Source organism: Lactuca serriola, chromosome 9, assembly GCF_051521515.1.
Source record: "Lactuca serriola cultivar US96UC23 chromosome 9, Lser_US96UC23_V15, whole genome shotgun sequence".
Lineage (NCBI taxonomy): Eukaryota > Viridiplantae > Streptophyta > Magnoliopsida > Asterales > Asteraceae > Lactuca > Lactuca serriola.
The window spans coordinates 175,761,068-175,833,156 of record NC_136416.1 but is presented as its reverse complement, the minus strand read 5'-3'; the positions used below and the strand labels follow the sequence as shown (position 1 = coordinate 175,833,156).

At 36.8% G+C, this 72,089-nt stretch overlaps 3 protein-coding genes across 3 annotated transcripts; 2 read left to right on the top strand and 1 right to left on the bottom strand.

Moving 5' to 3' along the window:
- The first annotated feature begins 30,123 nt into the window (after positions 1-30,123).
- LOC145072380 (transcription factor TCP4-like) lies at positions 30,124-31,855 on the top strand. Its single transcript, XM_079018795.1, has 2 exons — positions 30,124-31,521; positions 31,608-31,855. Exon 1 carries the CDS (start codon positions 30,425-30,427, stop codon positions 31,484-31,486), a length of 1,062 nt encoding a protein of 353 aa, XP_078874921.1. The 5' UTR covers positions 30,124-30,424; the 3' UTR covers positions 31,487-31,521; positions 31,608-31,855.
- A 7,257-nt stretch (positions 31,856-39,112) lies between these two features.
- Positions 39,113-46,065, bottom strand: LOC145074293 (protein IQ-DOMAIN 10-like). Its single transcript, XM_079020697.1, has 3 exons — positions 45,845-46,065; positions 39,661-39,777; positions 39,113-39,566 (listed from the first exon to the last, which is right to left on the bottom strand). Exons 1-3 carry the CDS (start codon positions 45,926-45,928, stop codon positions 39,354-39,356), a joined length of 414 nt encoding a protein of 137 aa, XP_078876823.1. The 5' UTR covers positions 45,929-46,065; the 3' UTR covers positions 39,113-39,353.
- Positions 46,066-70,322: 24,257 nt separating this feature from the next.
- LOC145076316 (uncharacterized) lies at positions 70,323-71,063 on the top strand. The gene has a single exon (XM_079022240.1). The coding sequence runs from the start codon at positions 70,323-70,325 to the stop codon at positions 71,061-71,063; it is 741 nt and encodes a 246-aa protein (XP_078878366.1).
- The last annotated feature ends 1,026 nt before the right edge of the window (positions 71,064-72,089 follow it).

Sequence of the window (72,089 nt, the reverse complement as noted above, 5' to 3'; positions counted from 1 at the left end):
AATACTCAAATCTTATTATAGGAGTACTCATGAACACCGCAACAAACTTGTGTTATGTATAAAACACTTAGACAATATATAATCAGATTCATGACAGTCTTACCTCAATACCTACTTCCAAAGTATGATCGACTGTGGATGGTTTGAATAATCTTATTATCCGGGAAGTCAAAACATGCAAAGTGAAACACAAGAATAATCGAATTCAATATGGTCTCAAATCTTTTGAATATAAATAAAGCACATTTTATTTAATCACCATATTGATTACATATTATTCATTGTATAATGTTTCGATTTATCAACTTAATACTTGAATTAAAACAATAGTTATCCCATGTTCCAAGCATGCATACTATGTTTACCTATGGTCCTTACTTTGTGAAATAAATCAGTTGAAAACACTTCAATGATGCTCATTTCATAATTCCAAATCCTTAGTGTAAGAACACCTAATTCCTACCACTATCATGCAATGATCATTTTGTAATGTCGAGGTACAAAAGTCACATAGACTTTGCTAACGATATTACAAAGTATTCCTTTGGAGATTGATAACAAAACAATTCCAAGGAAGTGAAGTCTCAAATTCAAAGTACATTCCTTTGAACATCCTTCTTGCATAAATAGATTCTTAATATCCATTTCCCATTATGGAAACATTTCCATATATGCCATATGACAACTCATTATTAATAGAATCATGTTTATTCATAATAATGTCAATACGATCCATACATTACTATACTTCCAACTATCCTTATGTAACCAATCATCAGCGAACCTTAGATCGTCCTTGACAGTTGTTTAATAACTTTAGTCATATCCGGTTCTAGTCCTTTTTCCTCTTAATGCCCTAGGCATTCGGAAAACTAGAACACGTGAATATTATAGCATGTGCAATCGATCCTATATCTGAAGCATATGGGATACGATTCATAATGTCTCACATATAGACATGATACTAGACCAGTCTTTTACTATAATATTTCCATATATAGAATTTCCAATGTTGAAATATTTCAACATGGTATTCATATATATCCATGACTAAGTTTGATTAATACTTCAATCTAAACTTTTAGATTCGAAATAAAGTATAAGAATCCTCTCCCTTACTATAGCGAAACAACTTTTAAAAAATTTCAACTTTGCAAATTGGTAATCTTTGTTTCCTATAACTAGTATTGCTAACTTGCAACACTTCACATAATAATCATGATCCCACTATCATGATAATTATATTCTTACTAGCATAACACTTATGCTCCCACTAACTTTTACATGTACCCAGAAAACAGTTGGACTTCCAGAAATCAATACTTATTAACTTTCTTACCAAAGTTCAGATTTTTTATACGAAATGCTTCAATAAGCCTTTATCTAAGCTCATACACCTTTCATTAGAAAGCTTATATGTGTGTCTAAACTATTTCAGAAATTACGACAGTAAGTCCCAAATGTTCAAACTATTTGCCATTTCTCACAATTCGAACTATGAAGAGGGATGTCGTAATCATACTCGAATTTGAGAACACAATTAACACAACTGTTATCTCCTCAAAATCTACTTAGTGAAAGCGTTTCCTCACAATCATTTTCATGAATTGGAGGGAAACCTTTGTCACTTAGATTTTATGGTGTATGTGTTCCTATCCATGTGAAACTGTCATTCCAACCATTATCATTAGATAAGGTCTATGACATATTCAAACTCATATGGACTGAACTTGTTCAATCTTAATTTATTGTCAGTTGGCAGCACAAGGGCCTACCATGTCTTCCAAGTTATTTAGCAACTCACCTATACTGGTCAATGAACTTTCACTGATCAAGGTGCTTTACCATATGCAAACAATTGAGAACTCAAAGAACTCACATGCATAGTCAACTTTAACTAGAATGGCACAGAAACAAGAATATGTCAACACGATAGGTTACAAACCTCAAGTCGTGTGCTAGCAATAAACGATAGGTTTATTCTTGATTAGTTCTTGAAGCTATTCAAGATCTTTTAAGACTCCCACTGAACTCTTGACATATAAGGCTCTCTGTCAAGAATCATTCCTTGACAAATGAATATTCAAGAGTTAGTGCGGTTTCTTATCAAGAATGACACTTCATATAATTGGTCTCAGTTGGTCTTTGTCTTATCCAAGACATCACAACTACCAATCTCAAATGTGCATGAGTAAGAAAACTTTTATACTCCACATTTTATGATGTGTTATAAACCCACTTGGAATATTGTGACATCCCCAAAATCACAGCTAGAAAAGACCGATTTAATTTATGCTTTTAAAATAATTTTCAGAGTAATCCTTTGATTTAAAAGAGTTGCGGAATTTGTTCCCAAAACAAAATATGATAAATAAAATTTATCAAAGCATTCCTTAAAGAAATGTATTTTCATAATATATCAAACTCGGGATGTCATGTTCCGATACAGACACAAAAGCATAAACGACATATTATAAGCCTTACAACAGTGATACACAACTACTGGCCTATAAACAAAATATCTTCACAAGTTCTCCAACTTATGCTCTCGCGCCACTACCTGTAATACAAAAAAAAAACTGAGTGGGTCAGGCTTGGGAGCCTGGTGAGCATATAGGGTTTTCAACCCACAATAAATAATTATATTTAATTTTCACCATCCAACAATAACCCGATTACCCATTTTCGTTATCCTCACTTTACATCCCTATGACAACAACTATTACAAGGGACCTAATAAAGGATTTTCATTGGGATGGACATTACTGCAAATGGGTTTCCTCGATAATAGATGTCCTAAAGGCAACCATGAGGGGGATAGAGTATACCGGTGAACACATCGTTCACAACACCTACATGTTATGAACCTACCAACGCTCCACTGGACTGTCTAGAAAGAGTCCGTGGTCGTCATCCATACTCAGCTAGATGACTAGATTAACAACAACATCGAGGTCTCTCATCATTTTTATTTCATCACACATCAACTATCTACCGATGTTTAAAATTTTTGTAGATGAATATATATATATATATATATATATATATATATACACACACACACACACATACATTTATACACAACTTAAAACCTGTATAATATATTCATTCAATATCCATCCCAAATAACATATAATATATAAACACATAACACATATTTTATAGCGAAATAATTCATACCTATGTGTTAGAAGAAAGCAACTACACCCTTACTTGATAAGACGAAGCTCGGACAGCACTACGGCTCTTAAAAAATAATCTTAGATGAAACCGGGATATCTTCCAAAAACCGGGCTTCTCGCGAATAGAGCTTCGGCTCGGAAACTCTTTTCTTCTCGGGATCTTCGGGGCTTCGGGACTTGCTTCGGGTCTCGGGAATGATACCGAGGCTTCAGGGTATAACTTGCACACAAAATGAGGCAATAACGAGTAAGAGAGAAGAATTTGAGCACTAAAACTCGGCAGCCCACGACATCTATTTATATGGTGCTGAGCATCGGATTACGCTGGGCGTAATCTCAGAGTACGTTGGGCGTACTCCCTCTACAATCAGTACGCTGGGCGTACCGGGTGGATCAGACCGGATGCGTCACTGCTTATGGATCCGGGGCATTTGAGTGTTGGTTCAGGTCGATATGGCCCATTTCAGTCCATGAATCATGAGTACGTCGGGCGTACTTCTGTACGCTGGTCGTACTCCCATTTCTCAAACTTCAAAAATTCGTATCTTTCGCATACGAGCTCCGTTTTTGACGTTCTTTATTTCCACACGTCGGTGAGACATCCGTTTAGACTCTGTCGGCTAATTTTGACTTTAATTTTATTATATTATTTTTAGTAGGCCGGGACAGGAAAACTCCGTTAAAAGTTCATAACTTCTTCATCTGACATCCGTTTCGCCCGTCCTCTCACCGTTGGACTACTATTGACGAGATCTTTGATTCTCGTTTAGATTGTTTTGTCCAAATATCACTCGATCTCAATTTCAAGATTTGGGTTGTATACCGCTAAGTCGAAACTTAGAAAAATCATAACTTCCTCATACTAAGTCAGATTTAGACGTTCTTTTTATGGACGCTCTCGATTTAACATATTCTACGACTTTCATTAAGATCACTAAGGCTAGATATCGCTCTATCTTAAATTTATATTTTACGTCATACAGTATCGTGCCGGTTCTGTCGTGAAACTTCGACAGGTCATAACTTCTTCGTTATAACTCGGATTTCTGCATTCTTTATATATTCAGAATCTTTGTCACGACCACTACGTCTTCATGTATCGATATCGGTTTTATCTAACATTTTATTTTTACGCTTATTTTTATTCTTAATTCAATTAAGCCACACAATTAAGCATAAAACACATAATACTCAAATAATACATTCTTATTATTTCAAAATGAGTTACAAAGGTTAACCTAGACTATTACATCGCCATTAATGCCTAGCCTAGAAACACGAGCGTTACAAATATGTCACTCATAACTCTAAGACTCGATTTTGGAACGAAGTATGATTCACCTTTTTGATTTAATCATTTCAACAATTCCCGATTCCTCTTCTTAGCTATTCAAGTGCACTAAGGTGTCCTTAGATGATCAATTGTGATTTTGTTTTCATAATCATCAAGGTAGTCATAAAACATAATACTAAAGTACTCTCCTTTCCTTTCAGATTGGAGAAACTTTTATCTTTCTGCCTAATTCTGGAACTAGTAGCGTATTCAGTAACACTCATCTTTCCCTTCTTTAAATTCTGGAACTCATTATTAATTTCCAGAAGATCCTGCTCCGAGCAGTACTGCAATTTCAGTTGTACCACAAAATCTTCCCAAGATATCTTACTAGATTCACCCTTGGGCATCGAATCAGCTAGTAACTGTTGGAATAGTGTCTAAGGCTGCAACTATATTTGACAAGTATTTGACCCGGTTGTGCATGGTCCTTTTGAGTTGCCTTCACCATAGCAACTTGACAGGATGATTTATAATGAGAGAAGAAGTATTATTAATATATTATGAGAATAATATAATGAATAATAATATTTTTATTTGATTAATATAAGTCATAAATTAATTAGGAATTAATTTGGTGACTTAAAGAGATTAATTAAATAAAAGGGCATAAACTGTCAATTGTATGATAGTTGTACTTTGGGCTATGATTCCTTATAATAAGGGAGTGGACGATTTTAGGGTTAGGATAGGCCTAGAAATCGTCCAAGGTTTATCATTAAGGAGATTGGATTGCTTAGGGCCTAAGTTATCCAATTAGGGTTTAAGGGTGAAACCCTAGGAGGCTCACTAGTATAAATAGACCCATGAGGTCAAGGAAATCGGCACTCTTGCAATAGAAGAAACCCTAGTCGATTTCTTGCCCTCCTCTCTCTCTCTCTCTATTAATCCTCTTGCTAAGTTGGTGTTTGTAAGCCATTAGAGGAGTGACATTTGTGACTCTAAACTCTAAGGACAAGAAGATTCATGCAAGCAATTCAAGGTAATCTTTCAGATCTGATTTCATGTGTTATTATATGAATGTTTTTCATTAGATCTATCAATCAAAGTCTTAGATACATTGCATGTTCAATTAGAGAAACCTAGATCCAAGCATTAGGGTTTGCATGTGCACATAAGAAAGTTCTTATGGCTCAAACCCATCAGTGGTATCAGAGCCTTGATTGGTTTCTATTGAATTGATGCATTGGTTGCTTGATTGTTGATTGCAAAATTCGTTTTTGTCCTTCTGCCCGATGAACTCAGTGATTACCACTGTGTACTCGGCGAGTACATTGTGGTACTCGACGAGTTCGAGCGTCAGAAGGAGCTAGTTTCGGGATTTCTTGTTATTTATCTTATGGAAACTTGCCTTTATCTTAATGGGTCAATATAAATCCGATTTTAACATATATTTGAGTATATCCTTGACCTAATTGAAGATATTTACCAATAAATTGAATAATAATTTCCTTATGTGATAATTGATTGATTATTTTAATTAAATTGGTAAATTGTTTTGCAAGAAACAACTAAATAAATCAAATATGGATAATTATGTGATTAAATGTTAATTTAAGTTATTTGTTATTTGATCCCTTATGTTTTGAAAAGGTTAAAACTTGTCCTCAAGTTTTGAAATTTATGTTTTGTGATTAAAAGTTTAATTTAGACAATTTAAATTTCAAACCCTAGAATTTTACAAGTTTAAAATTCAACCCTATACTAATATAATATTACAAGATTAATATATATATATATATATATATATATATATATATATGTGTGTGTGTGTGTGTGTATAATTAAAATGCTAGCCTTACCGTTAGTAGGCCTCATTCACGAAGCCGGTCTATAAGGTGGGTATAAGGTTGCTGCTTATAAAATGGCGCTTAATGGGTGTACACTCACACCCACCGCTTGCTTGATCGGTGGAGGGTCGTTAGCCGAACGGGTAGGATAGGGCAACTCTATCTCCTCATTAAAAGTATAATATTAAATACAAAGTAACTACATGTTTTTCAAATTCCCAATCCTAGTTACTTTAGGAAAAGTGAATTGATGCAATCCCATGAAATTACACTTTGCACCCCTGCTAAGAAGTTAGTGGAGCGTGTGTGGTTTACCGGCACACTAATTGGTTCTAAGCAAAGGTGGCAAAGGGTGATTCATTGTTTATCATAGTTCGATGGAGCGTGTGTGGTTTACCGGCACATTGAATAGGTGATTGTTACAATGAAGGCACCGTGTAAATTTGCATGGTTATTCACACCCACTTTGTGATCCTCAGCATCCCAGTCACATACGAGAGGGGCATATCGAGATTTAAACATGCCATTGAAAAGTTTAATGAATCTCATCGAAACCTAGGAATTCTCAATACATTTAGAACTTAAAGTTAGGTTTTCATGGTGGAGAATTAGTGAATCGTCATTCACTTACCTTCAAATTGTTTCATGTTGGATTACGGCATCCCTTTTCTAATATGTAAATAATGTTGTTGGATCCTAGCCCTAATTTTTCTTATTGGGTGATAATTAGGGATTTTAAATTCTAATCAATCTTTGTCCTTTCTATTTGTAGATGTCAAACGCAAACAACGTTGCTGCTAGTTCATTCACATTGATGAGCCTTTGCCAAAAGGTGACTTTCGATGGAACGAACTTTAGCGAATGGATAAGATGCATTGGCACGATTACTCGCTACGAGGACAAGGAGTATGTCCTTGACGAGAAGCTCGAGAAGATCAATCCAGAAATCGCTACTCTGGCTGAAATGACTGCTTTTGAGACTCATGAACGTGATGCGACGAAGGTTCATTGCATCATGATAGCCACAATGAACGCCGAATTCCAAAAGTCATATGAGGACATGTATCCGTACGAAATGCATCAAGACTTATTGGAGAGATACCATCAAAACGCGAGGCAGGAACGTTACGAGATCTTCACTAACATGATCTCCGCTAAAATGGGACACGGAGAATCTCTAACCGTACACTTGAAAAAGATGCAGAGGTATGTCGATCGTCTTCGCAAGTTGAATGTCGACTTTGGGGAAGATTTGGCTATCGACATGGTGCTTCACTCCTTGCCTCCGTGTTACAACCAATTTAGGATGACCTACCACATGAACAAGGAAGATGTAACGACCGAAAAGTACAACCAATTTTAAATTTTTCAAAAACATCTCGATTCCATTAAATCTTTACAAAAAGGTTTTCAATACAAAACATTTAACGTGTTCCCAGAATCACAATACTACGAAATCATGAGGAGCGGTACGATCACGCCTTCGCCTTGCCACAGTCTCCTGAAGAACCTGAAAAACATGAAACCACAACTGTAAGCCCGAAAGCTTAGTGAGATATCCCCAAAATACCAACCACAAATACCATACACGCATAACATGCCATAACATATCCGATCACAGAACAACCATGCACTTCAGGTCTACTGTGTGACTGGTCCGCCGCACCAGCCTACAGTCCACCTGGTCCACCCTCTGAGTCTATCCACATACATCGAGTCTGCAGTGTGATTGGTCTGCCCGCTCCCGGGCCTTCAATCCACCTGGTCCACTCTCCGAGTCTACAGTATGACTGGTCCGCCCGCACCGGGCCTTCAGTCTATCTGGTCCACTCTCCGAGCCTTCGGCACGTCTGGTCCGCCCTTTCGGGCCTGCAGCCTATCCGGACCGCTCGTTGGGCCTTCGGGACAACCGGTCCGCCCTGGGTATCTTGGCCTACAGCACACAGCAGGACCCGCCTCAACCCAACTCCAGTCCAAACAACCATGTGCACATATACATACAATCATATAGCAACTCACAGTCAACAAGCAGATCAAACAGATCACATAGCATATCATCATCCTAACCAGGATACCGACCTAATAGGTCATTAGCATAGCATCTCCCTACCTCTCAGGGTACCGTTCTCAAACAGGTCTCTATATACCATCCTAGCTCTCGGGATGCAACATAACATAGCAATCAACATAATAACAACTACCCGAATCTCAATCCGATAAGGGCCGGCCTTGGTGCCTTAGACCCTGTTGATATAGTGAGGATAACTCACCTCGAAACTGCCGACTTAACAGATAACCCGAACTGCTCTGATCACTGATACGATCTCCACCACTGGACAACCGCCAATGCACTGAACTCAAAACAACAATCAACAATTACCAAAATGCCCCTGGAAACCACTGGTCAACCCTTGGTAAAAAACAAGGTCAAAGTCAACCCCTGACTGACTCAACTCGCCGAGTCAACCCGATGACTCGCCGAGTCCCCATACTCAGAACTTCCTTCAAACCGCGACCTAACTCGCCGAGTCACCCCGAGACTCGTCGAGTTCAACAACTCTGAGTCCACTCGCACACAACTCACCGAGTCATCCCTTGACTCACCGATTCTCGACTCGACCAGAAAATATTGGGACTCTTCGACAAGACTCGCCGAGCCCAAGAACAGACTCGCCGAGTCTAAGGCTATCTTCAACCTACTCGCCGAGTTCCAGGCAATCTTCATCCTACTCGCCGAGTTGTTCATACAACTCACCGAGTTCCAGGCCATCTTCAAGCAACTCGTCGAGTCCACCCATGTGACTCGCCGAGTACCACCGGTCTGAATCCATACAGAAGCACTCCAGGCCATGCAATTGCTCCAAAACATAGATCTTGCCTCCTACAACTCATCCATCACATAAAGTGGCAAACTTTATGTGAATCCAAAGAGATCTATGCATTTTGCACATTAGGGCTAAGGTTTGGGACAAGATAGCTTCATCCAACACTCAACACAGGGACTTTCATGCATTCTAACTCTTCTCCATCCCAGATCTGAGGTAGCAACCTCAGATCTAGCCTCTAAACTCCAATACATCCAAAGGATATGATCTCAACACCCCCAAAATGAAGAATCTAGACAATAGCAGCTCAAACAATGGAAAAATACCTAAAAAGGAAGCTCCAGGAGAAGATTATCCCGAATCCTTGCAAAGCGCTTTGATCCAAGCCTCTTTTTCTTTGGAATCTCTTCAACAACCACCTCTTCAAGCTCCAAATTGCTCAACAATGGTGCTTCTCCATGATTTTAGGGTTTCTGGAACTTAAGGGGGAACAAAGAGGCTGGGAGGAAAACATAATGATCTTTATATAGGGCTCAACCCCGAGAATTAGGGTTTTCTCCACTCAGCGCCTACTCGCCGAGTCCATCTTACTGACTCGCCGAGTCGGCTACTTAACACGCGACCCAGTCGCGACTCTACTCGCCGAGTCCACCCATGGACTCGCCGAGTCACTCATTCCCAATTACTCTTTTAGCCCTTCCACTCTACTCTTGATATTTCGGGATGTTACAGAAGAGGTCACCCTAAGTAAGCTCCAAGGTCTCCTAAGGGTTGCTGAGAGCAACCTCAAGGACAAGTCTATTGCACCCACTCCCAATCCACCCGATGCTCCTGTTTTGGCTATTGGGCAGGGAAGGGGCACGAAGAGGAAGGCTCCGTCTAAGAGCCACCGCAAGGGAAAGTCCCGTGATGGTTCCTCTTCTAGTGGGACCAAAGTTGATCCTGCTAAGCCTAACCCTAACCCAAAGGAGGCAGAGTGCCACCATTGCCACAAAATAGGGCATTGGAAGAGAAGCTGCCCAGAATACCTGCAAGCTATCATGGAAGGAAAGATCAAGCCGTCTTTCGCAGGTATTTACACAATTAAATCTAATGATTCGTCTCATGCTATTTCTTGGGTCCTCGATACCGGGTGTGGTTACCATGTTTGTTCTGAATTGCAGGGACTAAGAAGAAATAGGGATGTGGAGCGTGGAAGAATAAATCTAATCATGGGGAACAAAAGATCGTCGCCTGTGACCAAGATTGGAGTATATTCTCTAGTGCTTAGTAATGGATTATGTTTAGATTTGAATAATTGTTGCTACTCGCCAGAAATGGCAAGAAACATCATTTCGTTTCATGGTTTGTTTAGACAAGGATTTAGATTTTCTTTTAATAATGAGAATGGTTCAATTTATGCTTATCTAAATGGTGTCTTATATTTTGAAGCAATGCCATGTAATGGAATTTATGAAACTGTTATGATTGTAGATAACCTAGGAAATGATGTTTTGTGCATGGATTCTTCCAATAGTATGGATAGAGCATCCTTGTGGCATTATCGTCTTGGACATGTCAACAAGAAGCGCATAGCCCAACTCCAAAAGGATGGAGTGTTGGAGTCATTCGACCTTAGGGAAGATGACACATGTGAATCTTGTTTACTTGGAAAGATGACCAAGTCACCCATCACTAGCACATCTGAAAGGGGTGAGGGTTTATTGGACCTCATACATACCGATGTATGTGGACCCTTTAGATCAACCACAAAGGATGGGAACCGCTTCTATGTGACTTTTACCGATGACTATAGTAGATATGGGTATATTTACTTAATCAAGCAAAAGTCAGAAACTTTTGAAAAGTTCAAAGAGTTCAAAAATGAAGTGGAGAATCAATTGGGCAGGAAAATCAAGATGCTTCGATCCGATCGAGGAGGAGAGTACCTAAGTCTTGAATTCCACGACTATCTCAAGGAATGTGGAATAGTTTCGCAATTGACGCCACCTAGGACACCGCAGTTGAATGGTGTGGCAGAAAGGCGTTATCGAACCTTGTTGGACATGGTTCGTTCTATGATGAGTCATGCTTCACTACCTATCTCATTCTGGGGGTATGCTTTAGAGACTGCCGCCCATATCCTTAACCGAGTCCCTACTAAGAAGGTTGCCAAAACACCTCACGAGATGTGGACAGGGAAAGCTCCCTCGTTAGCACATATCAAGGTTTGGGGTTGCGAGGCTTTCGTAAGACGAGATACTCACGACAAGCTCGAACCTCGTAGTGAGCGATGTATTATCATCGGCTACTTCCAGAAATCCTTTGGATATCTCTTCTATAGACCGAATGACAATGTTGTCTTCGTCGCGAGGAGAGGGTTTTTCCGAGAGCGAGAACTCATAAGCCAATGAGACAGTGGGAGGCAAATCGAACTTGAAGAAATTCAAGAATCGATTGATGAAGGAACCTCTACCGCTGGCGCTCAACCCGAGGAGGAAACTCCGGTTGAACCAATTGACGAGTCCTTACCTCTTAGACTTTCCGAAAAAGTTAGAGTTCAACCCCAGTTTTATGGTTTTCATATTACTACAGAAGGGGACACATATATTAGTGATGGTACACTAATAAATCTAGATGAACCTAATAGCTTTAAGGAAGCCATGGTAGGCCCGAAGTCTACAAAATGGAAAGAGGCAATGGACAGCGAGATCCAATCCATGTATGACAACCAAGTTTGGAATTTGGTTGATAATGTGCCCGGACGTAAGATCGTTGGGTGCAAATGGATCTTCAAGAAGAAGACCGATGTGGATGGAAACGTACACACATATAAGGCGCGATTGGTTGCGAATGGCTTTACTCAAACTCCCGGAGTTGACTATGATGAGACCTTCTCACCAGTTGCGAAGATAAAATCTATTAGAGTGATGCTAGCTATTGCAACATTTCATAATTATGAGGTTTGGCAAATGGATGTCAAGACTGCCTTCCTTAATGGGAAGTTGGCTGGGGATGTTTACATGGCTCAGCCAGAGGGTTTTGTTGATCCGAAGCATCCAAATAGAGTGTGTAAGCTTGAGAAGTCCATTTATGGACTTAAGCAAGCGTCTCGCAGATGGAATCTTTGCTTCAATGAGAAAGTCAAAGAGTTTGGATTTGTACAAAGCAAAGATGAATCATGTGTATATGTCAATGTCAGTGGGAGTATAGTTAGCTTCCTCGTTCTGTATGTCGATGACATACTACTCATAGGAAACGATGTCCCGACACTGCAGGAGGTTAAGTCCTGGCTCAAGAAGTGCTTCGCTATGAAGGACCTCGGAGAGGCTTCCTATATTTTGGGAATAAGGATAATGAGAGAACGAAGTAAGAGACTAATAGGACTTAGTCAGAACACTTACTTAGATAAAGTACTAAAATGTTTTAGTATGGAAAATTCGAAGAAATGAGAATTACCGATACAAAATAATGCCAAGTTGAGTAAGACTCAAAGTCCGAGTACCGAAGCCGAAATAGTAGAAATGAGCCGAGTACCATACGCTTCCGCAATTGGCTCAATCATGTATGCTATGACTTGTACTCGCCCTAATGTAGCCTTCACTTTGAGCATGGTTAGTAGATATCAAGGGAAACCTGGCAGAGCCCATTGGATTGCGGTAAAGAATATCCTTAAGTACCTTCGGAGGACGAAGGAATGGTTTTTAGTCCTCGGGGGGAGTGATTACTTGAAGGTGCGAGGGTATAGTGACGCCAACTTTCAGACCGACAGGGACAACTACCGTTCGCAGTCGGGCTGGGTCTTTTCCCTTAATGGAGGAGCAGTAACTTGGAAGAGTTCCAAGCAGGAAACCGTAGCTGATTCAACGTGCGAATCAGAGTACATTGCAGCGAGCGAAGCGTCGAAGGAGGCAATCTGGTTGAAGAACTTCATTGGTGGTTTTGGAGTTGTGCCTGCCATAAAGGAGCCTATGGAAATTTTCTGTGACAATGAAGGAGCGGTTGCCTTAACCAAGGAACCATGGGATCATGGTAGATCTCGTCATATCGACAGAAAATATCACTTTATTAGACATCGTGTAGAAAAAGGACAACTCGTGGTTAAGAGGATATCATCAGAAGATAACCCAGCAGATCCGCTTACGAAGGGACTGAGTAGGGTTAAGCATTTGCAGCATGCTAGGAGTATTGGATTGAAGGATGATATTAGTTTAGATTAGATAGTTTTAGAAACTTGTAATAGATAAATGTAATTTAACATTTGATGAATAAATAAAGGAGTATTATTTATAAGTAAAGTTACTGTCTTATGTTAAATGTTTAACTATTGTTTCACTTTGCATGTTTTGACTTCCAGAATAATTGAGTTATTTAGAATAATCGAATTATTCAAACAATCCACAATCGGTCATATGTTGGAAGTAGGTATGAATGAAGATTGTCATGAATTGGTGTGTAGATTGTCTAAATGGTATTAGACATAGCAAAAGTTTGCTGCAACGTTCATGAGTGCTTATGAACTAGTTTTGAGCATTGGAACAAACCCGCGCTTGCTGGAATCACCTTGTGGAATGTGACGAAAAAGGTTGATCGCAAGACGATAATATCATATGGTCTTGAAACCTAGATATATGGTATGTTATTTGTTAATTGGTTGTACATTGATAATGCGAAACCGCATCAATAAATTGATGTTATAAAACGCATTGTTTGTGTATAATTGATTAATGAATAAGTAAATGCATATAAGTCGAAGTTTATCTATTACTTTTATCCTAAGAGGGTAAAAGCGATATCTAGGCCGCTCGATGATTTGATTTGACTTATGTGTCAGGCCCGGTCAGAACTGAATTGATGTGTTCGATTAAGTTCTATGTCAAATAAATCTGAGATCGAGAAACGAACTGCTGGACAATTGGTTCCATAGAATTGTCCGCATGATATCTAAACAAAGGACTGTACGATCCCTTATCTAAAGGATAGGACTGATAAGATCAGAGTTTGACAGCGTCTTTGAGAGCTACGATTGCTAATCGGAGTATGTTTGTATATATAGTTACTAGACTTATCCAAGTGGGAGACTGTTGGAATAGTGTCTAAGGTTGCAACTATATTTGGCAAGTATTTGACCCGGTTGTGCATGGTCCTTTTGGGTTGCCTTCACCATAGCAACTTGACAGGATGATTTATAATGAGAGAAGAAGTATTATTAATATATTATGAGAATAATATAATGAATAATAATATTGTTATTTGATTAATATAAGTCATAAATTAATTAGGAATTAATTTGGTGACTTAAAGAGATTAATTAAATAAAAGGGCATAAACTGTCAATTGTATGATAGTTGTACTTTGGGCTATGATTCCTTATAATAAGGGAGTGGACGATTTTAGGGTTAGGATAGGCTTAGAAATCGTCCAAGGCTTATCATTAAGGAGATTGGATTGCTTAGGGCCTAAGTTATCCAATTAGGGTTTAAGGGTGAAACCCTAGGAGGCTCACTAGTATAAATAGACCCATGGGGTCAAGGAAATCGACACTCTTGCAATAGAAGAAACCCTGGTTGATTTCTTGCCCTCACCTCTCTCTCTCTCTTTATTCATCCTCTTGCTAAGTTGGTGTTTGTAAGCCATTAGAGGAGTGACATTTGTGACTCTAAGCTCTAAGGACAAGAAGATTCAAGCAAGCAATTCAAGGTAATCTTTCAGATCTGATTTCATGTGTTATTATATGAATGTTTTTCATTAGATCTATCAATCAAAGTCTTGGATACATTTCATGCTCAATTAGAGAAACCTAGATCCAAGCATTAGGGTTTGCATGTGCACATAGGAAAGTTCTTATGGCTCAAACCCATCAGTAACTTCCACCAGCTCAACACACCAGACTTTAACAGAGGAATTGCAAGTACGGTCTTTTGTTTGTTGCTGCACTCACAACTTTCAAACATCGTCTCCATTTCGGAGATCCAATTCATGACTTCCACCGGTGTCGGACTTCCAGATAGACACGACGGTTTAGATGCCATAAAATCTTTGTATTTGCATCCGCGTCCATCAACTCCTCTATCCTGGTTGTTTTGTCTAACTATCGGTGGGTTGGCTTGACCAAGAGTCCCACTGTAGTTCCCTCCTACTGATTGCCCTTCATTTAATACGAGATGTTCAACAGGCATCGTAGTCTCTTCCCGATGTTGTTGTAGTAATCGCCTTGTCTCCTCCATCTGGCGATCTAACATCATCTGCATCATTGCTTGTACCCCAGCCATCGTCATTGGCTCAGGTGCAGCTCCTACAACAAGTACTTTCTCAACTTCTTGAGGTTGAGGGTGTTGATCCCTGTTTCCGTTTGCATTTACAGCTCCACTACGAGTTCTTGCCATTACAATCTATATACCGAATAAGGCGAATTTAGGTCTTTATCCTTGTTAGACATTTTAATTCCCTTATTACTTTGAAACGTTTACATGTTAGTTCTAATCTCGTAATCATACGCTTAGAATCCTACACACATAAGGTTTCCAGATCCGGTCAGCAACAGACCATAGATCCGAACAAATAATGGCACACATGGCAAACACATATAACATTTAGCACATAAGGGCATTTTAGGCATCTTTCCTAAAATAAACTTGTGCTCGTGTTTAAAATATGGTAGACACTCATCTCACAATCATCACTTAGCATTCTAAGTTTAAGTTTAGAAATCCTACAATTTCTTAGTTCGCTTAAACTAATGCTCTGATACCAACTATGACATCCCCTAATTTCTCGGCCAGAAAAGACAGATTTAATTTATGCTTTTTAAAATAAAATCAAAGAAATCTTTTTAAAAGATGTTGCGAAATTTGTTCCCAAACCAAAACATGATAAAAGTTTATCAGAACTTTCTTTAAGAAATGTATAGTTTCATTTCATATCAAAACCTCGGGATGTCATGTTCCGATACAGATCAAAAGCATAAACAAGACATTATAAGCCTTTCAACAGTTATTTACAACTACTGACCTATAATCCAAAAATCCCTCATCGTCCTCCGACATTATAAGCCTTTCAACAGTTATTTACAACTACTAATGACGAGACCTTCAATTCTCGTTTAGGTTGTGTCGGCTAAAAATCACTCGATCTAAAATTCGAGTTTTTAGCTGTCCAGTGCTAAGCTGAAACTTCGAAAAATCATAACTTCCTCATACGAAGTCAGATTTGGGCTTTCTTTTTATCGAACTTCTCGGTTTAATGACGTAATGCCCGTAGATCCGAGCTAGTTAATTTAGAGGCAATAGGGGTCGAAAACGACTTTTCGACAAAAGATTATTTAGAATAAATAATCTTAACCAAGTTGTAGAATATGTCTCAAGGTTTCCGTACATATAAAGAACGCCGAAATCCGAGTTATAACGAAGAAGTTATGGCCCGTCGAAGTTTTTCGGCAAAAAATCGGCACGACATCGGGAGACGTAAATAGTGAATTTAAGATAGAGGACCTTTTAGCCTTAGTGATCTAAACCAAAGTTGTAGTATACGTTAAACTGAGAACATCCATAAAAAGAACGCCCAAATCTGTCTTCGTATAAGGAAGTTATGATTTTTCTAAGATTCGGATTAGCAGTGCACGACCCGAAACTCGAATTTTAGTTCGAGCGGTTTTTGGCTTACGCGACCTAAACAAAAATTGAAGATGTCATTAATAGAAACTCAACGGTAAAAATACATACGAAAACGGAGTCCGTATGAAGGAGTTACGAATTCTTCGCGGTCATTTAACAGTCTAAACGCCTCCTACTGTTAAATTTGAGATCGGTCGAGAATTAGTCGACAGAGTCTAAATGAAAGTTGTAGATCTTGATTTTACCTACGTGTTGAAAAGAAGAACATCAAAAACGGAGCTCGTATGCGAGAGTTGTGATTTTTCTAAGTTTGAAGGCTGATACGCGATAGGGGTGACGTGGCACCACCAGAATTGGACACGTGGCACCACCAGAAGGCTGCCACATGCCCCAACTCGGCGAGTAGGTCCTCCTACTCGGCGAGTCCACCAGTCAGGCCTCCTATAAATAGAGGTGTCGAGCATTCACTTCACTTCACACCTCTCCAACATTCTTTCTCTCTCTACACTCTCTCTCTAAGCTCCCTAACCCCCCTAAAAGCCTAGGTAAACCCCCTAGCACCCGAAGGAAGTCTCGAGCCTCTCGGAGTCCCGAGAAAAGAGCCTTTCAACTCGGGAATGCTACTCCTGTGGAGCCCGGTTTCCAAGGAAACCCGCTGTAAGTGAGCTGTACCTAACCTATCTTTAGTATAGCTTATGAATTAATATAGTAACATTATTAGGACCTTAAAATAATTATTTGGTCTATTATTATTAGTTATATGGAGTTTTGTTTAACGCTTATATAATAATAATAATAGCTAGACTATTAATTAGTCACGGTTAACGTTAGACTAAACCCTAGTGGTATTGATACTAGGTTTTATCAAGGGATAATTGTTTTGAGATAACGAAGCGCTGCTCGAAGGCAGAATCACCACCTTTTTCAGGTGAGTGCATAGTTACTTTCAGCTTACACATATATATGAAATATTTTATATAAATTACGTGCTGTGTGTGCATATTATCTGTATACTTGCTATCTATGCTGGATGAACAAATTTATACATGTTTTAAACGATTTAAACTGTATATGTATTTTATATGTACAAAATGTGTTGGGTAAAACATGGGTAGATGTAATAGTTGCTGTGTGACAAAATAAAATAATGAGAGGCCTCGTTTTAGATGTTATTGATGATCCAGTCATCTAGCGGAGTATAGATGACGACCACAGACTATTCTAGACAGTCTAGTGGAACACCAGCAAGCTCGCAACCTGTAGGTGTTTATTTGAACTGTGTGCTCACTAGGTGTACTCCATCCCCCACATGGTTGCCTTAAGGACATTTATTGTTGAGGAATCCCCTTAGCAGCAGTGTCCATCCCGATGATAGTCCTTAGACTAGGTCCCTTGTGTTAGATGTTTTAGGGACGTATAGTGAGGATAACGGGAACGGGTAATTGGGTTTGTTTGGTTTGATAAAGTTAATAAACTTATTTATTGTGGGTTGAAAACCCTATGTGCTCACCAGGATCCCAAGCCTGACCCACTCAGTTTCTTGTATTACAGGTAGTAGCGCATGAGCATAGATGTGATGTCTTGGGATGAGAGATTAATGGATTTTAGGCCTGTAAATACGGAATAATGTAGTAAGGCCTATATTGTATTGTTTATGCTTATGATTTGTATCGAACATGACATCCCGAGTCTTTTTAATGAAATACATTTCTATGGAAATGCTTTTGATAAATCTTTATCATATATTGTTTTGGGACAAATTCCGCAACACTTTTATTTAAAATATTACTCTGATTTTTAAACAAAGCATAAACAAAATCGGTCTTTTCTGGCCGTGAAAATGGGGATGACACAGTTGGTATCAGATCATTAGTTTAAGCGAACTAGGAATATGGATTTATTTCTAGACTTAAACTTAGAATGTTAAACGATGATTGTGAGTTGTTAACACTAGATTATTTTAGGGATTGTGCCTAAAATGCTTTTATGTGCTAAATGATTTGTGCCTTATATGCTATTAATTATTCGGATCTATGGTCTGTTGCCGACCGGATCTGGAAACCTTATGTGTTTAGGATTCTAAACGTACGACTACGATATTAGAACTAGCATATAAACGTTTCAGAGTGATAAGGATGATTTAAACGTCAATCCTAAATAAAGATCTAGATTCACCTTATTCGGTGTATAGATCAAGATGGCAAGGACCCGTAGCGGAAACATGAATGCAAATGGGAACCGAGATCAGCCCCCAGTGATTGAGCAAATACCGGTTGTGGAAGTCGCTGCTGAGCCAATAACGATGGCCGGAGTGCAAGTGATGATCCAGGAGATGTTGGATCATCAAATGGAGGAAACCAGGCGTTTTCTCCAGCAAAATCGAGAGGAAGCGACTATTCAGATCGAACAGCCCGAGTTGAACGAAGGGCAGACTGAGGAGGGAGACTACAGTGGAACTGTTGGTCAAGTCAACCCACCAATAGTTCAACAAAACAACCAAGATGACGGAGTCGAGAGGAATGGATGCAAGTACAAGGATTTTCTGACTTGCAAGCCATCGACTTTCATGGGAAAGGAAGATCTGATCGGGGTCATGGATTGGATCTCGGAGATGGAGTTAGCCTTTATGACGTGCGGTTGCAAAAGAAAACTACAAACCACGTTTGCAGTGCGTCGGTTTCGAGGAGGCGCTGTACATTGGTGGAATACCTTGGGGAAGACTTTAAGCCCCAACGAGCCCCTGCAACCGACATGGGCAGAATTTTTGGTGCAATTCAAACGAAAGTACTGATCGACTCAAAACCTGCTCGAGCTAGAGAACCAGTTCCTGACCCTGAAGAAGGGAAACATGTCGATCAATGAATACACGAACAAATTCACGGAAAACATGGAGTTTGCCTTGCGTCTTGTTCCGGATGAGCTAACAAAGATCGACAAGTACGCAAAGGGACTTCCATGGGAGTACGCGGTGCCAGTACGTCAGGCACATACTCTGGAAGCAACTATCTGGGCTGCCAAGTCTGTGGAGGATATGATTAAGGGAAGAGCTGTCAACAAGATTGAGGTTGGCGAAAAGAGGAAGTTTGAGGGGTCTACGGGGCCCAATAAGAAGATCAAGTCTGGTTCAGATGAGTTTAGCGGAGGAGGAAACAAAGTGAAATGGTGCGAGAAGTGCAAGAAGAAGCACTTTGGGAAATGTAGCGATGAAGTGACTTGCTACAAGTGTGGGTAGACCGGACATTACGCCAACGAGTGCACCGCTAGCAAAAGGGTGTGTCATGAATGTCGTGAAGAAGGGCACGTTGCTAAGGATTGCCCGAAGAAGAAAGAGGCAGCAAGACCAAACGTTCCACCAAAACCGACGGCAAGAGCGTTCCATATGATCCTCGACAAAGGAGATGGAAATGAAAGGGATCAGGAATGAGGATCTATGAAGTAGTCGTGTAAGTAGTACCACGTGGTGTAGCCTATTAGAGGCATAATATAGGTTGAACTTGAACACCTATGTAATCGTTTCAAGGAATAATATAAAACCTAGTTTTGTTATCTAACATGTCAAGTTGTTATATGATTTTTCTTGTATGGTGACTTGGGTGAACTGCGGGACAATACTTGGGACGAGTATGAGTAGGTGTGAAAGGTAGTAGAGGCCTATACTACCAGAAGCACAAGACTCACACTTGGATCAGGGAAGGTCACAAGGTTACCAAGAGGCTAGTAAATGATTTCGTTTTATTCAAGTATGTCATTACCATTGTTTCGGTAATGACTAAGAAAATTATTGTTATCCCGACCCTAGTGGTCATATCACATTGAGTTCAACTACGATGAGTAGGTTACGTGGTTCAGAGAACCAAGTTTGATGTAGCGTCCGACTTAAACCAAACAATTGAAATCAAAGCAATCAATAGAAGTATCGCGCTCGTTGTTAAAGAAGTTGGTAGCTAGAAATGCTACATGTTAAAGTGTGATTATATCACATTAGAACATGAAGGAAGGCATAGTCTGTTTTAGAATTTAACTCTAAGAGACCTGAGTCTAAACGTGCATCACATGATGATAGGTCATAATTTGGAGTCTAACCTGAGGTAGAGAGCAGGTGCACGATCAAGTACTACGTACAGTCAATAAGTCTAAGAGATAGACTTGAAGGAATATAGAAGTTATAATTATTACCTAGGATGAAGAGATGACGTATGGAGTCATTATACGAGCCCTGTTTCGTTGATGATTCCGGGACGTAATCATCCTAAGGAGGAGATAATTGTAACGCCCGTAGATCCGGGCTAGTCAATTTAGAGGCAATAGGGGTCAAAAACGACTTTTTGACAAAATATTATTTAGAATAAATAATCTTAACCAAGTTTTAGAATATGTCTCAAGGTTTCCGTACATATAAAGAACGCCGAAATCTGAGTTATAACAAAGAAGTTATGGCCCGTCGAAGTTTTTCGGCAAAACCGGCATAACACCGGGAGACGTAAATAGTGAGTTTAAGATAGAGGACTTTTTAGCTTTAGTGATCTAAACCAAAGTTTTAGTATACGTTAAACTGAGAACATCCATAAAAAGAACGCCCAATTCTGACTTCGTATGAGGAAGTTATGATTTTTCTAAGATTCGGATTAGCAGTGCACGACCCGAAACTCGAATTTTAGTTCGAGCGGTTTTTGGCTTACGCGACCTAAATGAGAATTGAAGATGTCATTAATAGAAACTCAACAGTAAAAATACATACGAAAACGGAGTCCGTATGAAGGAGTTACGAATTCTTCGCGGTCATTTAACAGTCTAAACGCCTCCTACTGTTAAATTTGAGATCGGTCGAGAATTAGTCGACAGAGTCTAAATGAAAGTTGTAGATCTTGATTTTACCTACGTGTTGAAAAGAAGAACATCAAAAACGGAGCTCGTATCCGAGAGTTATGATTTTTCTAAGTTTGAAGGCTGATACGCGATAGGGGGTGACGTGGCACCACCAGAATTGGACACGTGGCACCACCAGAATTGGACACGTGGCACCACCAGAATTGGACACGTGGCACCACCAGAAGGCTGCCACATGCCCCAACTCGGCGAGTAGGTCCTCCTACTCGGCGAGTCCACCAGTCAGGCCTCCTATAAATAGAGGTGTCGAGCATTCACTTCACTTCACACCTCTCCAACATTCTTTCTCTCTCTACACTCTCTCTCTAAGCTCCCTACCCCCCCCCCCCTAAAAGCCTAGGTAAACCCCCTAGCACCCGAAGGAAGCCCTGAGCCTCCCGGAGTCCCGAGAAAAGAGCCTTTCAACTCGGGAACGCTGCTCCGCGGAGCCCGGTTTCCAAGGAAACCCGCTGTAAGTGAGTTGTACCTAACCTATCTTTAGTATAACTTATGTTTTATGACATGGGCATATTTAGTTATAAAATTCATGCATTATCTTAATACTTTATGTTAATTTTATCTCAAATAATGAAACAAAGGTGCTTAATTAGCTTAAATATTTCACTTTTAGTAACAAAGACATGCTCGGATGGAAAAGGAAGCGGAACTGGCGATTGGACGCATGGATCTTGGATTTTGAAGAAAGAAGGATGTTGTTGGACAGCTTGATCCCTCGTCAGTGTTTTGGCCATATCTCATGAACCGTAACTCCGATTGACGAGATTCAAAATGTTCTGAAAAGTAGACACAATTTCGGACGACTTTTGTGTTTTGAGAAAATGCTGATTCGAAACGTACTCGGCGAGTAGGGTCGATTACTCGGCGAGTTGTATTGAGCTTTCGCGATTCTGGACGCGCTGACTTGCCGTACACGGGTTTTAAGTGATCTACTCAGCGAGTAGGTAACTGGAATCACCGAGTAGCCTCTGTTTTGTGAAAATCTATATAAAGGGACTTTCAGATCGATACCCTAATATGGAGAGAAACCCTAGGAGGCTGAGAAACGATTGGAAGTGCTGCTAGGTCGTGAGGAACTGAAGAATCAACCCTACATTCAATTGTGAAGAGAATCAAGACAATTTTGGTTTATTCTTAGTAACTTTTTGATTTGAATCATGTTTACATACTTTGATTTCGTTTTTGAGTTTATGTTTACTGCAATCATGAGCTAAAACTCATAACTTCTGTTTAGGTAGATGAATTTGTGAACATGGATTGATTATTTGATTAGGATTAATTTTAATTGGTGATTATGTTTTATTAAGCTTGTTAAAGAACCTTATGTGTTAACAATAACTATTCTTCTGTTAATAAATCAGTAATTAAGTTGTATGGACATCTCTTAGTTGCTAATTTCATATGATTTACGTGACCACATAGTTGTATGTCTAGGAATAACGAATGTGAAACTAGAATTAACTTGAAGATAGGTAAGTTAATGTGTGAGCTTGTGTGATACACCATCAACAAGAGGTTAATTGAATCACCAATTTGATTAGCTAATTACAAGTCTTTCTAAACCCGAATCAACAAACTAGGAAATTCATTAATTTAGACAACTGGCCATTGCTTGAATTAATCTGTTTTCTAAGGATTAGCTATAGCGAATGTGAATCTAATCACTTTAGTCGGTAACCAATGAAGAATTAATCCGATATATTTACCATAAAATCATCCATGGGAACAAATGATTCAAACCTAAACAGAAGGCTTTTTTAATCATTGAATTTAGTTGATCTTTGTTTTCTTAGCTATTAGTTGCTTAGTTTGCGTGTTAGTAAAGTATTTAAGTTTCTAGTCTTGAAAAACTAGAGAAAACCCATTTTCTATTACTTGTTTTATTTAGATAATATTAGCATTTATTTTAATTGTTTACCGTTCCCTGTGTTCGATACCCTACTTGCTTGAACTATATTACTAATCGATAGGTACACTGCCTTTCGTGTGTTTATTTTGTGTCTAAGTTAGTAGGATTAAAACTAGTTGGTTTCACACACATCATTTTAATATAGTAACATTATTAGGACCTTAAAATAATTATTTGGGCTATTGTTATTAGTTATATGGAGTTTTGTTTAATGCTTATATAATAATAATGATAGCTAGACTATTAATTAGTCACGGTTAACGTTAGACTAAACCCTAGTGGTATTGATACTAGGTTTTATCGAGGGATAATTGTTTTGAGATAACGAAGCGCTGCTCGAAGGCAGAATCACCACCTTTTTCAGGTGAGTGCATAGTTACTTTCAGCTTACACATATATATGAAATATTTTATATAAATTACGTGCTGTGTGTGCATATTATCTGTATACTTGCTATCTATGCTGGATGAACAAATTTATACATGTTTTAAACGATTTAAACTGTATATGTATTTTATATGTACAAAATGTGTTGGGTAAAACATGGGTAGATGTAATAGTTGCTGTGTGACAAAATAAAATAATGAGAGGCCTCGTTTTAGATGTTATTGATGATCCATTCATCTAGCGGAGTATAGACGACGACCACAGACTATTCTAGACAGTCCAGTGGAACACTAGCAAGCTCGCAACCTGTAGGTGTTTATTTGAACTGTGTGCTCACTAGGTGTACTCCATCCCCCACATGGTTGCCTTAAGGACATTTATTGTTGAGGAATCCCCTTAGCAGCAGTGTCCATCCCGATGATAGTCCTTAGACTAGGTCCCTTATGTTAGATGTTTTAGGGACGTAAAGTGAGGATAACGGGAACGGGTAATCGGATTTGTTTGGTTTGATAAAGTTAATAAACTTATTTATTGTGGGTTGAAAACCCTATGTGGTCACCAGGATCCCAAGCCTGACCCACTCAGTTTCTTGTATTACAGGTAGTAGCGCATGAGCATAGATGTGATGTCTTGGGATGAGAGATTAATGGATTTTAGGCCTGTAAATACGGAATAATGTAGTAAGGCATATATTGTATTGTTTATGCTTATGATCTATATCGAACATGACATCCCAAGTCTTTTTAATGAAATACATTTCTACGGAAATGTTTTTGATAAATCTTTATCATATATTGTTTTGGGACAAATTCCGCAACACTTTTATTTAAAATATTACTCTGATTTTTAAACAAAGCATAAACAAAATCGGTCTTTTCTGGCCGTGAAAATGGGGATGTCATAAACGAATACTACGAGTTTCGTTTAGATTACTAAGGCTAAAAAGTAGTTTATCAAAAACTCACTTTTTACGACATTCAGCACCGTGCCGGTTTTGTCGCGAAACTTCGACAGGTCATAACTTCTTCATTATAACTCGGATTTTGGTATTCTTTATATCCCCGAAATTCTTGTTTCGACCACTACAACTTTATGTAAAGATATCGGCTTTATCTCACACTTTAACTTTGACACTCATTTTATTCTTAATTAATTAAGCCCTAGTAATTAAAGCATAAAACACATAGAATTCACATAATTCCTTTTTCATTTCTTCAAAATGAGTTACAAAGGTTAACCTAGACTATCACCTTAATGTTAATGCCTAGGCTAGAAACACGAGTGTTACAGAGTGCATATAGAGACTCGTCGAGTTCCTATCGAGTTGGTCATTCACTCGCCGAGTCAAATGTGTAACTCGCCGAGTCCCTCTGAAAACTCATGAGACCGAAAACTCATGACAACCGAAAACTCCTGAACCCGGAAACTCATGACAACCGAAAACTCCTGAATCCGAAAACGAGTAAACCCTACTCGACTCGTCGAGTTCCTTCAGTCTTCTTCAAGTTCAACCCTTTTTAGTGGGATCTAAGGTCCTAAACTTCAGATCCAACTTCTCCTAGTGCAGATACCACGTAAAGTTGCAAATTTTACGTGCATGCAAGGTCCTCCATGGCTAAATCTTCAAAACTAGGCTTCTTACAAGGTTCTTGTGCATGGAAAGGGACTAAACTGCATAAAGGAAGCAACTTTATGCCATTGGGGACCTAAAGAGGTCCAGATCTGGAAGCATATCCTTGTGATAAGTCTAGATCCGAGTTTGACTCCATTTTGCACCAAGAATGACCATTTATTTCCAAGAAAAGAGATCTAAGCAACTAGAGATCAAGTTTACAACTTTATACCTTAAGATGATGGCCAATATGAAGTACATGTTGGATCTATTGTTCCTCTCCTATCTCCTTCTTCTTGAAGCTCCAAAACCCTTCACAAATACTCCAAAATTGCTCACAAAGGCTATTTCTCTCACTCAAGAGGGGTTCACGGCCGAAAACTATTTTCTTTAGGTAGAAAGGTGCTAAGGGAGGCCACAAGTGGCATGTTATGTTCTTTAAATAGGGTGCAAACCCTAAAAATTAGGGTTTCTCTTTATAGCTCCTACTCGTCGAGTTGGCCTTCCGACTCGTCGAGTAAGTCTCGATCCCGCATCCTAAAATATCTCTACTCGACGAGTTGGATTCCCAACTCGCCGAGTCCATGAACAAAACCTTAAAAATTAGATCATTTAAGTAATACCTGGAACATGTGTTACAATTGCATTGCATTTCATCAACCCAAGCTATAAAACGTGAATGAGCATCCTGATTCCAACTATTTGCTTGAATTAATACATCTTAAAAAAACTAGGGTTAACATCATAAATTGAATAAATGGCAAATTACCTTTTTGGGACATGCATAAAAGGGCCTTCTTGGGTTATTGGTAGTACGTGATGTTCTTATTATAGCCTCGGCTCCACATCCACATTCCATGTTCTTCATTATGTATCTTCACAGTGGAGAGAATTTGATGAAGAAAACAATGTGCTAGAATGAAAAAAGTTGGTATATAATAAATGGTAGTATGTGTAAAAGACTATATTACCCCCACTGTGCAAGGCATGTGGGGTCACTGACATCCCCACTTTTTCCTTCTTCCCATTACTATTGCATTTTCAACGAAATTTTTTATGTCAATTAACAAGTAAATAAGATCATAAGCAATGAACAAAGAACATCACCCAAGCTTACAAAATGCCTATCACTTAGACATGTCTTTCATTAATCGTTGGTTTTCACTTACAAAATGCCTATCATTTAGAGAGGTCTTTTACATATTTCGCCAAAAAAAAAAAAACAGAAACTCTACATACTAATAAGCTTCTTAACCATGAACCACCTTTGCTTCAAATCCACCCATCACCCAAGCTTAAGAACGAAATGGAGCACAACCACCAGCAATAAGAGCATCCCCACCATCATGCCACCCATGGCAACACCAACGACTTTAAACTTCTCATCAGGGTCATCTAGATTGTGCTGGAGACAGATGTGGTCGATCCTACAAACGATATACTCATGTCCAAGCTGCTCCTTCTACCGTTTCATTTCAATTTGGTTTTCTGTAATCTTCTGACCATAATCAAAGAAGATTGAGCGGAGCACATTGTAGTTTATGTCTTCACTAGAATTTAAAGAGTAAGGTGAAGGTAGTGGAGCCGACATTGTTGCTTTTTAAGGGTTCATCCAGATGATTGTTTGCCCGAATATGGTAAACAAGTTTGATAGTTGTTTTACTTCAAACCCCACATGGGTGTGTCCCCTTATAATTTGAGACGTGTGCCTGTGAATCGACATTGTAAGGTTGTTGGGGTGTTGGTGGAAATTAAAGACGGTAATTACTCTTTGCATGTGTCAGCTTTTGTGTCATCGAGTCAACTCGGTATTGACTCAATGGGTTAACTCACATATATACATGGCAAGTGACGAGGCAGGTTAACCTGCTAAAATGGGTAAGATGACTTTCCCAATCGGTAAAACACAAGTTTATGCCCTCAAAATGCAAAAAATAGTCACGAGGGACCATTTAAACCATTATACGTAACTTTGTTGAGCTACAGTGACAATAACCCATGTTAAAATATGTTTAATATAAACTTGAATCGAAATGCCAAATCAATTGAAATAATATCCAAAACTCTTTAAAAATTTAAATTAACCGATCATAAGAATTGTTAAAATAACTAATAAATTGATAATTTCATTTAGCACAAGCAATGGGTAGAGGTCATTGAACAATATTCTTCAAAATAATTGAGATTTTATGCATAAATTTAGTATAAAAATTATTATGTAAAAGTTAATGTAACTGTTTTAAACAATATACAGTTTTTCATATTTTTAACATTCACAATACACATACATTTTACCTATTCTTTTATAACACAAAAGGGTTGATGTTTACGTGTTATATCATAACCCTTATTTTAATTTTATGTATTTCGATTAGATAATATTTTGTAGTTTGAATTTGAGTGAGGCTTCAAGGTTCATTCTACCCCCACTCCTTTTGTCTAATATTTATATTTCTATCCATGTAATTATATATTTTACTTATTTATCGCAAGTGAAGATGTGATGTAAAATTTGATTATATAGAGATGATCAAATATTAACTTAAACAAAACTTAGAAACAAATATAATTTTTTGAAAAGAAAATTTGAATGATAAAACCTATTTTAAAAGGTTTTATAGACTATTTACACACAACAATGATTAATCTATGAGAAAGTATTTCTTTTAACGACATGCAATTGAAAGTTTGAGAGATTCGAATTTTTTCAAACGCATCGCAATATCATCTTTAGTGTGATATCTTTTAGGCTAAGATGAATGGTAACATGCTTATACGGCTATAAGGAGTCATTCACTAAGCATGCTCGCTACCAAGTCGTTAAGCTCGCAACACACCGCCCCCTAGCACACGTGAGGGGGCTCGCCACCAATAACTTGTTAGGATCTTAGCGAGAGGAAAGTGAAAGAGTCAGAGGGATTTGATTGGGTATTTGACATTTGATTGTTGACTCTAAAACACAATTGACCATCAAATATTTTTAGTGTTTTTTTCTTCTAAAGGAAATATATAAAATATACTTTCAATATATATAAATTGACCATATTTTAAACAAAACCTTTCATTTTTTTTTTTTGAAAAAACAACTTTACTTTTTTTTTTTTTTTTAAATATAGTATTTTTTTTGCTTTTAAAATTCAAATTTTAAAAATCTATTTCAACTAATATAAATAATCATTCACCTTTTATAATCTAATTAAGTTTTAATTTATTGTAAAATTTTCAATTTAATATGAAATGTTTGTGTTTTAAAAAAATATAACTTATTTAATGTTAATTATTTGTGTTGTAAAAAAGAATTTATTTAATATGAAATGTTTGTATATTAAAAAATATAATTTATTTAAGTTTGAAAAAAAAAAATCAAAGAGTATTAAGGGTGATACCACTTCCTAAGAAATGATAAGAATAAGATGATAGTGAAATGGTACACACAAAAATAACATGATAATAAAAAAAATGACATGACAAGGTGTTAACAATATTAACATAAGTACTAAAATACATTATCACATTACTTTTTTACCTTTCTTTATTTTAAAAATATCTTTTCTTACCAAATTCATAAAAAAAATTTATATATACTTTACGGGTAAACGAGCAACAAGTTGTGCTGTAACATTTTTATCAAAAAATTAAAAAAAAAAACACAAATAAAAAAAGAACCAATTACCCACACATTCTCTCTCCAACTTCTCCCCTCTCTCCTCGTGTTGCAGAAACAACGAGGATGGCTCGATGCATGCCCGTAACATATTCTAGGGGTGGTGTACAATGTGCCAAACAAGCTTCGTGTTCTCCTTGACGAGGGCTTGGCGAGGTCGATTCCTTGTAGTCTAAACATCATCAACTACACTCTAAATTAAATGTTGGTTTAAATAAACAATTAAAAGAGAAAATCATCATAATTTGTTGTCGACTTTTATCAAGAATTAGTTAAAGGGAAAAAAAACAAAGCAAATTATAGACACTAGTTGCTCATCAAAAAGGACCAGAAGCTTTAGTGCTAGAGTACTCCCCCTCCCCCCAACACAGAGGGATCACAAGAATCTTTATGGTCTTATTCTGAATTTCCTGCCACCCCTCTCTCTCTCTCTCATCTCCAAACCAATCTTCTCCACTTTCATTATTCCGCCACTACCACCACCATTACCATTACCATGATCATCACCACCACCACCATCACCACTTGGTGTATGTGACAATTGCATTCTCCGAAAATAAACCCATTCCCTCACTCTACAAAGCCTAAGCTTTCTCTCTCCTCCTCCCCACCACCATCTACCAAATCACCTGTTCATATTTAAGTGTGTACAGTTTGTAGTGTCAGAATTGGGCATCCCCAAAATAGTTTATTAAACTCACCAAAAAGCCTGCTGTTAAAAGCTGTTTGAGAAGGTGGAGATGGGTTAGGCTACAATTTAGGGAGGTCTACTTTTTTTTTTTAATCTATCTCTGTGTGTGTATGTGTGTGCTGTTATGGAGTTTGATTATGGGCTGAATTGCAGACACTTTACGGCGATGCAGTTGCAGGATCAGTTTTTTTCTGACTTCTTGCAGAGATTAATCGAAATTTATAGCGAATTTGATCAAAGTGAAGAAAGTAGTTCGTGTTTTGTTTGAGTTTTGTGTTTTCGTTTCCAAAGGGTCTGAGTCTGGATTCTCAGAGGAATTATCTGGATTTTTACAAGAACAGCTTGAATCAGAATCAAGAACTGTTGGATTCACGATATGTAGCGGAAGAAGAGGAAGATAATCAAGGGTTTCGAATTGGGTTGCATGGGTTTCCGTTTCACGGTGGATTAGCTGGGGAGGCGGCGGCGGCGGCGGTGCAACCTCTGCTTCCGCCGCAGAAGAAACGGTCGTATTTGTTTTCTTTGGTGGAAGACGAAAATGCAACGGATGAGAAAATGGGAGGAAGTTATCAGTACGAACATCAAGAACTCTGCCGGCGGCAGTCACCGGTGGGTGGGTCGTCGAGATTGGGGTTGAGAAACTCCGGTGGCGAAATTGTGGAAGTTCACGGTGGTCACATTGTACGGTCAACTGGTCGGAAAGATAGACACAGTAAAGTATGCACCGCGAAAGGACCGAGAGATCGCCGTGTCCGCCTCGCCGCCCACACTGCCATCCAATTCTACGACGTACAAGACCGCCTGGGGTACGACCGTCCGAGCAAAGCCGTCGACTGGCTTATTAAAAAAGCCAAAACCGCCATTGATGAGCTCGACGAGCTTCCCGCCTGGAAACCCACTTCCACCACCGCCGCCACAAATTCAACTTCAATTTTGAATTTTGAACAACACCCAAATGATTGTATTATTGATAATCAAATGAGTAACGCTCAAAATTCAAGCTTTTTACCTCCATCTCTTGATTCGGACTCCATAGCTGATACGATTAAGTCGTTTTTTCCGATGGGTGGTTCCTCAACACCGCACAACAGTAACTCGTCGGCAATGCAATTTCATCAGAGCTTCTCACCGACGGATTTTCTTTCAAGAAGTAGTAATCAAACTCAAGATCTAAGACTCTCTCTTCAATCATTCAAAGATCCGATGCTTCACCACCACCACCACCACCAACAGACCGAAGAAGGTAACAGTATGTTTCTAGATGGCTCCGGCTGGCCGGAAAGAATGGTGGGTTGGGGCGGTGGTGCTTCCGGTGGCTTTCCCTTCAGTTCGCCGCCAACACAAACAACGCCGTTCCTACAGAATGATTTGTTTAATAACAATTCTCAGAGGGGACCCCTTCAGTCCAGTAACACATCTTCAGTTCGTGCTTGGATCGACCAGCCACCGTTCGTCGGCGCTGCGGCAGTTGACCACCCGTCTTCTATGTCCGGTTTCACTTCCGGCGTAGGTGGGTTCTCTGGGTATCTTATTCCGGCACGTATTGAAGGTGAACAAGAGGAAGACGACGGCATCTCTGATAAACCGTCCTCTGCTTCCTCTGATTCTCGCCATTGATTCACCTTCATTCTTTATAATCTTCTCTAGAACAGGTATAAATCTCAAACACCCATTGAAATTTTACTCGCTATTTATCGTAAAATCAATCTGATTACCGTGGAATTTGCAATAACTACAGGATCAATTACAGTTTTACGAAAACAGAGGATAAAAAAGATGATTCAGCTTCACAGAGTCAAATCAATGGCCGCTACTACTACTTTTTCAAGATTTTTGTATTTTGTTTTAATCGAGCATATGTTTAACTCTAAACTCCATGCTAAATTATTTTTGAATTACATCTGCTCTTAGTTTATGTACGCTAATTGGGATCGAAATTAATACTCTGCTAAAACAGAGCAATATATATGTTTTGATTATGCATTCTATTCTTCACCAAACATAGATAACATATTCTTGATAGTTTTCCGACACAAAATTGACCACTTTGGTGATTGATTGAAGCCATAAGATAATGTTGGGATGTTGCTCTTTTTTTAATGATTGGTCAATTGGATCTCTGTACACTAGTTGATAAACTGAAAGAAAAAGCTTTGTTTTTGTTTGCGGATTTCGGATCTTTATCGTGTATATCCTATTTATAAGTATTCTTCAATTGGTAATTTATAGAGTCTAATAACGATTATCAAAATCCATAAAAAGAATGTGATGAAAAAAGAGTCATGATCGTTAATCTCATCTTTCACATCGACATTATGAGAGCATTCATAAGCTTGAAATGGGTATTTGGAATGGAATTTGCGAATTTGGATTGTTAGGCAACTTAACTATTGTATTTTGTTATCAGTTAATTTAGGTAAAAAATACTGTTCTTTTTCTTAATTTAAGGTAATAAACTTATGTTTTTATTACTAATTAGATCATTAAACAAACATTTTCATATTTATTATGTCACAACATTTGTATGTAGTTGTTTAAAATTGTAGATTTGGGTTATTGCTTACCTAATAGATGATGATTTTGATAATGCTATTAATTAATGTATCTAGAGGGCATACATATGACATTTATAGATTTTAAGTTGAATATAATACTAAACTAGTCATTAAAGTGTTAAATTAATACACACTTTATTACTCATAAATCTATATTTTTTTTAAACAATAAATATATTAAACTATTTTTAAATTATTCGTCCATAAGGAACTTAATATTTACATAAACTTTTGATATACCAAGTTTAGTAACGCTGTTAAACTATATATTTTATTTCAACTAGGTAATTGGATTAACATTTTTACACACCGACCAAATAGCTTGTTTTCCTAAGTATAGTAACTTAATTGACAAAAAAAAAATTAGCTTGTTATCCAAATTAACAAAATTAAGATGGCACACCACATAACATTATGGAAGTCAAATTAATCCTTGTTGTTAAGACTAAGGTGTTGTTTGTTTTTTTGAAGCCAAAATGTCTGCAGTCTGCGAACCACATCTACAAGCCTCTGCGACAGAAGAGGTGGACCAAATGTCTGCAGTCTCCAATAAGACGACTGTTTGTTTTTAACGTCTGCAGCCGTTGAAATAAATTAATTTTTCAAACTTAATTTCATGTCATAAAGATTAAAAATGCATTTTCAGCAAAAAGAGAAAGAAAAAAAAAAACTGGTGGTCTTTTTTTTTTTTTTTTTGGTTAAAATGAAGTCTGAAGACCTTTGAAGACAATGGCCCCATGTCTGCGCCAGGAAGACCTCGCGCAGACGTTTTTTAGTCTGCGCACTTCCAAAAAACAAACACTCTGCGAGGACATATGTCTGCGTGTTGTCTGCGCGGCACAGACAAAAATGGTTGCGCAGCTCTTCACAAAAAAAAAAAACAAACAGCCCCTAACTTGTATTACTTGAAAACTGTTCAATTCTTATTTTTCCATATCAATTCTAAAATACCTTTTCAAAATTATTATAGAACATGTCATTTTCAAAGCTTCATTTATTGATGATAAACAAAACCGGACCGGTCCCATTTCATGGCGGTTGTAACCTCGGCACGCGGTGGCTAGTGGTCCATGGAAATGGATGGTATCAAATGCCACGAAGCTAAATAATTTAAATATCAAGAAATTTGATTCGTGATTAAAGTAGGATGATGAGGAGTCTTGGAGCCAAAGGGAAATTGAATGTGCATTAAGAAGAAGTACTTAAAGGTACAAACATGAAAATGTGTGTCATTATTGCAATGTGGTTGATTCATGTGAAGGACTCTTTTGTTTTCTTTAAGGGTTCTCTTTTTTCTTTCGTTTGTGTTGGTTTCTTTGGAGATGGAGACAATTGCTTTATGGGTGTAGCTAGTTTCTTTATAATTGACTAAGACAACTCAATTCAACTAGATTAAGTATTTCATATAACTTGTCGTGAAGGCCAAGTTGACAAATCACTCGAGATTTAATATACTTTCGTATAGAAGACTCAAGTTTGATCCGTATTTATGTGAATAAGCAATGCCCATCCTTCCAAAGAAGAGTATCTATTTTTATTAAAGAGCGCATTTCACATAAATAGTTGAAATATATAGACCATGCAAAAGGTATATGATAATTAATAGTGGCTAATCACAATACTAAATACTAATCGTATCCACTTTTAGTAGCAAATGGCAGCGTATAGTAGAACCATTAAAACAATTAACGATTCTTGAATTCATGTTTTGTTGAGTCATTGATATTTATAGAAACTTGAGCTTGTAAGTGGACGACCCAATGCCCCGTCATGCCCTGGCATCAATATATTTTTTTCAATCACTGTATTTTATAAAAGCTAGAAATAAAGAAACAATTACAAGGTATTTATACTCGCACTAAAGTCCTTCCTAGTCTCTCCTACGAATCCCACCTCACCCTGTCATCAGCTGCTGAAGGACCTCTACTAATGTTAGTTAACTACTTCACGAATACAATTACATGCGACAAAGCTTAGATAATCCTTCGACTAAAAGACTCAAACATATAACGGTTAGATTCAAACAAGAGCTATGCAATAAGGCCAAGTCAACCACTCTAAGATTATTTAACCTTCAATACATGTAACTTAACATATTCATGCGATAGCCAACTTACATCACTATGAGTTCTACAGAGCACAAAGCAAGCAACATTCGAGCATCTAGAACTAAATGCATCACATAAACAGGTAGTCCTACCTCAGAAGTGATGGGTTATGTTGGTTACAAAAAACAATGCTCTAAGTGGAAAACATTTAACAATTAAATGATTAGGGCACATGCAACCTAAGAAGGATCTATGTCTTTCACATAAAGGCAACATACTATATATCAAACTACAAAATTTTCTAACAAAATTTTGAATTCATTAGTAAGAATACATACCTTGTTGGTTGTTAAAGTAAACAATCAAGAATCGTTTTTGTTGATCTTTTGGAAGCAAGCACCACAAGCATCGTGCCTCTAGTGGTTCACACCCAACACAAATAAGAAGGATATTGAGGATAGAGGAGGGAGGAGATCAGAAATTCGGCCAACCCATGGTGGGTGATGAGTGCCTAAAATGCTAGGGGTTGGCCTCCTTATATAGTGCAGTCAGGAAACCCTAGATAAGCCCAAAACAAATATAATAATATTATCTTGAATTGAGTAATTACCTAGCTTCCTAATTATCCTCCAAGGATAATTCTAGAAACCCTAAATCCTATAAAAACTGTCCACCCTATGTGTGGAAGGTTCTGGAGCCTTTTGCTCAACTATTGAACAATTACACTTTAGTCACTACACTTTTAATTAATTCTTTTAATCACAAAATTAATTCCAATTAATTTATGATTAAACATTAATTAAATATTAATATTTCTAATTAATATATTATTTTCATAATATATTAACAAATAATTTATTTCAATCTATTAATCAAATAATAAATCAACCTCTCTCTCCAAAACATCCTGTCCTATTGCTAGGTTTGAGGGCAACCCAAAAAGACTGTGCTACTATCAATTCAAGTTTATATCAATTATAGTTATGATCTTAGACACCTAATCCAACAAGAAGCTCCTGAAGATCTCAAATCTCTGGCATGCATCACTACTAGCCCACACAGCATGCATAAAGGCATCTCTCTTAATCAAGCATCCTACCATGCAACACTGAACATATCCTTAGCCATAATCTAGCATGCAATTCTCATATACTCACATTAAACATCAATCATAAAACATGCATGGGTATTTTGTGAAACACTTACTTGAGCTCGGTTGATTGCATGCATCACACTCCTTTTTATTTTAAAAACTTTCTTAGAAAATCATTATTTTAGAAAATTTTACCAACTCCTCAATTTGAGTTCAAGCACACCCAAGAGTGTGCATGAATCCCTCAAACCAAGGATCTGATATCAACTTGTAACGCCCCAAATTTCAACCCAATTTTTTCGATTAAAACTTTAAGTATTTATTTAAATCACAATTGAAAGATCTTAAAACATTTATCAGAGTATCATTAAAAGTTATCAAATATATAAGTCCCCCATTGACGCGATGCAATCGAGCTGTGCCCCTTCTTTAATATAAGAACACCTGAAACATGTATACCACAAATCCTAAGCACAAAGCTTAGCGAGTTCCCCAAAATACCACACATAACACAACATAATAAATAGATATAGGTTATCAGCAAACCTGGAGACTACCCGAAGTATCAGTGGGAAAACAGCACGCTTGGTAGGTTATCAGCAATCCTGGAGACTACCTAAGGTCTCAGTGGGCAAACAGCATGCCCAATGGGTTATCAACAACCTTGGAGACTATCAGCTGTCTCAGCATACACACTATCACATATAATAATAACAACAAATAAGACCCAACTGATTAACACACACACACACACACATATATATATATATATATATATATATATATATATATATACATACAACTATACAAGAGTCACAAAGACAACAAGCATCCTAAATCCGCTGGTAAATCCCCTAGTAACCAAATAACTGCTCGGGTCGTTGAACTGGATAAACTTGCACCAACTAATAATAAATACAAACCTAATCAATAATTAAGATATTACCCCATGAATGATCCTATTATTCCAAGAATAGGAAAAGACCATTTCGCCCCAAATAAGTCCAACCCAATCCACAGTTGACCTAAAGTCATCAGGTCAACAAAAGTCAACGGTGGACCAATGACTGAGTATGCCCTGCGTACTCAATCTACACCCAACGTACGACACCTTTGGCCAGTACGCGCTATGTACGAGCTGGGTATGACGAGCGTACTCCACATCAGCCCAAACTCATCGTGAAGGGCTCTAATGGTTAAGTCACTAAGTCCATTTCTCAGAGTTGATCCCAAATAATGTCTTAACCTATAAAGTCTCTGACTTTAAGTATTTTCATGACTAAAGAGGGCTCAAACCTCAAAACTCTAACTTCCACAACACTCAAGGACACTTAAATCCTGCATGGGCCAAAGGAAATGGTCAAGCAACCATTTTTATGGATCAAAGCACTCAAAAACATCTAAAAGGATAGCCAAGAAGCTCCGGAGTACCTCATACTCACGAAAGTCCAAGATTTTAGGAAAAAAGTTCATAAATACCCATCTAAAGAGATCTAGAAAGAACATCAGCAAGGTATGGACTTTATACCTTCAAAAGATGCACAAGTTGAAGGAGTTTCTGGATCTACAAGCTTGCAAGCAACACCACCTTATTTAAAGACCTTATTCATCAACAAGAATGCACAAAAATCACCAAAAGACTCCAAGATCTTCACTCTCAAGGCTAGGGTTCGATATTAGGGCTTAAAGGGAGTGAAGACTGATTATAGGAGGTCGAAGGGTCAGATAATGTGCTTAAATAGGGGTAAAACCCTAAAAATTAGGGTTTGGCATCAGCATGCGTACGCCCAACGTACTCCTAGTACGCCGAACGTACTAGGTTAGACTCCGTGATCATATCTCGCCTAGTACGCCCAATGTACACCCTGTACATCTAGCGTAATAGGCTCAACCTAAAAACCCTCCTAACTTCAAATGGCCATAACTTCTTCATTCTAACTCCGATTTTGACAATCTTTATATCTATAGAAAGGTGATGAAAAGCCTCACAATATCATCTAGATATCTTGGACTAAAAACTTCTCGAATAAAATCCATATTTCATGTACGGATCCCAACTTATGACTTTCCCTTTTCTACTCTTCGGCCTAAAACAAAATTCAAAGATTTGATCTCCTAACCATCATTACCTCCTTCTCAAGCACTAACTTCGCCTCCTTAAGACCTCAAAGCTTTTACAAAATCGATTTCCGACCCACGACCCTGAATCACAGAATGAACCATAACAGGGTGTTACATGATGGCTACACTCCAAGAACAAAAATTTATCATTTAAAGCCAGTAAGTCTCATGTTCATAATATAAAACACCGATTATTGGCTAATAGTAGAATGAATATAAATTCAACAAATATTCTCGAAACTACACAAATTTCTAGTTTGGTATTTTGCCAACACATCTAAGGGTTATTATCTACACGCTCGATTTACTCTTACACATTTAAAAATTATGGTGTTACAATCTCTCATCCCTTTAAAACATTTCATCCTCAGAATCATAAGTGAGGGCACTTTAGTCTTAACTCCTTCCCACATTCCAAATACATGACAACACCTCTACATCTTTTGTAACATAATACATGGATACATCAAGAATTCTCTCTAAGTTTTTTTAATAACTCTAGATAGTAGGTACTAATTAGCTACAAGGAGTAACGAGTAATTGAGCAAAATAGATTGACACATTTTCTTTTTCATTTTGAGAGAGAGAGAGAGAGAGAGAGATTTGTAAGTTAGTTATAAATGGAGAGATAGACTTAGGGTGTTAGGCCTTACGATATACAAGGCACAAGCTCCTCTCGTGGCCATGGTTGTGTACACCATTCCCGGTTCCACGATCGTGCCGTTTCGTGATGCGTCATACGGGAAGTAACAAACAAATAAGGAAGAAGCTTGAGGCATTACCAATGGGGAAGAGTGTGGGTTTTCTCACCCAATCTCATTCTTCTCCATGTTCATATCTCTTCTTTCATGAAGGTGGTTCATGTTACATGTACACAACAAGGAGATGGTGGTGAGGTGAAAGGAGATGACGTAGGGATTATACCTCATGGCCTCAAAAGAAAGATGATTTATTATTAATCAAATATTTTTTATAATTATTTATGAAATCAAAATGATAATATAACTGATAGTAAAACCATAAAATTAGAGTTTTGGTAAATCTTAATAAAAAAAAAGTAGGAATGATTTTGATGAAAAAAATCAGCAATGTTTTTCCTATAAAATTGGTCGAAAAACAATGTTTCTTTTATTTATATATTTATTTATTTTTGTTATTTACATTTGAAAATATTATATGATTGTTATAAATTAGAATGTTATATATAAAACAATATTAAATAAGTAATAAAATAAATAAATTAGTAAAAAAATAATAATTATTTAAAATTTAAATACAATAAAGGATGCGAAATGAGCTATTTTTGAATTAAAAGGATTTATATGTACAAAACTTAAAAGTAAAATAAGCATTCAATAGATTTATCAATGAAAAAAAACAAAAAGAAAATAGCAACTCTATTAATTATTCATACAAAAAAGATACTTCCAATAAAGATGCTTTTAAAGTTTAGAATATCATTTACAAAACTGAAGAATGTCATAGAAACCTTCCAAAATCAATTAAAATTACTTTTGGTTCCAAAAAAAAATTAAAATTACTTACAATAAAATATAAACAAATAAATCAAAAAGCATAAATAATTCACACCCATTCACTATGTACTACCGAAAGGGACATGTCATGAAAACACCAAACATGCGATCTCTTTCATACGCAATAACTTATTAATTATCTGATTTTTCATTTCCAACCTCTATCTTTGTTCTTTCACATGGTTTCTTCGGTTGTCTGGTCTTTAGTGAAACAATGGGCCGAACAACAACATGAGCCTCTAATCGATATACCGCAATCCATCGTTCAGTCCATTTCCAACCCCAATTTTCTTTGCTTAGATCATAATAAGCTTGGCCAAAATATCGACTTGAATTAGCCCTCCACTATATAAAATCATCATAACATAAATTTAGTTTCATTGATTTCAAAACAAAAAAAATTCATAAAGACGTGATTTTTTTTTTTGTGAGGATATACTTGATGAGAAAATGCATATGCTAATGCTCGTTCACGTTTGTTATTTGCTTCCTCTCTTTGTTGTATCCTCCTGAATGTGGTTTCCACCATTGTCTTAGGCCCATCACACCATTTCATCTGTTAAATGGCATTGTTAAAGAATGGAAAATCTTATCACCTATTATTATGACATGTTTTTCAAAAGTTATTATGAATGTACAAGCTCTTGTAAAGAGCTTTTTCAATTAGTGTTTTTGTCTTTTATTTATTTGAATGTAACTTTAAAACGGACCAACTTATATAAAAATCAATAAACTTATATAGATCAAAATGGGTAAGTGTTATAAATAATTTGATGAAAAAGCTCTACTATCATGAAGATGTATTAAGGCTTATAAAATTGTTTGAGTTGAGAGTTGAGATGTTATGAAAAAATTTAAGGAAAAACTCTTGATAGATCATCTCTAATTCATCTCTAATTTTTTAGATCAGCAAAATACAAAAAATTCAAATAATGTTTATCTATGACCCTATTCTATTTAATATTTTTTTATCCAAAAAAATACATTCCCAATATATTCTTTTGTAACTTATATTAAATGGTGAAAGACACACTTATATTAATTAGCTTCTAATAAACATGTATTTTTTAAAATCTTTTTTATTGTAAAAAATATAAATTATATCATCTTAAAATTCTAACAAATTGTTCCTATATTATGGAACACTTTTAAATCAAAATTTATTAAATAAAAAACTACATTTATAAAACACTTTAATATATATATATATATATATATATATATATATATATATATATATATATATATATATATTATGCATTAATATCATACATACATTTGACAAAAAGGTACACTTTATACATTGGAATAAATTTTCCATAAATTATCAATTCATATCTGGTAAATTGAAGTAAATATTTTTATCTTTTTTATATTAAACATTAAATTGTGAAATTGATTATCTTCATCCATCGTCGCATCAGACTTCTATTAACCACACTTCTTTCGCAAGTAATGTGCATTAATTGAAGCTATCACATTTCAATTTTTGAAAATTATATTTAAAATTTATATGAATTCGAGACAACAATGTTAAACTTTATATTTATACCTTGATAAGTTTGGCTCTTACTAGTGACTTGCTAGTGAGTGCCTTTTAATAAAAATTGCCGGTTTCAAAAAAAATAAACTTTATATTTATAACTAGCTAATATCATTCAATATTAAACATGATATTATAAGTTATAGTTATTGCATTTAAATTATAACTAGTATTCAAAAGTAAATTAAAAATCTATAAACATAAAAAATAATTTAATTTACAATCAAAACTTTTATTCCTAAAAGAATATTATTACTTGATAGAATGAGTAATACTATTTATTTACCAAAATAGATAGACATATTAAATGGGCTCAGAGAGTAATGAATTTGGAAATAAAGTAAAAAATGAATTTGGATAAAAAACAAGTTTAGGAAGTGGATCGAAAATTCTAGTAAATCACAATGGTTTTTTGTGGGTCCCATCTCCGGCCATCGTTCTTCCCTCTTTCTATCTTTATTTATCATAAACTAGGTTATAACCCGTGTGCTACACGGTTAACTAAGTAAAACAATATAAAGATTTAAAATCGTAATCATTAATCATACATTTGGAAAACTGTTATTTTTATATATAGTTTCATGTTTTGTCTGAAATCTATCATCTTTATTTTTAAATAACATGTAAAATGGTTTCAAAATATCAATTAAAAATCACAATATTATACAATGAAATATAAAATCCAATAGACAGAAAATAAGGTGATGTGAAGAAACATATATAAAATGGTCTATATTTAGACGTATTACAGAAATAGTCAATGGTTATAATTATACTGGAATTATAGAAACAATACCAAGTTTTAACTATAAATAAATTACAAAAATGGTCCACGTTTATACAATTGACAAAAATGGTCACTGGTTTTAATTGTAAAGATAGTCAATGTTATAAATTTATTCATAATATGTAAAAAAGAAATAAGAATTTATTAAAATGATTACTTGTATCTAGCATTAGTCCAAGACAAAGTAGATTGCTATTTATTATATTTATATGGGTTGACGACTTAAGCTAACATAAATAATAATAATAAACGATTTGCTATAAAAGAATAGACAAAGAAAATGTATATAAGAGAAAAAAAATGAAAAAAAAAAATTAGTTTGTAAATCGGCATTTTATGATGGAACCAAGTTATAACCATAAAATTTTGGTAGACACATGACAATAGCCACAATCGTATAGGAAAATAACCTAATGTTTTACTAACAATTCAAAACGTAAGGTAATCCAAATACATAGTATATTATTTTATTTTTCATTTTAAGTGGGTAGAATTAAGAAAAAGAAAAAAATAGTAAGAATGACCAAATTGACCAAAGAGATCATTTTGACTAAAATGAAAAATAAATGGGCCTGAGAGTAATGAATTTGGAAATAAAGTAAAAAATGAATTTGGATAAAAAGCAAATTTAGGAAGTGGATCGAAAATTTTAGTAAATCACAATGGTTTTTTGTGGGTCCCATCTCCGGCCATCGTTCTTTCCTCTTTTTATCTCTATTTATCATAAATACCACATCCGTCCCAAATTGATAGTCTATTTTTGACTTTTGAAAATTTTTTCTTCAATTTTGATCTTAAATATTTTTGTTTTTAATAGATAATACTTGATGCAAAATATATGAATGGATTGTATTTTAAATGTTTGTTTATTTTTATAAGTTTTATCAAGTAATGTATTTTAAATGTTTGTTTATTTTTATAAGTTTTATCAAGTAATATATAACACAAATAAAAATATTTAAGGTCAAAATTGAAGAAAAAAGACTTCAAAAATCAAAAGTGGACTATCAATTTGGGACGGAGAGAATACCATTTTCTAAGACCATCCAAAGCTACCGCTATAAATTATACAATTTTTAGGTAAAAATCTCTTAAAAACTATTTTCAATTCCAACCACATACTAAAAAAATAACTTTAAAAATATATTTTAATATTATAATTATAAAATAATATTTTCTTTAATATTATATGATTTCATTTAACTTAATTATTATAATATATAAATTACTAATAATAATAGTATTAATTGATAAAATAATGGATTATGGTATGCTTGTTAAAGTTTGTGATATGATGAAATCATAATGTATTAATTATTTGATTTTGCTAAACTATTAAAATTATAGATATATAACAAACGAGTATTTAATATAGTATCTAGGTTAGTTCCAAAAAAATAAATAATAACACTAATGATTTCTTATTATTATAAAATGGATAAAATTGAATATATATATATATATATATATATATATATATATATATATATATATATATATATATATATATATATATATATATATAGGGGTGATGAATAGTCCTACACCATTTTGCTGTCTTACCGTAGCATTACACCAAATTGCCGACCATTATGGCATTATACAGATCCATTGTAGGAAATTGAGTCTGCAAAACACAAGTTTGCAGATCCGTCGAAATTGCTCTAAGATTGGTGAAAATCTACTGGAGTTGATATTGGTTTACGCGGTCATCTCATTTTTTTTTTTTTGGGAACCAACTCCCATCTTCAGAAAAAATCATCAAAATGTGTTCTATCTTATATAAGGCTATTCAGAATGGAGTATAAACGCATGTGTGAAGTTGGCTTGGCATCCCAAGGGACGAGTGAATATCGTCCCAACGTCCGGTGGCTTGGCTGTGGAGTCTCTGCAAAGACAGATGAAGACGGAGCTTGCTATTGGTTGGCTTCTTTTTTTTGACCGTTTGGAGCATTCGGAAGCAATTAAAAAAAAAACCTCTTTTTAAAGGTGTGAAATATGTAGGTATTTCAAGTGAGGAAGATGAAAGCTAGGTGTCTGTTTAATTGAAGAAGAGAACATATTTTTCAACAATTGTTAACTATGGTCTCTTAAGTTTGGGTCAAAAGCACAACAAACCCCATCTCTAATTTCCTTCTAAAACAAATTTTTAAAATTTACGAATTCCATCCTAGATTATTATTATTATTATTATTGTTGTTGTTGTTGTTGTTGTTATTATTATTGTTATTTTCTATGTTTTTATGTTTTTTTTAGTAATTTATGTTTAAATTTCTATGTTTTTTTAGTAATTTAGGTTTTAAATTTGAGTTATTTAATGAGGTTTTAAATAATGTAAAATATTTATTTACGTTTATTAATTATGTTTTTTAATTAATCTAATGCAAAAAAAAAAAAAAATAAAAAGATAAATATTATGGAGTGGTAACAATTTTTAATAGTTAATGAACATGTAGTGAAGTTAATATGACACCGACTAAAAATACCTTTTTAGTAGGTGGGTGATGAACACTGACCTTAGCCTAAAGAGGATTTGAACTCATACATTATGCATTAAAAATAGTTATTGTTAAAAAATAGTATATTGGGTCATATCATTTGTATATTAGTTTCATTATCTTTTAGTTAAAAACTTATAAACAAATAACATGTTTACTGATACTACTTTTGCAAATTTACAATGTTTCTTAGGATTTTTTCCAAGGTTCTAAATAACGTAAGGCGTGGCTTGGCGGTGAGGTAAAAGTTAAGCCATGACAAGCCTTAGCGAGTCATGACGTTTTTCAAGGTGTGACTATATTATATACATAAAAAGATATAAATCATATAATTATTGAATTTTATCAAATATATGAAGTTTTTAGAAGTGTTATATTAATATCTAATATGAAAAAGTTAACAAAAACTCATTTATTTTAGGCCCGATAAAAAAACAAAAGAAAAAAAAAATTAAAAAAACTCGCGCCATAACGCGATAAGACGCGCATTGACACGTTATTTGGGTGTCACGCTTAACAAACTCGCCTTAAACATTTTCGTAACGGCTACACCACGCCTCGCACCATGGCACGCCTTGAGGCGTGCCATGACGTGCTTTTTAGAACCATGGTTTTTTCACAAGAACAAAGAGTTGTTTTTCAAGAGTCAAGGACGATAATGCAAAAACATAGATAAAAGTCAGGGGTTTGTAGATTCCGAGGGATATGATGGAGTTGGGATTTTAGATTTCGTTGAATTAGTGTATTAAGTTTCCAAAAAGAATTATCAAGGTTATCAAGATCGGGATCCTACATATGATCGTTTTTGGGTTTGCAAGATCAAGATCGAGAAATAAACATAATTTTAAAATATAAAAAATATTCAATTTTTTGTTCAAATGTTACAAAAACATTAAAATATTAGTCATAAGTCATAACACACAATGATAAACGATGAATTGGTAAAGGATAAAAGACATAAAATGGTAAAAAAAATCATTTGCAAAAAAAATAATAATCAAGGGAATATAGGATCGAATCGGACCCCGAAACTACGATCCTACATGTGATCCTTATTCCGAATGCGATCTGTTTACAACCTGGTTCATTTTTCATATTTAGGATCGTAGGATCGTACGATCCTAAGATTAGAATCACGAGTTTGACAACCATGAAAATTATAATTTCGTCGGAGTCTTCAAGTTTCGCTTTTAATAAGGTGGGTGAAAAAAATTCATTTTATATATATATATATCTATTATGTGGCCGTGTGTGGACAGTGTTATTATATGAGAATAAATAAAAGAATAAGTTGTTTGATAATGTGTATACGTTCAACATCACACAACTATCGTTATTATCATACAATCTCACTAATTTTTATTCATTTTTATTCTCATGTATGGTTTTTCACTCATTTTCATTCTTACAAAATACGATTATCAATAATATATTCTGACAGAATGAGAACCATAAAAAAAGGAATTTATAATATATTTATAGACGATTTGGTTAATAGAAAACATAGTTGTATAATTTTACAATATATATATATATATATATATATATATATATATATATATATATATATATATATATATATATATATATATATATATATATATATATATATATATATATATATATATATAACTTCAAGATTATTAAAAACAAACACCTCTAGAGATTTTGTTTTTTCAGGATTTTAATTATTTCATAACCCAACTCCATTCGATTCCTTCCAAAAGTATTATACTAAACAATCACATCCAAACTTTTAGCGTTAAATATCATGTGGTAGGGATTTAAGTTGTACCTCAAGTTCTTGAAGCTTGGCCTCAACTTTCAACCGATCTTCAAGTTTCAACTGCTTTACTCGGCTTTCTTTGACCATGCACATGCGACGACTATTGATTTCCGCCTGGATTTTGCTCCAAAAATGCAATCTTTCAAGAGCAGTAGAAGCTTGTCTAAAGGTAAGTTTATCCTTACATCTCGAGATCCCTTGTAGATAACGTAGCGTTTTCCTTGCCTATCATTAATTTAGTTGTATACAAAACAAGAGTATCATGAAGAAACGTTCTTTTATAACAGAACAATGATATCACTTTCGAAATTCTAACACGGGATACCCTGGATCCTTAGTAAACCCGCAACTGTTTGTGGGTCCCATCCTTATTACATGTACATGAGACCCACAAAATGAAAAACATAAAACACATACCTTATATGCTCGAAATGCACTTTGGATTCGTATAGCGGCTAATTCCTTGGTTCCCATGCTAAGACCTTTAACTTCTCTACTAGAGACAAGAAATCCCAATTCCTTCTCCATTGAATACCCGTTATTTAAGCCTTTTGAATCGATAGAATCATGTTGTATCTGTTATAACGAGCATTAAGTGTCCCTTCGGGGACATTTGATAAAATTGGAACAAGTAAAATAATAAGCACATATATGATCTAGCTTTTCGTATTAAGTTTGTTATGGTTAATCCCATGAAGTAAGAAAAGATATAAACGTAAATTCAATTCAATTTAAATTTCAAATTACAAAGATTAAAATAAGATCGTATCGTTAAAGACATTACCTTCAACTTTATGGGCGTATTTTTCTTCTTTCTCTTATTGCGACTTATCATTTTAAACCATTCACAAACACCCATTTATGCCGATGAAATATTGCAAACACCTAGCACAAAACTATATAGTTTAGAAACTACATCAAAAACTTCTGTTGATGCAAATGAATTACACATATGAAGTAATGAAGAATAATAACCTTGTGAACACCACACGGATTATCAACCAAAACAATATAACAAGAAAACTTTGACACACAACCATGCTTGAAGCAAGTCACAAAATGCAAATCATATAAACAACAAAGATTACATAAAACATTTGAGAAATTCCCTAAATTCCAAAAGGTAATTCATTAAGTAATTAACAACAAAGATAAGTAAGATTATATGTGATTAAATACAACAAAAACAATCACAATAAAAGCAAGAATATATATACCTGAATAGCAGTGGTGAAATAGTGAGAAGAAACTGAAAAGGGTACAGAAGATATGGACATTGAATTGAGAAAATGAATAGTTGTAATAGCATGAAAAAGGATGGAAGGAGAAGTGTCATGATCCATGGCTATATTTGGATCAACTTTCACAAAGTGGAATATGGCTTTAAGGTATGGAAGAATTCTCAGAAGTTGACAGATGGACTAGATTTGTAGGTGGAAAGCTTTAAACTCCATGAACCTTCAATTATGAACCCTTTGGAAAATGAAACCTCAACGTAGAATGCTTTGAACAATGAAACAAGCTTTTGTGCAACACTCTGTTGTCTGTTATCCCAGAGACTAAAACAAAGTACTATAAATATATAAGTAATTTTTTATTTTTGAGAGAAAAATATATACTATTAATTATTTTCTATATGGCCAAATTCCATAAAAATCCGATATATATTTTTTTGTTTAACCACAAAAGTACTTTTATTTTTTGTTTTAACCACACTTTGCTTTTGTATATTTTTTATAAAATTAAATTAAAGTCTTAATGGCTATATCATAAAAAGAAAAGAAAATTACAAATTACAAAATTACAAATTACTGAACTAGCCAAAACCACTAATTACTTATCAATTTTTAGCCAAAAATTAGCATTGTCCCAATATAACTATCAAAACCGTAGATGATTAGGATCACTTACTCTTTCGCCTTAATACCTACGGTTTTGGTTTAAGTAATTTTTTTTTTCATTTTTGAAATTGAAAACAATAGGTTTTTAGAAACCTAAAGTATGCTCTCGAAGGCCTACGGTCTCCCAAACCGTAGATATTTAAAAAAAATACGGTTTCGACAAGGAACCTATGATTTCCGTTTTTTTACTGCTTTATTGTATTATGGACTACCTATTTGTAGAAGTTAACTCTTTTTTTGCATTATACACTATTTATTTGTAGAAGTTGACTAATTTTTTTAGGTGTTGACAACTATATTGTACTTAGTATATATGAGAAATTTTATATTTTTTAGATTAAAAGTTTATGATTTTTCTTCTTAAGTTTTTTTTTCTTTCAAAATTCATAGAATGAGTTCAAACGAGTATTTCTTATTGCTTATCATTGAAGGAAGATGAGAGTTTGTTAATTCCCAACTATCATATGTATGGCCATTGCGATACATTCCGAAAATGTTTTATTACAGTGTTGAATTTTTCGAGACCACTACATTCACTGAATTTGTTTATTTGGTGAAAAACAAGATGTGTATTCCCGATGAATCAAAAGTCAGTCTGTCTTATCAACATCCCGACTAAATGTATTATTGTGCTATTGTTGATGATTGTGATATTAGAAAGTTGATAAAGGTAATAAATAATGTTGGAGGTAAACCCGTGTCTGTGTATATGGTGGTTGAAGAAGGTGTTCGGGTTAACGAAGTTGTTGATAGAGGAAAGACATCTGCAACTAACTTATCCAGCAAAAAAGGGGGCAACACCACAATAGGTAATTTTACAACTCCAAGTAAAAGTCAATATCATAGTGTTGTTGAAAATGTAAACGTGGTGCCAGAACCGGTTATGTATGTTCAACCAGAGAATTATAAGTATATCGGTGATAATGATGTTGGTACATATGTTAATGATGTGAGTGCACATCATTACTTTGACGGCAGAAACGACTTTCAATCGTATTTTACAAGGTCTCAGAATGATAGAAGCTGATTCGGTTCCAAAATCCCTTTCATAATTGGATTTTACTGTTCACTTCCAAGCATTCATAATCATTCAGATTTTACTGTTCACGATCCGAGCTTCAGAATATTTTGGAGCACACTATTCATCTGGGTTTTAGAACGCCTCTGTATACTTTTTATTTAAGTGTCTTCCGTCTGGTTTCAAGCTTCAGAATGATTCAGAAGATACTGTTCATTAGTGTTTCTGAATTGTTTTTCTGTTTTTATTTCTTTTTTCAGAAAATCAAAATTACAAAGATATTTTCTTTATTTTTGTTTTTATATCTTTTTCAGAAAAACAAAAATACAAAAATATTTTACTATTGAGAAGCTTTTAGGTACATATTCATCATGATCTCAATTCAGAACGATGGGGCAGGTATAACATTCCGAATCTTTGTACTATCTAAGTGTCCCTAGAAGCATGATTCTGCATGTTGACCCAAACCTTTGAGAATTTATGTTTGAAGCCTTAATGAAACTTTCATTCCGATCGTTTCTTCCCAATTAGGCTAACTAATCACATAAGGCATTGAGCTACCTTACTCTTCTGACATTGAGTTAAGAGTTGACTGCTTAGTCCTTCGTTTGTAGTAGAGGTACACTTTCTTCGGACCCACCTTATAATTTCTCCATCACATTCACTTTCACAATTGTAACCCTTGAGACTTTCAAAAATTACCACTAAGTTTTATGATTACACAACATCTGTGTTTATGATCTTGAAATCGTTATCACCACGATTTAAGTGAAACCCAAAATTCGAAACCTACTTCTGAATTGATGGTGAAGAATTAATATGTTCTAGATTTTTCACCAAAGAATTGACACAAATAACCTTTTGGTTGGTACCTTACAAAGCATAAAAGCTCTCTCTCTCTCTCTCTCTCTCTCTCTCTCTCTCTCTCTCTCTTTTCCAAGTTTTGAGTGATCTTTATGAAAATCTATCGACCCAAGACTAATGATACAATTTATATTTTTCTTGCGATTTCACTACTATCCAGTCACTTATAAGATATTCCAAGCTTACTTGTTTCATTGGCTACACCGGTCAAACAAGTACTTCATTCGGTTTTTTGAACTTATGTTGAGTTTCAGAATTCGATTGAAGCTTTAGCCACCCATATAAGCCTATGAAAAGAAGCCTTTCACTATTTCTTCACAAATAGATGATCGTAATTCAACGAGAAACCACACAAGCACTTGCGATTCTATCTTGACTCCAAAGGAAGAGATCGTTGCCCGGGATCCGACTGCCTTTATGTTAATTTTTAATTGACATCATAGAATTCCCCAGCTATACACTTATTTTATTTCTTTTTCTTTGGCACACTCTTGCACAAAAATCTTTTGATTTTTCCAAGTCTTGTTCTGGTTCCGATTATTTACTATAATTCAGTGACAGGTTGTGGTGATTTGTTATTAATTCCGAAAAAGCAGCTTTGAAAGGGCGGTTTCTTGGGGATAATATTTCAAAATTGGGCGCATCATTTTCAATTTCTTGACATCACTTTTGTCAGTTACATGCCGTCTGATGCATGATGACCTATTACGCTTTCCCAGACTACTTTTTAGGGATAATGGACCGTCAGTCGCCGATTTTCTCTCACCTATGATGATGTATAAAAAGGGTTTTGACAATTGATTTTCTCTCACCACTATCAAAGATTTCAAAATCTATCAAGGCGAAAAACCCTCTTTTTCTCTCTCTACTGTTCATCACCGTCTCCGCTGCTTCCATGGTTGGTTCATCTGAGACTACCTCGTTTTCTGATCAATTTGCTTCCATGATGATGTTGAACGTGAAGCCTCAACAAAACCTTACCCTCGATATTGATTCTTCTCGATATCCTGAAGCTTTACGCCCTATGATCGAATGTCTCCGTTTCTCACCACTGGCTCAAGCATTGACCATGGCTAAATCTGTACCCTTGGTTCATTTGTCAAAGGCGTATTCTACTGCAAACTACAGTCAGGCTGAAGGGGTTATTACATTCGAGGTTGCTTCTCACAAGACTTCAATTTCAAAATCCCGTTTCTGTAGACGCCTAGGGTTTGCTATTACTGAAGGGCTTGTAGATCCTGACTCAATTTCTTCTTCTACACTGATTGAAATGTTCTACTAGATGGGGTTTATTAGCGATATCTCACTTCTCTCAAAGTTCAGGAAGTCTAGTCTACCTCCTATGCAGAATGGGCTTTTCACGTTGTTGTTGTTCAAAAGCTTCTCTGAAAGGTTTGCTGGGTCTGATAATGCTATTAAGTTATTTTACACCTTAATCCATGGTCATTACAGAGGAATCAATTTGGACTATGGTGCTATTCTTTAGACTCGACTTGTTCAAAGCACTGTTTCGTCTACACGACATTCAGAGATCTTGTGTGCTCAGATTTGATCTGTTATCGTCAAGCGAGCCCTGACTCACTTCCAAGTTTTGATGGCAGAAGATTCGGTTATGGCTGCCATTATGTTTCTACAAACATCCTCTTTTGTAACATTTGATCCAACCAAGTTTAGCTTCGTGGGTTCTATTCCAGAAGCCATGCTGTTGAATGATCCGACTGACAATGTCATCGTGAATGAGTACCGAAAGCTTCGTGTATTTGGTGTTCGACCTATGCCTGAAGATCTTAAGAAAGCTATTGAAGAGGGTGCAAAAGCAAAGATGGGAGGAAAGAGAAAACCAAAGGTTGTTCTTTTGGAAGTAGTACCAAAAACGAAGAAGGTCAAGAAACAAGCTCGTAAACTGAGATCACCTTCTCTGATTGCTTAGGAGCCTTTTGAATCAAAAACTCACTCGGATGTTCGGAGGACTGAACAAGTTCAGAAGGAAGTTGAGGATACTTCTACAACTTCAGAACCATTGCTCTCGGAACCAACTCCTACCGACTCTATTCCGAAGGTATCATCTCTGATTTCAACTTCCATTCATTTAACAGATGATTTCTTTGACATGCCCACTCCTCCACCTTCTCCAACCACCATTTCATCTCCAATTACAACCACTACACCTATCACCATTTCCCCCTTACCCAAATTTTCTTTTGGAGTTTCTCAACCCCAAATTTTTGTACCTTTATCCACTCCATTGTATACCGACTCCATAGCAACCATAACCACCATCAGTACTTCGATGTCGACTGTCAATGTATTTGATACAGGGGCATTTGATTTCGGTGTTACCGTCGGTCCAAGCACTTCCACAACTTCTCCTCTACGAGAAGATGATCCTAATATTCTTTATGGGGATGATCAAGATGACTTTCGGAACTATGTATTTAGTCCCTTCACAGTTCATCATGCAAGTGACGATGATGAAGCACCATTGACAAAAGGGCAATTTAAAGCCCTCAATGACAAATTGGATTCAGTACTAGAGTTCTTAAAATCCTCATCAAAATATGAGTTCATGCTCAAGTCTCATCAAGCCACAGTTGAGACATTGATAAAGGAGAATGCTAAGGTACTTGCTGCCTCAACCAAGACTATCAAAGAATCTGAGAAAACCCTTGCTGAGACGACCAAAAAAGTTGAAAAACTTCATGCCGAATTCAAAGAATTTATGGCTGATTTCCGAAGCTCAGCTGATAAGAACACTGAAGAGGCCAACAAAGTTAATACGAGTCTCGAAACTACTCTTAAGACCAAAAAAGAATCTCATTCTAAGGTTCGTTCCGACATAAAGGTTGACAATGCCGAGATGACTGCTTCTATTTTATCTAAGATTGAGCCGCTTCAAAATGATCTGGCTGCTGAAAATGTGATCATGGATAAACTAGCTCAGAAGATTGAAAAGGTCAAAGTTCTATCTCTTTAGCTGAATTACACAAACACACGCCTGGATCACCTGGAATCCAAAAAGATTGTATACCGAAATTGTGTTTCCGAGGTTAATTAGTTATTGCAAGGCCTTATTGAGTCTTGTGATTCAATGCTCACTATCTCTGTCCATCAGCATCTTTCGAAAAAGCTCAAGCCTATTTTTTGCACTGCTCAACAAATTACAAGGTGTTTCGGGAAGCAGCGCTATTCCGAAATAAGGGGGAGATAATGTTAACAAAGAAGAACCCCAACCCCAACCTAAGCCAAAGTCCGATGAGCATCATGAAGAGAAACTGAAAGTTGACCAGAAGGGTAATGAAGCTTCTAGGTCAAAAGGAAAAGAAAAAGATTGGTGATGATGATGATGATGAAGAAGAGGTGTTATTTGAAGGAGAAAAGCATGTCAGGAAAAATAAGAATAAAGAGCTTGATGAAATTTTACGTGTTAGAAAAGAATTGGAAGCTCAAGAAAGGGAAGCCTTTGTTGCGAAGGTTACATTGAAAACAAAAGAATCTCTTTTTCCTCCTTGGACCATGTAAAGGATTCTAAATGAGGCTGTTGACAATCCAAGTTTGTATTGGTTAGAGCCTATGGTTTCTTTCGAACAGGTGAATTCGCCTGATTCGCAGTTTGATTTTCCAATTACTCTGAGAGCATTCCTATTTAGATGCTTTGAGCATATTGAGAGGGAACCACTCTCACATTATGATGTCAACCATATGCTATTCTCATTATAACTCAAGCATGGAAAACCTCAACTTCAGATTTGGAGCTTGCAGAAGGTGGTTGCGGTAAAGATTTATGCACCATTTCAGGCTGATAACTTCATTAATGTCAGGTTTAAAGGTTTCAGGGGTTCAAGTCGTACTGAATTCGAGTTCACTCTTGCTGATCTTCAGTGCATAAATCCGAATGATTGGATTTTGTTATTCCTGATTTTGTCAAAGGATGAGCAGAAGTATGAACCAATTGTTTCTCATTTGAAAAGAATGATGATTTGCTATATTCATGAAGTAGCAAAGATGGATATAGAAATTGCTGTTGTGTAAAAAAAACAAATTGTGAAACCTAAACCAGAACCGAAGGACTTCCGAAAGCTGAAGCTGGGCAATCAATAAGGAAAACTGGAATGTTGTGTACAAGCGAAGGGATGGCGAAAAGGTGGTAAAAAGCATGTTCTTCTTACTCGACAAACATTTATATCCAATAACTACTCTGAACAACATTTTGGGTTTGGTTGAAGCTACAAAGTCAAACAACGCTGATGATCTGACGTGCTTTACCGACATGATCAGATGGTATCTCACAATCTGAAATACCCTTCTGAATCTAATGACTCGTCCGTTCAAGGTTGAGAAAGTGCAACAATGAAGAATATCCTTTCTTTCTTTGACACAAAGGGGGAGATTGTTGGGGTATTAATGTATCGTGTCAAAGTGTTTTATACTAGAATAGTCTCACTTATTAGCGGGTTGGGCCTATCTATCTGTCATTATGGTTTTCTAGTGTTAGACTATTTAATGCACATGCATGTATCATTCTAGGGTTAATGATTTTTCATAGCCCTACTTGGCTCTCACAGAGAAGTTTATGTCGAACTCTTCTAGATCTTTGATAATATTAAGCATTCGACACATCTTTGTGTTATATTAGGTGTCTATGACCATAACTATAATTGCTATGTACTTGATTTGATAGTAACATGGTCCTTTTGGGTTGCATGCACACTGGTAACTAGACAAGATGACTGTTGGAGAGAGATGTTGAATTTATTATTTGGAATAATAAATTGATGTATGAAATGATTTATTAATATGTTATGTAAATAATATATTAAATAGAAATCGTATTATTAATTAGTATTTAATCAGAAATTAATTTGGAATTAATTTTGGGATTAAAGGAACTGATTAAAAATACATGGGATGTTTTGTAATTATTTGATAGTTGGTGTTTTGGGCTCTTGGATCACCCTTGTTGGGGTAGGCCGAAAATCTCTAGAAGATTCTAGGGGATTTCGTCCAAGCCTCATGGAAGGGAGTCCATGGGTTGCTTAGGCACTAAGCTAAGGAATTAGGGTTTCCACCTCAAAACCTTAGCTTTGGATCTAAGCCACCTCAACTATAAATAGAGCCCTTGATATGTGTGTTTTTATATATATTTATGTGAAACATATCTTAATATTTTAGCCTTTATTATTATTATTTAGAAGTAAAATATACTTAATATGCTTTGAAATATTTAATTACAGTAAAAATGGGAGCTGGAATGCAAAAGGAATAGAACGGAGCTGAAAAGATGCAAAAAGGATATTGCTGGCAGATTGACCCCTCTTCAGTGTTTCGGGTATATCTGATGACTCACAAGTCCAATTGATGAGATTAAAAATGTTCTGAAAACTAGAAGAAATTTCCTACGAGTTATGTGAGAGGGACTTTTGGCTAATTCGACACTTATCTTATCCAAAATCGGCCTTGAAGATGAAGCATAAAAGCTGGACGGAAATTCCCTCCAAGTTACTTATTCCCCACGCACCACTTTCCTTATCTTAATTTGCTTAATCCCTAAGCCACATTAGTTTCCTTATTCCAATCCAACTCTAATATTCCATATAATTCCATCTCCATCAACTATAAATACCCCATATCATTCCACCAGTTTCATAATCTATGATATTCCACTTCGACTTGTGCAACAAGAAAACTTCATAGCTGCCGTTTTGAGGGTCTAGAAGGCGGCCAGAGGGCCGTTAAGCTGATATGGAACAAAGATCTAAGGGATTGGAGAGCGGATTCATATCGGTAATCATGTGGTTTGTTAACGTGACCATGCTTAGCATTCCACTGTGATACTATTATGTGTTTACTTTCTGATTTAGGTGTAAAAACCTTTTACTTTGTGTTTATGATTGAATGAAACCTTTATTATTGGATTAATTGCTATATTGGATTGTTTTTTATGTTTAATTTATTTTGCCAAGCTTGTTAAAAGATCCTTACGTATTAATGATAATTATTTGTTGTTAATTGTTAAGTAAATTGAGTTGTATGAACATCTGCTTGATTGCTTGTCTCTTATGATTTTGATGACCATCGAGATTATAAGTCTAGGAATAACGAATGTGAAACTAGGATTAACTTGGGAATAAGTAAGTTAATGTGTGAGCCTTGTTAGATGACCATCAACAAGAGGTTAATTGAATGACTAATTTGATTAACTATATTTACAGGTCTTGCTTGATACGAACTAAACACTAGGAAGCATGTTAGTTTAATCAACTGATCACTGTTTGAATTGACTTGTTTGCTAAAGGATTAGTTATAGTGAACGCGAATCTAATCATTTTAGGAATCGGTGAACATGAATAAATGAATTTGTGTATGCAATTATCTATGTTTTTAAGGTGTAATTTATCTAAACCAAAGTACCCGAAGAGATTTGCTTTCCTGTTAGTTTATCGAAAGTTGTTAATTGATTGTTCGTTTGAGATTTATTAAACTATTTCTTTATTCTTTTCGTGTGACCTGTAACCTATAATCAAATATTTTAAATTAATTCACCACCGTTCCCTATGATCGACACCCGACTTACCTAAGCTATACTGTAATCTGACTAGGTACACTGCCTATAAGTGCATAGTTAGTCTAAGTTTGTTAGGTTATAAATGTTAAAATTAGTGGGTACTTTTGTGCACATCAAGTTTTTGGCGCCGTTGCCGGGGAACGGTTTTCAATTAATTTAGTTTATTTGATTATTCGTTATTTGTTTTTATTTTATTTTCGTTGATATTATGTCACTTGTCGGGAAGGTTTTTGTTGTTATGTGCAGGAATTCGTGATCATACACATTGCTTGGTTTGATTTTTTGCATGGGTTTCGAGATTGCAAGCGATTAGGGAATTCTTGACTTGTTTAGTCTACTACTTTGTTGATTTGTCCAACTCAATCTATGAGGTGTAGTATAACAAGGCGTGTCGTGGTGGTTAAGTGGAAGACTGAGCTCTGACTAGTTTGGTCACTTCTTGTTCTACTTTTAGTTAATGGTGCAAAGAAAACAAAGGAAATAGTCTGACAGGTCCCGAAAGATTTTGTTTTCACAAACCAATTCTTGCATGCAATGGATTTAATCAACAATTGTAGCTTGATTTCGATGAAGACGAGTGATCGTGATATCCTTTTTAGTTATTTTGGTTTGTTATTTTTTAGTTATTTTAGTGAGTTTTTATTTTTATTTTTATTTTTATTTTGTTTAAAATTTTGTTTTCCATGTTGATGCTCTTTGATTGATTTAGATCTTTGTAGAATTTTCGCCCTTAGAAAGCTGACAGTTTGTTCAGCTGCTAGGTCCGACTGTTGCCAGACAGAGCCGAGTGAGCGTTTGAAGTTTATAGTCAAGACCCGCGATTTCTAATAAGTGTGGGGTGTGAGTTGATATTGTGAGAGTATATTATTTAGAAGAGTGGCGTTTCTACCGTATTTTGATTCCTATGGTATGGATGAGCTGTTCCCACACCATGGAGTTTTATTTCGACGCAAGGTAGAAATATCATCCCGGCTGCCACGACATGGTTGACACTTTCCTATGTCGTGGGGGAGATTTTCATCGCAAGAGGAGGGTGTCATTCTTGATATCACGATGTGGCCACCAATTACCACACGTGGCCATGTTATTATTCATAATAAAGATTACACATCACTTGACGACATGATGTGGTTGACACTTTCCCACGTCATGGTTATTACACATTGCATTTATTTGCAATCTTTTGCACCACATTTTAGAAGTTGGCGTTCTTGGTTTTATTTACCGGCGTACTCAGAAGCAGCAGTTCCAGTTTTCAACACATTTATGGAGCAACTTTTAGCAGCCTCATTCGACCTCGCCACAACTACCCCAGGGGAGTCTGTTCCTTTTTCTCCCTTTTTACTGTTTTTATTAGTTTTAGCGTACAATGAGGGCACTGTATGAAATAAGTGTGGGGTAGGGGGTCGAAAAAGCAATTTAAATTGAAAAATTAAAAACTAGTTAAAAATTTATAAACTTGAAATAATAGTTTAATTTAGAAAATCTAGTGATAATTTAAAATTTTGCTAATATTGTATGGGATGATCCAATGAGAACCCAAATGTTTACTTGAGCCTACACATGTTATAGTGTATTTGTGGCTTCCCATTTCCTAGTGAAAAGCCATGAGATATGAAAGGTAATCTGGTAGTTTATATGGCATAATATTTTTTGCAGCCTAAACCTGAAATCTATCCAGGAAAGCTTATTTAGTCATTGCACTTAGACTAATACTCTAACCAATAAGGGTTAAAGTTAAGCTCCTTGCTTAAGCATGTAGGGTATGAGCGAAAAAAGTGAGATATAGAAAAAAGAGAGAGAAATTAAAAAAAAGTTGTTTGAATTTTGGAGCTATAAAAGTATGAAGATCAAAAGATCAAAATTCTGAAGAAATCCAAAAAGTTGAAGATACCAAAAATCAAACAATAGGTGGTGAATTCAATGAAAGCAAATATCAAATATTCGAAGAAGTGATGAATTCAAAGAGCTCCATTCTGGTATCAAAGTTGTAATTTCTAGAATTTATGTATGCTTGGTAGTTTAACCAAAAATACCTTGAGGTTAAGAAAGATTTCTGAGGATTGATTCGAAGGGTTGCAAAAATGAGTGCTGTAAAAACTAAGGGGTTAAGGTTCATAAGGATTGTGAGTATTTAGGAATGAGAAGTTTCTTAGGATTTATAGACACAAATACATGCATTGCGGTCTTGGGATAATGGATGGGTTCGAAATGGATTATTCTATGCGATATTGGTGAAATAATAAAAGTCAGTTTGCTTGGGGGCAAGCAAAGGCTAAGTGTGGGGTATTTTGATATGTGTGTTTTTATATATATTTATGTGAAACATATCTTAATATTTTAGCCTTTATTATTATTATTTAGAAGTAAAATATACTTAATATGCTTTGAAATATTTAATTACAGTAAAAATGGGAGCTGGAATGCAAAAGGAATAGAACGGAGCTGAAAAGATGCAAAAAGGATATTGCTGGCAGATTGACCCCTCTTCAGTGTTTCGGGTATATCTGATGACTCACAAGTCCAATTGATGAGATTAAAAATGTTCTGAAAACTAGAAGAAATTTCCTACGAGTTATGTGAGAGGGACTTTTGGCTAATTCGACACTTATCTTATCTAAAATCGGCCTTGAAGATGAAGCATAAAAGCTGGACGGAAATTCCCTCCAAGTTACTTATTCCCCACGCACCACTTTCCTTATCTTAATTTGCTTAATCCCTAAGCCACATTAGTTTCCTTATTCCAATCCAACTCTAATATTCCATATAATTCCATCTCCATCAACTATAAATACCCCATATCATTCCACCAGTTTCATAATCTATGATATTCCACTTCGACTTGTGCAACAAGAAAACTTCATAGCTGCCGTTTTGAGGGTCTAGAAGGCGGCCAGAGGGCCGTTAAGCTGATATGGAACAAATATCTAAGGGATTAGAGAGCGGATTCATATCGGTAATCATGTGGTTTGTTAACGTGACCATGCTTAGCATTCCACTGTGATACTATTATGTGTTTACTTTCTGATTTAGGTGTAAAAACCTTTTACTTTGTGTTTATGATTGAATGAAACCTTTATTATTGGATTAATTGCTATATTGGATTGTTTTTTTATGTTTAATTTATTTTGCCAAGCTTGTTAAAAGATCCTTACGTATTAATGATAATTATTTGTTGTTAATTGTTAAGTAAATTGAGTTGTATGAACATCTGCTTGATTGCTTGTCTCTTATGATTTTGATGACCATCGAGATTATAAGTCTAGGAATAACGAATGTGAAACTAGGATTAACTTGGGAATAAGTAAGTTAATGTGTGAGCCTTGTTAGATGACCATCAACAAGAGGTTAATTGAATGACTAATTTGATTAACTATATTTACAGGTCTTGCTTGATACGAACTAAACACTAGGAAGCATGTTAGTTTAATCAACTGATCACTGTTTGAATTGACTTGTTTGCTAAAGGATTAGTTATAGTGAACGCGAATCTAATCATTTTAGGAATCGGTGAACATGAATAAATGAATTTGTGTATGCAATTATCTATGTTTTTAAGGTGTAATTTATCTAAACCAAAGTACCTGAAGAGATTTGCTTTCCTGTTAGTTTATCGAAAGTTGTTAATTGATTGTTCGTTTGAGATTATTTATTAAACTATTTCTTTATTCTTTTCGTGTGACCTGTAACCTATAATCAAATATTTTAAATTAATTCACCACCATTCCCTATGATCGACACCCGACTTACCTAAGCTATACTGTAATCTGACTAGGTACACTGCCTATAAGTGCATAGTTAGTCTTAGTTTGTTAGGTTATAAATGTTAAAATTAGTGGGTACTTTTGTGCACATCAGCCCTCACCCTATGAGTTTTGGCCATGCTTATGAAACCCTAGAAGGTCCGAAACTTTGATTTCATATCTCCTCTCTCCCCTCTCTCATAATCAACCTTTTGCCCTAGTGTGTTTGTGAGCCATTAGAGGTACTACGCTTGTGGTACTTGTTCTCAAAGTAAGGATCTTCAAGATTTCATTGTTATTACTATATAGAAATAAAAGTATGTGATCTAATCCTTCTTATGTAGATTTCAAAATTATTAGATGCATGCTAGGGTTTCCAGTTTTTGTGCTCAATGCTTGTATATCTAATAGTGAAAACATAGATCCTCAAATTAGGGTTGCATGCACATATAGGAATGTTTGCTATGTAGAATATCCATCAGTAGTATTAGAGCGTATGGTTTTCGTTTTGAATTAGATTTAATACAATAGATTGAACTTGACAAATTAGGGTTTATGGCTTTTAAACCCTAGAGCTTGGATTTTTCGCAAATTAGGGTTTCACAACCCTAGTGTAACACCCATAAAATTCATGAAAAAATTAAAGTTTTAAAAGCATTCAAAATCTTCATTATTTATAAACTGTTTCCAAAATAAGATTCATATAAGAGAAATCCCAAAATCATAAAAACAAAACATGCCTTCGCCTTCCCGTGATCCTCTGAAGTACTTGAAACATAATCTAAAAGTCACTAAGCCCAAAGCTTAGTGAGTTTCCCCTAAATTAATAATACATAACAAATAACACAAGATAATAATATTATGCAATGGGTACACAACTTTACATAATGGATTACTCTTGAGCTCATAGCATAAGTCTGACTTGCCTTACAGGCCCACAACTTATGACTGGCTTGCTCCCCAGCCTGATCTGTCAATAGACTGAATACCGCTAAGCCCTTAGTACGAGTCTGGCATGCCCTTCCCGACCCTCAGCTCATATCTGGAATGCTCATGAGTCCTCAGTATGAGTTTGGCATGCCCTCCCTGGGCCTCAGCTCACATTTTGCATACTCCAAGGTTTGTTGGCTACAACACAAAGCAGTAAAACCTCAACCCAACCCACATAATATGTCGACATATAACAAATAAAATCATAAACAGATAACATGTAATTCACCGGTAGTCCTACAGATCCACCAAACTCGCATAACAAGACTAACATGCATAACTATATCATACTCATCATATCGGCAATATTAGGTTATCAAACCAATGAGTCGGCCTTGGTGCATTCGACCCGAAAGTATAGTGAGGAAAAGTCACCTCACAAGCAACTGAACTGATAAGATCTAACTCCGAATCTCAGCTCCCGAATCAAATCCTACAACCATCATGACCAACCCATCAAAACCTCAAAATACCCAAAATGCCCTCAAAAGTCCAACTTGGTCAACCATGGTCAAAGTCATAGTCAACGGTCAAGGTCAACAATCCATGTTGACCCAACTCGTCGAGTGCACCTATCAACTCGTCGAGTTCCTTTAATATTCAGAGAGTCGGGAAAAACCCCAACGTCGAGTTGGCTGCATGTTTTACCCTCTTACACATTCAGTCCTTTTTCATCAATCTAGCACCTAAGAGCTAGAAAGTCACGTGAACCCCATGGAGAGCAACAATCACATTCTGAAGCATCACGGTCTGAAACAATAGAGACCAAAACCCCATGGAGAGCAACGATCTCGCGAATATACACATCAGCCAACTTCTCGGCCGATGAGCTCTTCCGAATTGCCAGAAAGTGGACACTCTTGGTCAATTGATCCACAATGACCCAAATAGCATCAACACCCCTTGCCATCTTCGACAACTTGGTGATGAAGTCCATCAAAATCTATAGCTTGCCATGCGGCCTCTGATACTTGGCCTTGACCATCCTGCAGGTCAAGCACCTCTGAACGAACCAATCAATCTCCCTCTTCATGCATGGCCACCAATAACTCAACCTCGGATCCCAATACATCTTGGTGGCCCCCGGATGGATAGAGAAGCGAGACTTATGAGCCTCCTCCAACACGACCTGTTTGACCCCACTAGACACAGGAACCCATTCTCAACCACAATGGGTCAACAAACCATGACTGTCCAAAACAAATATGGTAATCTCACCCCTGATCCTCTAAATCTTCCAATTTTCCTCTCGAACACCCTCTGTCCGAGCTTCCCTAATCAAACCCACAAGTAGAGAGTCCATAGATATCCTCATACATATCATCGGAACAGAAGATCCAACCGACTTGCGTCTCAAAGCATCCTCGACCGCATTTGCTTTACCCGGATGGTAAAGAATCTTATAGTCATAATCATTGGCTACATACAGCCACTTGAGCTGCCTCATGTTTAGGTTCAGCTGATCCATAATATGCCTTAAACTCTTATGATCCTTGTAGATATTACAACATACCCTATAAAGGTAATGCCTCCAAATCTTAAGGGCGAAAACCACCGCCCTTAACTCAAGATCATGCATGGGATATCTCGACTCATGCGACTTCAGCTGTCGCGAAGCATAAGCTATCACCCATCCTCTATGCATGAGGAATTTTCCCAAGCCAGTGATGGATGCATCACAGAAAATTACAAAATCCTCAATTCCCTCTGGGAGGGTCAAAAGCCTCACAAAGTCTCTGCCGAAGGGTCTCAAATGTTGACTGCTGCTCAGGGCCCCACCGGAAATCCACCCCTTCCTCTTCAGATGAGTGAGGGGTACTGCAATCTTGGAGAAATCCTGAATAAATCTCTGGTAGTACCCTGCCAAACCAAGAGAACTCCTGATATCCAAGGGAGATTTTGGAACCTCCTACCGCATCACTGCCTTGATTTTGGCCGGATCGACCAAAATCCCATCTTGGTTAACGAGGTGTCCAAGGAACTGAACCTCTCGTAACCAAAACTTGAATTTTGAGAACTTAGCATAAAGCCGTTCTCACCTTAAAACCTCCAGGAGTTCGCGAAGATGCTCATCATGCTACTCTATAGTCTTAGAATATACCAAGATATCTTCAATAAAGACAATAACCGATCAATCGAGCATCAGCTTGCATACCCGATTCATCAAATCCATAAATACTGCAGGTGCATTGGTGAGCCCAAATGGCAACACCATGAACTAGTAATTCCCATAACGAGTCTAGAATGCGGTCTTCTCCACGTGCTCCTCCCTCACCCTAACCTGATGGTACCCAAACCTCAGATATATCTTGGAGAAGCAAGATGCTCCCTGCAACTGATCAAAGAGATCATCAATCCGCAGACCATCCTTCTTCCTGACAAATAGAATCAACGCTCCCCACGGAGAGCTGCTCGGACGGATGAATTGCTTGCCTAGCAGCTCCTGCAGCTGAGATGATATATCCTATATCTCAGGTGGTGCGAATCGGTATGACGTCTTGGCAATAGGGTCCGCACCTGGCACAAGGTCGATCATGAACTCAACCTGTCTCTCAGGAGGCACACTGGGTAACTCCCCTGGGAATACATCGACAAACTCTCTGACAACTGGAACATCAACAACTAATACCTAATCCCCAACCCGCGTATCCACTACATAAGCCAAATAAACCGCGCACCGGTGTTGAATATACAGTCGAGCCCTGGCTGCCGAACAAAACCTTGAACTTAGCCTAGTGCCTCTCTATAAATAACTAGTTCTCCCCCACTTGGGGTTCGAACCACCACGCGCTAACCCTCGTAGTCGATCATGACTCCGAAACGGCTCAGCCAATCCATACCCATTATCACACAGACATCCCCCATAGAAATAGGGATCAAATCGATCGGGAAAGATTCTCCAAAAATCTCCAGAATGCAACCCTTATAAATCGAAGCAGTAGAAGACCCGTGTTCGTTAGCGATAGAAACTCGCAACAGACACTGCAACTGTCATATAGGCAAAGCAAACTCCCTACTAAAAGACTGTGAGACAAAGGACCGACTCGCACTCGAGTCGAAGAACACAAGAGCATGCAAGGAGTTCACTAAGAACGTACCATTCACAACATATGGTGCTACCCTGGCCTCCTCGGCAGTAAGCTGGAAAACACGACCTCCAGCCCTCAGGGGCTATGCCTTGCCTTGACTCTCGTCAGTAATCCTCAATGTATCCGGTGCTAGAGCATGCGTCGGCCTGGCTGCGAGCGATGGACAGTTGGCCTTCACATGGCCAACCTGGTCGCAATGATCGCAAATCCTAGAACTGAGTGTTGGAGCCTGATGGTGGTAATCCCTCGCTATGTGACCTTTCCAGCCACAATTGTGGCACCCAGAAGATAACCGACAAGCACCCTCATGCACCTTGCCGCACTTGCCACTAATGCGGCCCTTCCGGACCCAGATCTGACATTAGCGGTCTTAAACTGCTTTGGCACAGGCTACGACTGCACCAGGGCCGACCTCTGATCTCTCGTCTACAGACCAATCTCAATATGACGTCGCCTGGCGGCCTCCTGCATCTCCAATAGTGAACTGTAGCGTTGAGTAGAAACAAACTGCCCGATCTCCGTCTTGAGCATGCTCAAGTAGCGGGTCATCTGAGCCTGCTTAGATGTGTCAAACTCAAGGTAGAACATGGATCTCTCTGTGAACATCTTGGTGATCTCTGTCACCGTTTCAGTACCTTGTCTCAAATCCAGATACTCATATGCTTACCTCTCCTACTCCATCAGCGTGACATATCGGGAGCGGAACATCTCAGAAAACTGCTCCCAATTCACAGTAGCCCTCTGCTCAATAGAATACGAACTAGTAGCGAGCCTCCACCAATCCTTTGCTCCGTACCTCAGAAGATTCAGAGCGCACCTAACCTTCTGGTCAGCAGGGCATGAACAAGTGAAGAAGCATCCCTCCAGATCAGATAGCCACATCATGGCTATGATCGGGTCCTGGACTCCATTGAAAGTCGGGGGATTCGTATTATCGAAGTCCCGATACTGAAAGACCCGCCCTGTCCCAACACATGTAGCCGCCATGGCTGCGAAGGCTGCGGCAACAACCGTCGCAGCAATGACTGCATAATGATCATCAAAGAACTCCATCATCGTGGTCTTAATAGACCCAAACATCTCCAGAATCTGCCTCCGGACAATAGCAACCACTTCCTCGTGAATGATCTCCCTGACGCGGCCCTCTAACAATGCTGGTCCACCCTGACTACCAGCTCTCGATCCCGACCCAACGAAGCCCTAAGGGTTGTGACTTCCTTGCTACGTGTATGGGTCCTGTGATTTCAGTAGTACGGGCCCATACTACCTTCCACACCTACCCATATTTGTCTCAAGAATTATCATAACACCCTAACAATACTCTCAAGCATAAATGCTAACTTAATCCTCACTTCTTAGAGGATAGCTAATCATCTCACAACTGGCCCGCTGACCCCACACAACTCATCCATGAAACTTCCACCAACCCTACAACACTCGTGTATGCTAGCCATACATAACATTGGACCCTATATACTTTCAAATATCTAATCCTACCCTAAGCCCTTCATAAAAAAAGAACAAGAAATAATTCCAAATCAAACATTCTCAACTATAAGATCTTAATTATATATAACCATGATGCATACACTAAGCAACTACAGTAATGATGACAATTCCATAAAAGAAAAAGATCCCAGGCTATCAGGCAATTCTATCTTGCAATTCCTGAAGATCCCTAGCCTATCACTAGCATTTTGTTCTAACATATCACAATATCAAATAACACTATGGTATTTTAAGGTCTACTTATTGGCTCCGACTGATTGTACAAATCGAGTTGAGGCCATCAACTCGACGAGTTCCAAGGAAAATTTGCCTTTTTAATAAAAATTCTCATACCTGGGAATCGGGATGTTACATCTAGTTTTGAAAATTACTATGGGTTTTAAACCCTTTCCTTTGGCCTTCAGATTTTCGATTTTTAGGGTTTGCTAATTCTAGAATTTTTGAAAATTAGGCAAGGTTGAAAGCCTTGCCTTCCACCCCAAGATTAAATTTCAGAAATCTAGGGTTGTGGGTAGGTATTATCCTTTGTTATTATCTTGTTAATTGTCTAATATGATAATAAGATATTTTGAAATATCCCTTCCCAAAATTTCAAAATCTATGGGATAAGGGATTAGGTTAAATTGATTACTTAATTTAATGGATAATCCTTATGTGATTTAATAATTTAAATTAATTGTGATAAGAGACCCGTTAGAGTAGGTCACACTCCCGAGAATTAGAAAGAAAAAGATGCAGAACCTTGAAGCAATTTTCTATATTTTTTTCATTCCTGCTACCAAAAGGGAATTACATATATTTAAATAAAGCTAAGAAAACGTAACTACCAGCTAGGAAAGGAAATGGTCAAAGACCTTATGCATGCATCATGTGAGCTATTATCTAGCCACGACTGGAAATAGGAAAAGACTAATTCAACTAAGTTAATATCTCATGCAAGTTAATCACATGGCTTAGTGGGTCACGAGTTTGGATCAGTTATCTTCCGGATTGTATCAATACCCTGCCCATGAGACTCGACCTTGTCCTCAAGGTCGGAGATTGTTACTGCAATTGGACTGGACTTGACCGGAAATGGACGTGACCCCTGCAAGGTGATGGTGTTGTTGCCCTGTTGAAAGGTGATTGAAGGAACTGAAAAGTTGGCTGTAAGCGGACCTAAGGATTGTAACCAATCGAACCCGAGAATAACATCAAAGCCTTTGAATGGCAAAACAAACAACTGAACATTAAAAGAAGCCTCATTGAGTGTGAGGGGAACGTTCGGGCAATAACCACTGCAAAGTAGTGGTTGTTGGATTAGTGTCTAAGTCCATAACTATTTTGGTATGTACTTGACCCGATGGTGCATGGTCCTTTTGGGTTGCCTTCACCAAAGCAACTTGATAGGATGAATTATGAAGAGAAAGGATTAATTATGATTTATTAATATATTATGAGAATAATATATTAAAGGAGAAATCATATTGTTTAATTAATATTAGTCAAGAATTAATTGATAATTAATTTTGTGGTTAAAAGAGATTAATTAAACTTAAGGGACTAGAACTGTAATTATAAGATAATTGCATTTGGGCTATGGATTACCTTGGAATAATAGGTTGGACGAATTCTATGGGGAAACCCATTAGAAATCGTCCAAGGGTTATTCTAAAAGGGTCCATGGGCTGCTTAGGGCTTAAGCAGTCAAATTAGGGTTTCCTAGTTGAAAACCCTAATAGCCTACATCTATATATAGTACCTTTAAGCCCCAAAAACGTGGCTAAGAGTTCCTCTAAGGTTTCCACATGTTTTGGGCAGCCTCCTCTCTCCTTATTCTTCATCCTCTTGCTCTTGGTGTTTGTGAACCATTAGAGGAGTGACACTTGTGACTCTAAGCTTTCTAAAGTCATTACAAGGAGGATTTGAGATTGTTATTAGTACATAACAATCAAGGTAAGATCTAAAAACCCTTTCACATGTTAATATGATTAATTGTATGCTAGAAATAGGGTTAAAGTCTTGGATGAATTGCATGTACAATAGAGAAACCTAGATCCACACATTAGGGTTTGCATGAGCACATAGAATGTTCTTAAGGCTAAAACCCATCAGTGGTTCACCATTGCCGATGAGGACTGGAAAGTTTGATGCCGTCTGGATCGGAAGGTGCAATTCAGCAGAGATGTGGGGCTGAATCAGGTTGTGAGTGCTGCCGGAATCAACGAGGATTTGAAGTGGTTTGTGGTTGACGAATCCCGTGAGACGTAAGGCAGTAGTAGGCGCAATACCATAAAATGTTGATGGGGATAGAGCCATAAAGTGTGGAATGTTGGGGGCCTCCTCAGCAACATTAATGTGTTGTTGTACAGGAGGGTGGGAAGCATCCGGGTCGTTGTCAGCGATGAGCAAGAACTGTGGCGGATCGCATTTGTGGCCAGGGTGGTACTTGGCGGGACAACGAAAGCAAAGACCTGAGGCACAACGTTGTTGGAGTTGCTCAGGAGATAAGCAGGCAATAGGTAAGCTGGTGGTTGAGGTCACCGGAGCCGGTAATAGAGGGGGGTTGGGTAGTGCTTTGGGGGAAGAGGCAGGCGATTGGACGATTGAGGACATTGGTTTGGGATCGGGTGGAGAAACTGGGGAATACACAAGTTTGTCTTCAATTAATTTAGACAACCTATATGCTTGATGTAGGGTAGTGGTTCGGAGCACAACTAATTCCGTTTGGATGTCTTGTGTAAGGCCGGATAGATAATAGTTAAGGAGGGCTTCATTAGAGAGCCAGGTGACCCGGTTACACAACTTCTCGAAGGCAGCTTGGTAGGCGGCGACATTGGTTACTTGTTTGAGTTTAAAGAGAGAGGCTTGGTGGTTTTCATAATCTGATGGACCGAACCAGAGTTCGAGAGCCCGCGAAAATTCTGGCCAGCTAGCTAGAAGTTGGTTGTTGGTAAGGTATTTATACCAACTCAAGACATCCTCGGTGAAGTAAAATTGTGCTAAAGAGAGGCGTTGGGGGTGGGGGAACTGAGTAATACGCGAAGTAATTTTTGGTTTGAAAAAGCCAGTCAAGAGGGTTGGATCCATCAAAGGTTGGGAGGTGAATTTTTGGTGGTCGGAGGTTGGTTTGCGGTGGTGGTGGTGGTAGTGGTGGCGGTGGTGGTCCGTTGATGTTGTTGGCGGGAAGGAGTTGGACAAGGTTAATCATGGTGTCTGTTTGTTTGGCAATATTAGTGGCTTGGGTTGCGAGATGAGTGGTGATGGTGTCGAGGCGGTGGTTAGTGGCGGTTGAGAGATGGATCAGAACTTGTAACTGATCTTGGAGGGCGGTATTGGGGTGATCGGGTGTGGCCTTGGGGGTGTCAGAGGTGGAGCCGGACTCGGTTTTGGGAGGCATGGAGATGAAAATGAAAGCACCAATTGATAAGAGACCTGTTAGAGTAGGTCACACTCCCGAGAATTAGAAAGAAGAAGATGCAAAACCTTGAAGCAATTTTCTAAATTTTTTTCATTCCTGCTACCAAAAGGGAATTACATATATTTAAATAAAGCTAAGAAAACGTAACTGCCAGCTGGGAAAGGAAATGGTCAAAGACCTTATACATGCATCATGTGAGCTATTATCTAGCCACGACTGAAAATAGGAAAAGACTAATTCAACTAAGCTAATCTCTCATGCAAGTTAATCACATGGCTTAGTGGGTCATGGGTTTGGATCAATTATCTTCCGGATTGTATCAAATTGTTTAATTTAGATAATTATTAAATCAAAGTTTTTAATATTTAAAATTTTAAATTAAATATTATTAATTTTCAAAAATTTTAAATTAGATTAAAAACCCTAGTATTTTAGATGTTTAAAATACACCCTTATACTATATAAAATTAAAAGTCTAATATTATATATGTATAAGAAAAGTCAGTCTTACCGTTAGTAGGCCTCATTCATGAAGCTGGTCTATAAGGGGGGTATAAGAAAACTATCTATAAAATGGTAGTTGAATGTGTATCAACTCTTACCCACTGCTCCGTTGATTAGTGGAGGGTCGTTAGCCGAACGAGTTTGATAGGACACTTAATTCTCATTAATAAGTATAATGGAATAAATAAAGTAACTAAATGTTTTTTTTATAAAATTCTCAATCTTAGTTACTTTAGGAAAATGTGAATTTGATACTAATCCATGAAATTACACATTGCACTTTATAAAAGTCGTTAGTGGAGCGTGTGTGGTTAACCGACACACTAATATGGACTAATAAAGGGTGGCAATGGGTAGCTCGTAAATTATTATTGATCAATGGAGTGTGTTTGGTTAACCAACACATTGATTAGTTGATAAATGACATCGAGAGTACCAAGCAAATTTGCATGGTTATTCACACCTTGTTTGTGATCCTCAGTATCCCAGTTACAAATGGAAAGGCATAATCGAGCTTAAACATACCATTGAATAATTTAATGAATCTCAAAAGATCTAGGAATTTCATTCAAAACTTAATTCATTTAAATTTCGTTTTCGTGGTGAAATTGGTAAATTTTCATTTACCTACCTTTAAATAATTTGCAATTACATTGCGACAACCCTTTTCTGAATTGTGAATTATTTAGTTGGGTCCTAGCCTTAATATTTCATTTGGGTGTCATATTAAGGATTTTCAAATCTAATAAAAACTTGTCTTTCTTTTTTTCAGATGTCTACCTCAAACGACGCTTTTGGCTCCTCCTCCTCCAACAACATTTCATCAAACACCTTCTCGCTCTTGAGCATTTGTTCCAAGGTCACATTTGATGGCACCAAATTTAATGATTAGATGCACAACATTAGGATGTCCTTGCGATTCGAGGACAAGGAATATGTTCTTGAGAAAGAGCTGAATGAGATAGATGAATCTAAAGCTACTCCTGAGGAAATAGCTGAGTATAGGACCCACTACAAAGATGCTACCAAAGTATCATGCATCATGGTGGCAACTATGACTCCTGAGCTACAACGGTTTTATGAGGACTATTGGACTTATGAGATGTGCAAGGACTTGATGGAGAAGTACCATCCAAGAGCACGACAAGAAAGGTATGAGATAGTCAAGTCACTCATAACCAACAAGATGAAGGACGAAGAGTTCGTCACGACCCACTTGCAGTGCATGCAACGCTATGTGGATCGTTTGCTGAAACTTAACGTGAATTTCGATGAGGAATTGGCTATTGATATAGTATTGCACTCATTACCTTATTGTTATGATCAGTTCGTCATGACCTATCATCTGAACAAGGAGGAAACCATGTTGAGCCAGCTCCAAAGCTTGTTGAGAACTACTGAGAGTGGAATGAAGGGAAAGGGTATTACCTCCTCTCCTACTGCTGCTGCTCAAGTCCTGGAAATTGGGCAAGGAAAGGGGAAAAATAGGAAAGCTGCCTCGAAAAAAAACTGGAAAGGAAAGTCCCAAGCAGGGTCTTCTAGTAGTGGACCCAAAGGACACTCCAGTATTGACTCTCCTCCTACCTCGGATCCAAAGGAGGCCACGTGCTTCTACTGCCAAGACAAGGGGAATTGTAAAAGAAAATGACTCAAATACTTGTAGGATATTAAGGATGGCAATATCAAGCCTACCTCGGCAGGTATTTACACTATTATGTCTAAAAACTCACCGCATTCTAATTCTTGTGTCCTTGATACATGATGTGGTTTTCACATTTGCTCTGACTTGCAGGGACTAAAAGAAAGTAGGGATGTGGAGCTTAGGAAGATGAACCTGATAATGGGCAATAGGAGATTGTCATCTGTTACCAAGATCGGCGTTTATTCTTTAATGCTTAGTAGTGGGCTGTGTTTAAACTTAAAGAATTGTTGCTACTCGTCAGAAATGACGAGAAATATTATTTCTTTTCATGGTTTGTATAGACAAGGTTTTAGATATTATTTTTACAATGAGAATGGATCTATTCCTTCTTATTATAATGGTGTATTTTATTTGAAGAATTACCTTGTGATGATATATATGAAACTGTGATGGTTGTAGACAATTTAGGAAATAGTGTATTACAAATTGATTCGTCTAATGGTTTAGACAAAGCATGCTTGTGGGATTTTCATCTTGGACATGTCAACAAGAAACGCATTGCCCAACTCCAAAACGATGGATTATTGGAGTCATTTGACCTAAGGCCAGATGATACATGCGAATATTGTTTGCTTGGAAAGATGACTAAATCACCTTTCAATGGTACTTGTGAAAGAGGTGAAGGATTGTTGGTTCTCATACACACGGATGTGTGTGGGCCATTTAGATGCACCACAAGAGATGCAAATCGATTCTATGTGACTTTTACTGATGATTATAGCATATATGGCTATATCTACTTAATCAAGCATAAGTCAATACCTTTGAAAAGTTCAAATAGTTCAAACAAGCAGTCAAGAATTAATTGGACAGGAAGATAAAGATGCTGAGATCTGACAGAGGTGGTGAGTATCTTAGTATCGAGTTCCATGAATACCTCAAGGAATATGGAGTTGTTTCACAATTTACACCTCCTAGGACACCACAACTTAGTGGTGTGGCTGAGAGGTGTAATCGAACCTTATTAGACAT

What these genes read in the sequence shown, in the direction of transcription:
- LOC145076316 (XM_079022240.1), top strand. Translation starts at nt 70,323, where the DNA reads ATGTCCTTGCGATTCGAGGACAAGGAATATGTTCTTGAGAAAGAGCTG.
- LOC145072380 (XM_079018795.1), top strand. Translation starts at nt 30,425, where the DNA reads ATGGGAGGAAGTTATCAGTACGAACATCAAGAACTCTGCCGGCGGCAG.
- LOC145074293 (XM_079020697.1), bottom strand. Translation starts at nt 45,928, where the DNA reads ATGTGCATGGTCAAAGAAAGCCGAGTAAAGCAGTTGAAACTTGAAGAT. An exon ending in CCAAGCTTCAAGAACTTGAG is followed by an intron (nt 39,778 to 45,844) that starts GTACAACTTAAA and finishes GCCATTTAACAG; the next exon opens with ATGAAATGGTGTGATGGGCC. An exon ending in CATATGCATTTTCTCATCAA is followed by an intron (nt 39,567 to 39,660) that starts GTATATCCTCAC and finishes GATTTTATATAG; the next exon opens with TGGAGGGCTAATTCAAGTCG.